At 35.9% G+C, this 72,089-nt stretch overlaps 3 protein-coding genes across 10 annotated transcripts in view; 1 reads left to right on the forward strand and 2 right to left on the reverse strand.

The window, feature by feature from the left end:
• The first annotated feature begins 13,929 nt into the window (after positions 1 to 13,929).
• On the forward strand, positions 13,930 to 26,647 carry CLEC4D (C-type lectin domain family 4 member D). Of its 8 annotated transcripts, XM_045554407.1 has the most exons (7): positions 14,153 to 14,177; positions 16,334 to 16,339; positions 18,248 to 18,495; positions 19,125 to 19,229; positions 19,997 to 20,148; positions 23,688 to 23,803; positions 24,920 to 26,647. In XM_045554407.1, the coding sequence occupies exons 3-7, from the start codon at positions 18,465 to 18,467 to the stop codon at positions 25,065 to 25,067; spliced, it is 552 nt and encodes a 183-aa protein (XP_045410363.1). In that variant the 5' UTR covers positions 14,153 to 14,177; positions 16,334 to 16,339; positions 18,248 to 18,464; the 3' UTR covers positions 25,068 to 26,647. The 8 variants fall into 8 exon arrangements, with proteins under 8 accessions (XP_045410359.1, XP_045410360.1, XP_045410361.1 ...); XM_045554403.1 differs by lacking the exon at positions 18,248 to 18,495 and having other exon boundaries at positions 13,930 to 14,177; positions 16,334 to 16,423; XM_045554404.1 differs by lacking the exon at positions 18,248 to 18,495 and having other exon boundaries at positions 13,930 to 14,177; positions 16,334 to 16,423; positions 23,734 to 23,801.
• A 7,622-nt stretch (positions 26,648 to 34,269) lies between these two features.
• On the reverse strand, positions 34,270 to 39,511 carry CLEC4E (C-type lectin domain family 4 member E). Its single transcript, XM_045554411.1, is given in 7 exon segments — positions 34,270 to 34,464; positions 34,466 to 34,609; positions 35,687 to 35,802; positions 36,459 to 36,610; positions 37,582 to 37,671; positions 38,313 to 38,405; positions 39,254 to 39,511. Coding segments are annotated over 7 exon segments (792 nt in total). The 5' UTR covers positions 39,291 to 39,511; the 3' UTR covers positions 34,270 to 34,304.
• A 31,758-nt stretch (positions 39,512 to 71,269) lies between these two features.
• Positions 71,270 to 72,089, reverse strand: part of LOC123640071 (zinc finger CCCH domain-containing protein 15-like) — a 1,953-nt gene continuing 1,133 nt past the window's right edge. The window contains exon 1 of the mRNA XM_045554412.1: positions 71,270 to 72,089. This exon is cut by the window's right edge and continues 1,133 nt beyond it. Within this exon, the coding sequence (XP_045410368.1) occupies positions 71,916 to 72,089 (174 nt within the window). The 3' untranslated portion in view covers positions 71,270 to 71,915.

Consider the following 72,089-nt stretch of genomic DNA (forward strand, 5'->3'; position numbering starts at 1 on the left):
ACTTCAAACTATACTACAAGGCTGTGGTTATTAAATCAGCTTGGTATTAGCACAAGAATGGGGACATAGACCAGTGAAACAGAATCGAGAATCCAGATACAAAACTATCCTCATATAGCCATCTAATCTTTGGCAAAGCAGACAAAAACGTACTCTGGGGAAAAGAATCCTTATTCAATAAATGGTGCTGGGAAAACTGAATAGCCACATGTAGAAGACTGAAACAGGACCCACACCTTTCACCTCTCACAAAAATCAAATCACGGTGGATAACAGACTTAAACCTTAGGTGTGAAACTATTAGAATTCTAGAAGAAAATGTGGGAAAGACTCTTATAGACATTGGCCTAGGCAAAGAATTTATGAAGAAGACCCCAAAGGCAATCACAGCAACAACAAAAATAAATAAATGGGACCTGATTAAATTAAAAAGCTTCTTCACAGCCAAAGAAACTGTCATGAAAGTAAATAGACAACCTACAGAATGGGAAAAAATTTTTCACAGGCTACACATCTGATAAAGGACTGGTAACTAGAATCGATTTAGAACTCAGGAAAATCAGCAAGAAAAAATCAAACAACCCTATCAAAAAGTGGGCAAAGGACACGAACAGAAATTTTTCAAAAGAAGATATAAGAATGGCCAACAAACATATGAAAAAATGTTCAGCATCTCTAATCATCAGGGAAATGCAAATCAAAATCACAGTGAGATATCACTTAACTTCAGTGAGAATGGCCTTTATCAAAAAGTCCCATAACAATAAGTGTTGGTGTGGATGCGGAGAGACAGAAACATTCATACACTGCTGGTGGGACTGCAAACTAGTGCAACCTCTGTGGAAAACAATATGGAAATAGCTTAAACAGACACAAGTAGACCTACCATTTGATCCAGCAATCCCATTACTGGGCATCTACCCAAAAGAACAAAAGACATTCTATAAAAAAAAATCTGATCTGCCTCCTTAGTGCAGTAGGCAGTGCGTCAGTCTCATAAAAAAGACATCTGCACCCAAATGTTTATAGCAGCACAATTCACAATTGCAAAGATGCGGAAACAACACAAGTGCTCATCAATACATGAGTGGATTAATAAAATGTGGTATATGTACACTATGGAGTATTACGCAGCTATAAGAAATAATGGGGATATACAATCTCTTATGTTCTCCTGGATAGAGTTGGAGCCCATTCTACTAAGTGAAGTATCCCAAGAATGGAAAAATAAGCACCACATGTACTCACCATCAAATTGGTTTCACTGAGCACATTCGCGAATAACATTAATCAGGTGTCAAGCAGATGTGGGGGGGGAGGGGATGGGTGTATACATACATAATGAGTGTGATGTGCACTGTCTAGGGGATGGACATGTTTGAAGCTCTGACTCAAGGGGGTGTGGGGGGGCAAGGGCAACATACCTAACCTAAACTTTTGTACCCCCACAATATGCTGAAATAATAATAATAAAAAAAAGAAAAACTAAAAAAAACCCCAGATAGCCAGCCTGTAGGCTGTAGCTTGCCAACCCTGATCTAAAGAAATTAAAAATAAAATATGATTGTAATAAAAGCATATAAAACTTACATATATATTCACAAAATATAAATAAAATATTAAAAAAATAAAAATATAAAAATTTGTGAAGAGGGTAGATGTCACGTTAAGTGTTCTTACCACAATAAAATAAAATTTAAAAAATTAAAAATTAAAAAAGGCAGCATATATTGACTTCTCCAAATAATCTACTTCTTTGATATTTGTAATAAAATCAGAATCTAATCACATTGAAATTTTACATTGTTTTTGGTTAAATTATTCTTTCAAAATAAATAAGGACGAAAACATGTTCTACATGGAAAATTAATATCTTTCAGACAAGATTAAAATTCAATTTGACACTGCTCCTCAACTCTGTTATTATTTCTAGCCACAAATGTGTAATCAGTTTAGCCTATAGTATTTCATGTCAATGATATTAGAGGCAGTGGGAATTGTAGGAGGTCTGGGTCACACATTCAATGACTGATGTAATCTGACACTAAAAATCTATTTCAGTAAAGCCAATAATCCCCAATAATACATATCAGGAGAGGAGTAGTGGGGCAGCAATATGAAAGAGCATTTCACCTATTTCAATAGTTACAAGTTGTTATTTTCTGGAATTGGACAGTCCTAAATCTTCTTGTAATGATCATTTTCTCTTTGAGTTTATCAGAATTGTCATAATTTTAGGAAATGTATGTTCTGGTGTCTATTTACTCCTGAAAAACTTCATATTGTCCTTTTCCCAATTAGCTAGTTATCAGGATATAAGAGGGGGTTAAGGTAGGACTTCTCAGTTATCCAGTTGGTCTCCTCTTTTATAGAAGGAATGTATTTTAAATATATAAATATGATATATGTATTTATTGAATAATAAAAACAACTTTCTGCTTTGTAATTTTTATATAAAACAATCTTCACTCATAAACTCTATCTCCAGAGTAGTTCTGAACGGTAATGGAGTCAGTTCAATTGCAGGTAGGAAATGGCAGTAGAGCCTCCAGTGTGAAGGATTTCTCCCCAAACCACTGCTTACCATAACAATTACATCTCTGGACATGAACACAACTCTTAATATTAATGCATGTTCAAGTTGCTTCTTTTTACTTTTGGTCAACCTATGTAACCTTTTGAGATTTTGACTAATGATTCTGGTCATAGGAAGATTAACCTTTCCTCTACTTTATGTCATCTTGGAGATCCATGATGCTGTCTCCCTAATTAATTTAAAAATTTAATTCAAAATTCTTTGATTTAAAATGTCTTTGAGACACGTACACTTGAATGCTTATAGCAGCACATTTCACAATTGCAAAGATGTAGAAACAACCCAAGTGCCCATCAATACATGAGTGGATTAATAAAATGTGGCATATGTATACCATAGAGTACTACTCAGCCATTAAAAAATATGAACTAATACCTCTCGTACTAACCTGGATGGAACTGGAGACCATTTTTCTAAGTGAAATATCAGAAGAATGGAAAAACAAACACCACATGTATTCACCATTAAATTGGAACTAATTGATCAACACTTATGTGCACATATGGAAAAAACATTCATCAGAAATTCAGTAGATGGGAGGAGGCAGGAGGGGATGGGTAAATTCACACCTAATGGGTGCAATGCACACTGTTTGGGGGGATGAGCACACTGGCGGCTTTGACTCAAATGGTTCAAGGACAATTTATGCAACAAAACATTTATACCCCTGTAATATTCTGAAATAAAATAAAATTAAAAGTCCTTGACTACAATCTGCCTGCTAGGATGCATCAGCAGCACTTTTGGAAAGAAAAGTATATCTTTACTGTACGTCAAGATATATTCATCTGTAAACATTTCTGGGTTATCCTGGGCTCTCTGACCTCTGAGAAGCTTTTTACCCTGGTTACCATTCTTTACTTCCTCCATCCAGAGAGGAAGCTGTGAGTCCCCACTGAGTCATTGAATTGCTGCTGTGGTTTCCATCCTGTTTGCCTATTCTGTTTTCATCACCACGGTGTTTGGTACACATCTGTTCCTTTCTCTGCCTTTTGCATAGTTTTCTAGTTAGTCTAGTCATGATTTCCAATATTTGATTACTAGATATTTTCTTATTTTATATTAGTCTATGTTTTTACTGTATCTGTCAGTTAGTGTTTATCACGGGCTTTTTACCTGATAAAGTGTTCTTTTTTTCTCAGCAGACTATAACCCACTGGTTACCAGTATGTGCTTGAGTGGTATGTAAGTGGTAACCTAAGTCTGAATTCCAGTTCTAGCATACTCCAGTACTCTTCAGGAGCTAAGGCAAATTTTTAACTTTTCAAAGCCTTGGGTATATTATTTGTAAAAGGAGAGTAATAATAATACTTACCTCATTTTGTGAAGATTAAACAAATTAATTTCTGTTCAGTGCCTAGAACAGTGCCTGACATATTAACAACCGTTACCTATTATTGCCTTAGAGGTATTAACATATTTTCCATAATGCTCAAAGGTTTTAACCAGCATCAGTGGAAACTCATATTCTTACAGGTGCATATGTTAGGTTATTTGTATTAACTTTTTTTGACCAAGAGAGTTCTTTTTCTTAATCCCTCTCTATACACTCTCTGTGAAAAACTCTAATATTTAAATAAGGAAAAGTATTCCCAAGGTTTTTGTCAAGCAGACTAAATCTTCATTTTCTGTGTGCTTTTTTTTATTATTATTAAATAAAATACTACCTTGCTTGAGAAATCCCTGAGCCATTTCCCAAGTTTGGAAACAATTGATACAATCCACCTCGTTCATTAATGTGAAGGTCACATGGATTATTATTTTGAGCTGCCATAACTCATAACTAAAGTCTGCAAAACAAGCCAAATTTGTTTCACTCTCTTGTTGATAATAACTATCTTTGTCAAAAGAGAGTCTTGAGTAGGATGGCTTCATGTAAATTTTCTAAACCATGATTAATGCTCCTAGAAGCTGGTTTCAAAATATTGTACGTTTTCTTTTGCTTTGCTTTACTGACAGTCATTAAAATGAAGCTCATCTGTCTGCAGTAAATAGCTTGTTCTCCTTTCAGTGATGTACACGTCTTCCCCTTTTCCAATCCTTGGGGAGTCTACTTCTTTCTTGAAGCTGAGCTTCCCAGTGACATGAGTGTGCCACTGACCTGCTAATTTGAAATTGTTAGCATTGCCTCGATTCATGATTTTCAAACATTTCTCTTGGTTGGCTTTTTGCTTCCAAAAAGTTTGAGTGATCCTGCTTTCAGTCTCATTTATATGATTTCAGTTTATGAACATTTGTGCAAGAAAAACAATTTTCCTGCATGGCAATAACAACGACAATGACTACTCACCTAATTTGCACTGGCATGGTCAATTATTAATGTAATTTGTATAATTTTATTTTTATGACATTGAAGATGGGGCAGAGAAAGGCCAGAATTGTGTCCTCAGGGAATATAAAATCTCATTGTCAAAGGCAGGGGGAGGGGCAGACACACTAAAGATCCAGCAGAAGATCTAGATAAGGGACTAAAGACACAACCTATAAGACTACCTTATGAGGAATCGGTTTCCAAAGCATCCATACTTGTCACTCACCCCTTTCTCCAGCCTCTTCCAGGTGTGTCATTAAGGTCGTCTTCTTACAAATTCAGCCTTGCTTAGTTTCTGAGTTAACCTGAGAACTCATTAAGGACATCAACTCCTCTAATTTGTAGGAGTGAAATTAATTTTGTTTCTGATCGGTCTGATATCTCCAGTGGGAGGCACTTAAATTGTCTATGAATTTTTAAATTCTTCATCCTAACATCATACTACCCCCAAATACAACCATTTCTGATCCATTGAATATAGTTGGATTTCTGCTTCAGTTTATCTATGATTCATGTTTCTTTCCTTCTTTTTTTTTTTTTTTTGAGACAGTGTCTCCCTTTGTTGCCCGGGCTAGAGTGAGTGCTGTGGCATCAGCCTTGCTCACAGCAACCTCAAACTCCTGGGCTTAAGCAATCCTACTGCCTCAGCCTCCCGAGTAGCTGGGACTACAGGCATGTGCCACCATGCTCGGCTAATTTTTTTTTCTATATATATATTTTAGTTGGCCAGATAATTTCTTTCTATTTTTAGTAGAGACGGGGTCTCACTCTTGCTGGTCTCGAACTGCTGACCTCGAGCGATCCACCCGCCTCGGCCTCCCAGAGTGCTTAGGATTGCAGGTGTGAGCCACCGCGCCCGGCCTGATTCATGTTTCTTGATGAGTATTGGACCCTGTGCTCAATCAACATTCAATCCTATCCTTTCTAACCCTTCCTCCAGCTGTTAGATAGCAGATGTACCTGTCAGCATCTATTATCAATACTTTCAGTGCAGTTACTTGTCTGATTTCAAGTGTGACCAGTGGCTTAAACTTTCTCCAGCAGCTGGTTTAGACTCCTTCAGAGACTGAAAATATCTTCAACCATGTCTGAGTTAGACATACTTTCTGGACATTACATAATAGATTCTGCATTCTTATTCTTGTCCTCTAATATACTCAGAAGGATTAGCTGTTGCCATCATAATTCTCTAGTCACTTGTACTAACTTGTACTCTTATCTTGCCTGTTTTGTTACTATGCAATAATAAAAAGAATGCAAACACTGACATAATATAGCCCTATCATAAAATTAAAAAATTAAAACCAAAATAAAATATGTAGATGATAATTCAAATTTTTCCAAAAAGTTTATTATGTAAAGCAACGGTGTTTCCTAGCCTTACTGTGCAAATACAAATCCTTTGAACTGTTTTTTTTTTCCTAAGTTCTTCTGGTGAATTTTTTCTATGATTCTAAATAAAACCCCTATCTCTAGTCCTATGAATTACAATCCAATACTTCTTGCTCCCCTAATTATTTTTTGGTTTCCTCTATATTTTCACCTTTTCTATTTCAAATTTTGAAAATTAAGTGATGATTATTATTTTTAGTTAATTTATTGGTTGCTTTTGTAATTTTAAATACTATTCTTGGCCATTTATTTTTTTTTTGTTACATCTTTTTAAAAAGAGAGTGGTGGTTCCTACACTTCCCTCATGTTTCTTCACTCTTTGACTTTCTACTTCAGCCACATTTTAAATTTCGCCTTGTCAAGGCTGTTGACATTCACGTTCCGTATTGCAGCCATGACCATGTGTCCATGCTTTGTCTGAAGTTGACTGTAGTCAGGAAACTTTTACATAACCATGCCTCTTTGGGGCCAGGATATGGGTTAAGCTTCTGCTTCCTTCTCTGTGGGTCTCATGTCTCAACTCCAATTTATTCAGAGGAGACTGCTTCTATCATGCAGATCAGATGGACTCTATTTTCTTAGATTCTACCAATTATTTCAACTCAAACCATATTATATTTTCATTCCTATTTGGATCCTGACTTTCTCAGATAGCTTTTAGGGTTTTTTGATACTGCTGGTTACTTTTCCTTGAGTAATGTGTTCCTGTTCTACCCTTCATCTTCAGTCCTCCAATCACTCTGTTCCACGGCACGCTGCTTTAATCCGGGTTCCTCAGAGTCCTGCTACTGCTCCACTCTGGGCTCATTACTCCTTAGGCCTGTTCACAGCTATCATCCAGGGACTTCCTTTCTTGGCTCTTCTGGTTTGGATCTACTGTTTCTTGAATACTGTTGCTTTCTCTGTGTTGTATTGGGTATAATTCTTTGTTGACAAATTTGAGTGTGCAAAACTTTTCACATGTTTTTAAATAAAAAGAAATCTCATTCTAAGACCCCATTATGCCAACCTGGCAAGAAATCCCATCTCAGTCATTTTGGGGCTCATTTCTCACCACTGCATTGCATGAGAATCCAGGAAGCTTATGTGTTGTCCAGAAGATAACACAAAGGGAGAAGGACTCTTAATCTTCAGTGTGTCAGGGTCAGCACTGATTGTCCCTTTGTTCAACATGGATTCTGCTTGGGTCTATCCACTTCTAGGAGCCTTTGGGGTGCAGAATACAAGCTATAAGGGCTACTGGAATGTGATGACTTTTGTTCACATCTAAGTTTTTGGAAATCTCTCTTCTGTCTCTTTATCTGCCCGTTGCCTAATCACTCCAAGTATCTCCATCTTCTGGAAAACAAAGGGGAGAAAGGAATATTGTTTGTTACAAGCAACTTTTCCTTCTTGTATGATAAATCTTCCTTGAGGTGAAGAAACACAAGGCCTGGTGACCTATGCAGGTGTGATTCATGTGCTTTCATTATCAAGTTAGGTTGATAAGTCAAATGTCAATTTTATTTATTTCCTTGAAGAGGTCTGTATGTTTTTTCCTCTGGAAGAGTTAGGGTCCTTTCTTGATGCTCGGTCTTTTAAAATGTTTTGAGTTTGTGGGCACTGGTTTGTCATTTTTGTGTATTAGCCTTTTATAAATTATGTTAGAATGAAGAAGAAGACAAATACCTTGTAAAATACTGTCTCTGTCTCATTTGAAAGGGACCCTGTTTTTCATCTAATTAGTGAGTCATTTGCTAAGTATGCAACCTCGAGTATTGTACTACCTATTTCTAAGCCTCTGGCACACACGTTGGGGATATGGTGGGACAGCAGCTATCCTTCCTCAGGTCATCCCTTCCTCAGGGAGGCCTTCCTTCCTCTCTCCGCATCCCTGCCCCAGCCCCAGATTAGCTCATGTTCTCCCATTTTTCTTTATTGTTACCCAGTAATTGTTTCCTGGTCAATTCCCTTCATATACATATGTGTTTGTTGAAAATCTGTTTTCCCTAGCACAATGTCAGCACCAGGAGGACAGGTACTTTTTGTTTACTTTGCCCACTGCTTGATTGTGGAATCAGTGAAAGGCAACATTCCCTGCCAGATTGCTAGAGCCCACAAAGTGCTTAGCACATAGTAGATACTCACTAAATATTTTGACTGAGTGATTAGTTTTTATCCTCATCTTCTTTCTGGCCCTGGTTTCTTCATTCAGGAATTTCCTTGTTCTATTTATTTCCTATACATGTATTTTCAGGATCTATCATCAGGGTAAGTCCCAAAACTCTGAAGGCAAGAGTATTATTCTTTGTTAAATTTTGATACAAGATTCAGGGCTAAAATATTCCTTGCACTTCAGAGCAATAATTTACCTGTGGGATACCATGGGATAGTGTTTGACAGAGATTATTAAAATGAAGATGGCAGAAAACAGAAAACCATGATGTGGGAGAGAATTCACAGTCCAATAGAAGGGAAACTCAAAATTTTCTCAACTAACAGACTTTGCAATGCATTGCAAAATTTTGAAAAGCAGATTGTCTTGGATCCTGCACTCTAACAAGCTTCTCAGGCTTATATTCCATGGGTTCATCTCCATTTCTGGGCTTGGTTGCTTCACGTTAGTTTGGTTATTTGAAAGGGTTGTCTGACCAATATCTTAATCAATTTAGTAGCCTGACATGACTTACATGTCACTTTTCAAAAGCCTCTGTATTTTGTTTTTGTTTAACTTCAAGGAAATAGTTTTCTGTTTGTTTGTTTTTCTGTTTTTCATCACAGCACGACAGGAGTCAGCATCATGCAGAGGCTGAGCCCGTGAGAGACCGGAGTCTACATCCCGGCCATTCCATTCATGCTTTCTCCATGGGAGCGTCCAGTGGCTTATTTATCTAGGAAAGCTCTGGCTTGCTTTCACAGTTACAGGAAACAGGGAAAGGTATGCTAACATTTTCTTTTGTGACTTGATCTTCTTCTTCTTCTTCTTTTTTTTTTTTTTTTTGAGACAAGAGTCTCATTCTGTTGCCTGGGCTAGAGTGCCCTGGTGTCAGCCTAGCTCACAGCAACCTCAAACTCCTGGGCTCAAGTGATTCTCCTGCCTCAGCCTCTCAAGTAGCTGGGCTACAGGTGCACGCCACCATGCCTGGCTAATTTTTTCTCTATATATTTTTAGTTGTCCAGCTAATTTCTTTCTATTTTTAGTAGAGATGGGGTCTCGCTCTTGCTCAGGCTGGTCTCGAACTCCTGAGCTCAAATGATCCACCCGCCTTGGCCTCCCAGAGTGCTAGGATTACAGGCATGAGCCACTGTGCCCCGCCCAGAGGGAAGTTTTAATGTACGGTATCACATGGAGCGTCCACAGGAGAGCAACTTCTCCTTTCTTATTTAGCAGTTCCGTTCAACTTTTTTCTTCTTTAAATTATAAGGCTTTTCTTTTACATTTTATTTCTCCCATCATTTCAATTTTAAAGTCATTCTAAAATCCACAAAGAGGTTAAGAAAAAGAGGACCATCTTCTAGGTAAACCAACTCTGACATGAGCCATGTGATATTGATATGGGATTTTCCAGATTTGATAAAATGCATGCAAAATGTATGTATGTTTAATTTTTTGGAGGCAGAATGATAAAAGCAGTAGTTTTGATTAAATTCACAAAGAGCTTGCCTAAAATTAAGAAGCATTGCATTAGGAGATGTTGACCGCTGACTGCAAAAAGTAGACATGTTGATTCTTTCTGAGAATGACAGGAAGTGACATTAATGGCCTAACAGTGAAGAAGAGAAGGATACTATAAAAAGCTGAAAATACAGTAGGGTGGCCTTATTTAATGTAGCAGGAATTGGTTGTAAGGGTACCAGCATCCAGGATAATCACTGATGATCAAACTGAGGATGTAGAAGAGTAAAGTTTAAAGGATCTTCATTAATAAAGATAATAGTGTCTTATTTGTGTTAATTCTATACAGTTTTAAAGCGTTTTCACATAGACCTGCATTTTCACAGCAACTTTGTGAAACTAGAAGGCAGATATCATTTTATAGATGAGGAAATTTTGTTTCATAGAATTTAAGTGACTTGCTCTATGTTAGGAGTTCTGTTTATGATTCTAGAGACTGTTTAGTGCTTTAAGAAAGCTTTTTATCAAAGGGGGATTAAATTGAAAGCATTTCTGCCTTAGTTCCTACAAGCTGTTGAACTTCAGTGTCCACAAAAACACTTATATTTAACACTGGATTTCCTGACAGAGTTGAATAGGTAGACTGTTACTGGTATCTGAGATAGTTTCCTGGTAGTGACTGTGCTTGAGTATGCGTATATGCTCTGTTATAAAGTTTAGTCCTTTCTACTTGTATCTCTACTAAACAATTGCGTACATGTGCCAAGTTTATGAGTAGCTGCTAGGAGTTAATTGCCAGGGTTGTTTCTAGCTAACAAAAAGAGAAAATTCCAATAAGCATGTCAGGTATTTTCTTATACCTTCCTACTATAATTGCCAAGACAGGAAATAAACTGTTAGGAGTAAAGCACTATAGCCAGATGTCATAGATTTAGAACCTATTAGGGTTGAAAATACTGATAAGAATAGAAAAAATTGAATAACAAGTACCTTAGAAGAGCTATGAAAAAAAATTGACGTCATTGGTTAATGGAAAGTAAGAAGAAAAAAATTGATATATTTTAATTATATCAATTAAAGGTTGATATAATTTAAATATATTGATATAATTTAACAACTACTAAAGAAATAATATTATAACAGATATTATTGAGAGCATCTTTATTATCTGTGGGGCTTTACTAACATTGTTATACCTATGTGATCATATGATCAGTGATCATTCAAGTTCAGGGATGATAGAAAGAAGTTCAGGTTGACTTTCAGCTCTTTGATATTCCATAAGCTAAAGCCAAACAATAGATTCTGGCAACATACCTAAACTGAAGCAGAACTTTTCAGTGCATTTATAGTGGGTATTTTAATGCATATTTTTGTATCTTACAATGTTTGTCATATTATTTTGATTCCTTTCCAATATTGCAACCACGACGTCATCTGTTTGCCCACCAATTGATTTTTGGATGTGAAATTAGACTGATAATTATTTCCATTCTTAAACTTCACTTGTGACACCCAACAATCTATTTTATTTATTCTGTTCTAAACAGATTTAGGTTAGTTTTTTTAGTAACCTGGTGTCTTTCCCAAAAATTTGTACTTCTAATATCTTACTTGGCTTGTGTTACAGAACGTACTGGCTCCACCTGTTGGCATCACTCCAAAACCAAATATTTCTTATTTTATCACAAACAGTAAAGTCATGTTGGGGTTTTAACTTCTAGGTATAAGTAAGTCTGTGTTAGATCTTTTGAATAGCATGTTTGACTAATTCATCACTTTGCAGCACACTTTGAGGACTCTTTCTCCTCAGTTACTGTGCGTGTGAACCCTTGGCTTCCGTTTCCACCTGGTTATTAAGTCCGCCAGCTGATGCATATTAGCCTTCCCTGTTGTTGGTATAGAATTGACTTTTTCCCAAGGATCATTTGTCTTCTTGTTTCCAACATCTATTATTTAATTTTATAAAATAAAACAAAGCAAGTAAATACCTATGTTTGGTAATGTATATACTCAATAGAAGAAACTAACACTTACATATATTAATGTACATATTATGATAATACCTTTGCTTACTAAAATTAATTAAAATAAATAAATTCTATAATATTTATTTATATTTAATATTATATAAATTATTTCCTTTTTAGATCATTGTGAATTCATGGACTCTAACTTTCCAGTTAGTCATCATAATAAAATAAATTATTTTGCACTCAAATTATTTAAACTTGCCCTTGGAGTCCTGTCAAGCTAACCACTTACCTTTCACCTGTGATAAAGGTTGTGTCTTTACCACAGAATCTCATATTTCCTTTTTCCTTCTTTCCTTCTTTCTTTCTTTCTCCCTCCCTCTCTCCTTTCCTTCCTTCCTTCCTTCCTTCCTTCCTTCCTTCCTTCCTTCCTTCCTTCCTTCCTTCCTTTCTCTCTTTCTCTCCTTTCTTTTCTTTCTTTCTTTCATGCTTTAACAAGCCTGCTTTCTATTATTTAGGAAGAACTTGGAATTTAATCAACAATGCTATCACTACTTCTTCAACTCGAAAACAAAAGTTAATAGAACTTTTGCTCATTGTTCATATTGTATTTTTTCAGTCTTAACTATATCTTGCACACAGCTTTTCACTCAGCTCAGAGAACTTTCTAGAGCACAATTTCTTTCATGTTTTTGAAATCATGCTTGCTTTTTGGGGACAAAACGATGTGCAAGATCTTTTCATTTTTTTCTGCTCTAAGCAGGATTTATATATCCTCTAGGAGTCCTGGATCCTTTTAATTAGAATAAATATTGCTTTAGACAAAAATCTAGTTTCTCGGGTTGCTTACGAGAGTTTCTGGGTTAAGTGCTACTGCTGCTATGAGAATATGTCTGCTTGTGACAGTGCTAGAAAATGGATGTATTACTGAATTTTTTGTTTTATCTGCTCCCACCCCCATGGTAAAGTAGTATTTCATTCAAGATTACTGAATATATACACACACATAATTAAAGTAATATTGTATTTTAAGAAAGAACTCAGGGAAAGGACTGTATTCTGGAAACTAGACTTTAAGAAGGATCTCTAAGCTGCTGAGTACTTGTCTTAGTTTGGGCCACTATAACAAAATATTATAGAGTGGGTGGCATGAACAACAGACAGTTTATTTCTTACATCCTGGAGGCTGGAAGTCTACGATCATGGTCGTGTTCTGGTGAGGGCTCTTTTCCATGCTTGCAGATGGCCACCTTCTCCTTGTGTCCTCACATGGCAGAGAGAGAGAGAGAGAGAGAGAGAGAGAGAGAGAGAGAGAGAGAGGGAGATGTCTGAACTCTTCTTAAAAGGCACTAATCCTATAAGGTCAAAAACCTCATGACCTTATGTAAACCTAATTACCTCCCCAAAATCCCACCTCCAAATACTGTTTCATTAGGGGTTAGGGCTTCCACAAATGAATTTTTTTTTGGGGGGGACACAAATTTTCACTCCATAACAGTACTGTAAGTGAAGTCAGGGACCCTGACGGTGTCTTTATCACAGAATCTTAGCTTTTCTTTTCCTTTGCCTTGACAAGCCTATTTTCTCTTACCCAGGAAGATCTTGGGGTTTAATCAACAGCTTCACTTCTTCCTCAACTCCAAAACAAAAATTTTCAGGTTTTTGTGTCTTCACATACAATGTAGGTACAGTGTGTACACTAAAAGCTTTTGTTGATTGTTCAACATTGTCTTTTGCCATCTTGGACACAACTTCTCATTCAGCTCAAAGACCTTTCTAGGGCAGAGCTTATCTCAAACATATACTTATATGCCTTTGAAAATGTAATATTCAAGAAAGAAAGATGAGCGGATGTTTATTAAATTTTCGTTGGCCATAATAATTATTTTTTAGGATATTGCTGAATTTTCTGTCTAAATAACTAAAAGGCAAATTGAGAAATTCCACATGACACAACCAACCTAGTGATTTAAACATACTTATGGAAGTTTCTACTAAATGGGCATTGCTTTCTCAATTTCCTTTTTTCTTTTTTTTTTTTGTTTGCCTCATCTCCCAGAGTGAATCAAGGGAAACCTCAACGTTTGAAAAGTTTTCTCCTTCTGAGTTAACTCACTTATATATGGAACTTTCTAATCTCACTAGAATAGGTAAGATTAGTGTTCACTCTCCAATATTTCTGAATATATTTCTCTATCCACAGAAATATACTCTGGGAAAAACACAAATAAAAGAAGTTCCTGTTCCTCCTGACCACTGAACAGCAAGAAAGTAATCACATAATGGGGCTAGAAGAATCTCAAAGTAAAGGTGAGTACTTTCTCTCCTTTCAGTTTTAAAGAGGCAGTTGGAATTATGACTAAACTTAAAACTATGAATTGACTGTAGCTTTAAAGATTGTAGATGATGATAATGGGGAGGAGAGGGTGGAAGGAAATGAGGATGAATTTGGCTAAGAGGAAAGACATAGATTCAAACAAGTTGAGTAACAGAACCTTCTCTATAAAATGTAGATTGAACCAAGAGAGGAAATAAAGTATATAAAAGAGAAATAAGATGGAAAGAGAGTAATGTGGAAAGATTCTTTTAAAGAAGAGAGAGAGAAAAGGAAAATATAGAAATCTGACCATTCCATTTTATGTTTGGATTAAGATACAGTGGATTTGTATTGCAGGAACATTAAGTGAAATTTTTGAGAAATATATAGAACAAATGCAGAAATATGTAAATTTAAAATTAAAGTTTTGCTTCATCTCATCACCTTACCATGGCAAACTTCAATAGGATCACACTGTACAAAGTTCCTAAAAATACCTTTTTGTGTAACAATATGTCTTGGAGATATTTTTGTCAGTACACACTGATATACAGGATTATTTAATTGCTGTATAGAATTTCATTATATGGATTCACTATAATTTAGAATTTCTGCTACTGATAATACAGATGTATTAGATTCCAGTGGTTTTCTTTTTGACGCATTTTTCTATTTCCGGAAGTACTGCAATGAATATCCTTTAACATAAATAAATTCAGTTATTGTTGTAGAATAAATACCTATAATTGAAATCGTTGTGACAAGTGTAATGAACTTAAAAATTGATAAATGCTACTAAATTGATCCTTATAAAAGGCATTTCTAATTTACAGTCTCAGCAACAGCCTTTATTTTCTCACCCAGAGTGCTTATTTTCCCTCAGCCTGCCAACACTGCCCATTTTTAATTTACCTTTTAAAATCTAATATGGAGAAATTTATTTATTTATTTATTTATTTTTTTGAGACAGAGTCTCATTCTGTTGCCTGGGCTAGAGTGAGTGCCGTGGCATCAGCCTAGCTCACAGCAACCTCAAACTCCTGGGCTCAAGCAATCCTACTGCCTTAGTCTCCCAAGTAGCTGGAACTACAGGCATGCGCCACCATGCCCGGCCAATTTTTTCTATATACATATTTTAGTTGGCCAGATAATTTCTTTCTATTTTTAGTAGAGACGGGGTCTCGCTCTTGTTCAGGCTGGTCTCGAACTCCTGGCCTCAAGCATTCTACCTGCCTCGGCCTCCCAGAGTGCTAGGATTATAGGCGTGAGCCACCGTGCCCGGCCTAATATGGAGAAATTATACGACAATCTTTTAGTTTATAGTTCCCTGATTATTCATACTTTTATTTGTTTAATGACCATTTATAAATTCAGAAAATTAAATTTTCAGCAAATTTCCTGCTCAAAGTTTTGCTCAGTTTTCTAAATGATTTTTGACATTCTTTATACAGTCTGGAAATTATGACAAAACTTTTTCCCCATGTGTGCCTTGTCTTTTAACATTGTTTATGTTATATATAAGTTTAATTTTTATATACTCAAATTATCCAATTTTTTATGGCTTTTGGGGTCTTTTTGTCTTGCTTAAAAAAGCCTTTCTTGGCCAGCCGCGTTGGCTCAGCCTGCAATCCTAGCACTCTGGGAGGCCAAGGCAGAGGATTGCTTGAGGTCAGGGGTTTGAGACCAGCCTGAGCAAGAGCAAGACCTTGTCTCTACTAAAAATAAAAAAAATTAGCCGGAAAACTAAAAACAGAAAAAAATTAGCTGGACATGGTGGCGCATGCCTGCAGTCCCAGCTACTTGGGAGGCTGAGGCTGAAGGATCGCTTGAGCCCAGGAGTTTGAGGTTCCTGTGAGCTAGGCTGGGGCCATGGCACTGTAGCCAGGGTGACAGAGGGAGACTCTGTGTCAAAAAAAAAAAAAAAAGTCTTTCTTATTCCAAAATCACTAAAATTGCCTCTGTTTTTCTTATTTATTTGTTTATCAGTAAGCTATAAAATTGATTTATTCAGAGGAAATATTTAAGCTCTTCTCTAGATTTAAAATATTTTGGATACTCTCACATTTAACTTGCTCCTTGGTAGAATTGGCTTCCCTAGCTTGTGGCTGAGAAGAGTTTAACCTCTTTATTTTTCTTTTTGTCCTAATAGAAGGAGGTGAGCATTACCAGTGGGTCCTTTGGATTATTGCTATTGTTCTCATCTCACCTCTCAGTATCTGTTTTATTGCAAATTGTTTGGGTAAGTTGTTAGCCACAGTGGAACTATTCTTGAATTATTTTCCCAAATAACTTTCATAAAAGTTGCCCTAAACCTTTACTATCTTGAGTTTCCCCAACATAATCAATCTATAATGTCTTTGGGGTCTTGGATTTAAAATTCAGAGTTATATACTTTACCTTCTATTTTTTGATAGTGTTGTTGCCTTTATGTCAGGGAATGAAAAATGGAATTTAGACCACTTTCTGTATATGTAAAAGTTGATGAGTGTGTTGGTCCGTTTTTGCACTGCTATAAAGAAATGCCTGAGGTTGAGTAATTTATAAAGAAAAGAGGTTTATTTGGTTCACAGTTCTGTAGACTATACAAGAAACGTGGCTCCGGCACCTGCTTCTGGTGAGGGTTTCAGGGAGCTTCTAATCAAGGTGAAGGCAAATGGGGAGCAAGCATGTCAAGGTGAGCAAGAGAGGGAGGAGGAGCTGCCAGGCTCTTTTAAACAACCATCTGTCATGTGAACTAATAAAGTGAGAACTCACTCATTATCATGGGAGAGCACCAAGCCATTCATGAGGGATTCACCCCCATGACCCAAACACCTCCTACCAGGCCCCACCTCCAACACTGGGGATCCAATTTCAACATGAGATTTGGAGGGGCCAAACATCCAAATCATATAGATGAGTATAGTAAATTATTTCCCATTTTGGACTAGGATTACAAAGGGCTGCATCTTATAAGTAAAGAGTAAGCAATAAAAAAGCAACTTTAAATGGACTGGTTTTGAAAAGAAGAACAAGGCTGGAACACTTGTCCTTTCTTCCTTTTTTTTTTTTTTTTTCAGAAACCCCTTTGTTGAAGTCTGATTTACACATAAAAAGCTTCACGTTTAATGTATGTATCTCGAGTTTGGGACTAAGTATACACACCCCTGAAACCATCACCACCATCAAAATGATAGGAAGACATTCTTTCTGATATCAGTATCTAAAATAAAGTTATTGTAATTTAAGTAATATGGTATAGGTGTAAGACAAATAGACCAAAGGAAAATAATAAGAGAGCTTAGTTACAGACCCTGCATAAAAAAACTCTTTCTATAAAACAGAAGTGGGTATTGCAGAGCTATGGGAAAGGGACAGTTTTGCTCAATAAATGTTGTACAGCCCATCGATAATTTATATTTTAAAAATAAAATTGGTCTCTTGCATCATGCCATGTACAAAAACCAGTCCAAGGTGGATTATTTACCAAAATGTGAAAAATGAATCAATAAAATTTTAAGTAAATAAATGGAGAATATCTTCATGACCTTGAGTCAGAGAATGATAATAAACATTGACAAAATATACTACATTAAAATAAGATGTACTGTACAGCAAAAGATACCACTACAAGTGAAAGCAGAAAGCCACAAGAGAAGATATTTGTAATGTATGTAATTAGTAATGGATTAGTGTGCAGAATATATAAAAAAATCTTTCAAATGAATAGGAAAAATGACAATAAAATAGAAAAAGAGGCAAAGTCTTCAATAGGCACGATAGAAAAGAGAAAATAAAATGTCTAATAAAGACACGCTGAAGGTCAGCCTCATTATTAGTTATGAGGGAAGTTCAAACGCAGCTCACAATGAGATGCCACTGCAAACATAACGGGGTGGCCACAATGAAAAAGTCTGGTACTACCAAATATTGATGATAGTGTGGAGCACCTGGAACGTTAATGAATTGCCGCTGGTGGGAGATTTGGAAAAGTTTACCAGTATTTACAATATGCCCTCCCCTATTACCAGCAATTTCACTCCTAGATCTATACCCTACAGAAATGCCTGCTTATGTGTTCTAGGATGCATGGTCAAAAATGCTCAGAGTAGCACAATTCACAACAGCCAGACGCTGGAAACAACTCAGATATCCACCAGAAGTAGATTAGATAAATACGTTTTACTGGATGAAGACAAAAGATCACTTTACAGCAATGAAAATGGATGAATTATAGTTACATGTAACATGGATAAATTCCAGAAACAATGCGGAGCAGAAGATAAAAGAGTACATACCAGATGATTACATTTATTGAAAGCTCAAAAGCAGGCAAATCTGATTTATGTGATTTTGGGATATGTTATTAAATGGTAAAATTGTGAGGCAAAGCACAGAATGGTTACTTTTAGGGCCACAAAATTACCTTTAAGGGGGAAAAAGAGGGTTGCATTTGGGATGTGAAGGCCACCTGGGGTGTTGGCAATGTTCTGTTTCTTGAGCTGGGTAGCGGTTACCTGGAGTGTTCACTTTACAATAATTTGCTAAACTACGCATTTATGTTTTTCACTGTTTTACATGTGGTTATATTTTAAAATAAAAATATTAAAAAATGTATAAGGCTCATAAAACTTAGCAGAACTATCCTAGTGCTCACCAAAATTCCCCACTCTAACACAAATTTTGATAGAAATATATGCTTAAAGGCATATGCACATAAAAGTTTGCAAAATTACTCCTGTAAAGCACAAAATGGACAATATGATAATATGAATATTAATTTTCAACAATTGCTTGCAACCAATTCACCTGGAGCTAGAACAGAAGAACTACATAGGAAGAAAAAAGAATGTGAGGGCTTTAACTATTACGATAAGACAAAGGTTAGAGAGATCAGCCCCCATTTTCCTAATTAAGTGATTATATAGGAAAATGAAACTAACTGTTTTCTTCCTTGACAGTGACTCATTACAGCATTCTACGCTGTGAGAGAGGCACAGCAATGCACAAGTTACCAGAGTACCATACAAAGCTAACGTGCATCAGAGAGACGTCAGAACTGAAAGGTACAAATGACAGAGAGCCTAAGGGAATTTCTCTCTTATTTCCATTTCTACTCAAATTCACAATTTGATTTTTTTCCTTTTTTTTCATAGTCTGATTTAAAGAATACCAGTAGTAAGCCAGGAAAGATTAAAATAACATAAGATGAGAATCTGGCACAGTAGTGAACATTAGTAAATTAAGATAGAATTCTTTCTTATGACCATAATTAGTTGAATAACTGGAGAATATAACTTAACAATTTATGGGCCATTTTTGACATCCAAAGCATAACGTTAATGTCATTCCATTTTCCCTTGATTTAGACATGTCATAAGAACAGTTGTGTCCTATTAATAGAATATATAGCTTTGCTTAGATGTCTTTATTTCTTTTATTATTCTGGAATTTGTAAAGTCTCATTTGGGAGAAAAAGAGAATGCTTGAGTTTTAGCAGATTCTTTGCCCCTTCACATAAAATGTTCTGCAAAAAGCTTTGCTATGGAAACACTTTAAATATGAAAGTAAATAGATGTATGGAAACTGAATAATAATAATGTCTACTAAGAGAATACTTTGTAATTTTCTCATAGTCATTATGTGACTTCCAATACTTACATTTAGAATATATTTAGAAATGTAATTTTCAGGATTTTTTGGAGGGGAGGGGGAAACAATGATTTTGGTAATCGTGGCATTATTCCCACAAGTATTAATTGGATATTATGTTGTAGAATATTTCTGCAATCTGTTACAGATGAAATAATTTCCGTTTCAATTTTCACCTGAGGGAGCACCTGGAATTGCTGTCCTGTTCTCTGGAGAGCCTTCCAGTCCAACTGCTTTCTTCCTCTTAATGACAACAAGTCGTGGGCTGAGAGTGAAAGAAACTGTTCAGGCATGGGGGCTCATCTGGCGACCATCAGCACAGAACCTGAGCAGGTGTGTCAGGAGGATCACATGTTTCTCTGACGGTTTGAATCTCTGCGGAGAAGGAGGAATTTCTCTCTTCTGTTACCCCCCTATCTCTTTGCTTCACCTGCTCCACTTGGCTGGGAAGCCTTTTCTTCCTCTCCCATTTTTCTTCCTGGGGCCAACTTCTTTTGGTCTTCCCAGATCTAAGTCCTGTGTTATTTCCTCCAGGAAACTAGCCTGACCACCTTCTCTACTCCACCCTCCCTGTTCTAAGTTGGAGGTGTTTCTGCGGGACTTTGTGCACAGTGAGATCACGTCATGTACTCCAGTGCACTAGAATTATCTATTCACCACCCCATCTCTTCTGGTGACGCCTACTTGGTGGAGGGCTGGGCCGCACTTTACTCATCTTTGCACCTTCCCTGTCCTGGGCAGCGCCAGGCACACTGATTAGATCTTGATAAATGTTTGGTTAAGAAGTTAACTAGGACTGAAATATTTTCTCAGGATAAAGTATAGGAAAAATAGTTCAAATGTATGGTTCTAATTCTGAATGAAGAAATCTTAAGGTAAATTCAAACCTTTGAAAGCTGAGCTTTATTTCCTCATGTAATGTATTTCCATATATGTACCATGACTAAGATTCTACTCTTTTTTTTAAATTTCAGAATATTACGGGGGTATAAATGTTTTTGGTTACATGGATTGCTTTTGTAATGTTTGGGTCAGGTCTATAAGAGTGCCCATCACCCAGATAATATGCACTGTACTTGTTAGGTAGGTTTTTGCCCATCCCCTCCACCCCCCTCCCCTCTACTTGATTTCCCCTGATTTTCACTTCCCTCTGTGCACATGTGTACTCATCAGTTAGTTCCATTTTAATAGGGAGTACATATGGTGTTTGTTTTTCAGAGTCTACTCTTTTTGTGGTCAACGAAGTTTCCTTGTGTAGTCTGTTTTCATGGCTTTGCAATCTACAGGTTCACTGACTCTTTGAATAAAATGAGATTTAATGGCTGGGTGCAGTGGCTCACACCTGTAATCCTAGCACTCTGGGAGGCCAAGGTGGGTGGATTGCTCAAGGTCAGGAGTTTGAGACCAGCCTGAGCAAGAGTGAGACCCCATCTCTACTAAAAACAGAAAGAAATTATCTGGACAACTAAAAATGTATAGAAAAAATTAGCCGGGCATGATGGCCCATGCCTGTAATCCCAGCTACTCGGGAAGCTGAGGCAGGAGGATTGCTTAAGTCCAGGAGTTTGAGGTTGCTGTGAGCTAGGCTGACGCCATAGCACTCTAGCCTGGGCAGCAAGAGTGAGACTGTCTCCAAAAAAAAAAAAAAAAAGGGATTTAATGTAATATGTAAACAATTTAGAAAGGTGATTTTAAAAACAAAAGCTCCTTAAAAATCTGATCCTATTAAGCATTGTACTGAGAGGATTGCAAATATTATCTCATTTAATCTCCACAGTAACTCTATGCAGTGCTGGAGTTGTCCCTTCTAGAGATGAGAAAAACTAGGGGTTGCTGAGATTAAAGCACTTACTAACATTACAATGAGGATTTGAAAATAGATCTATCTATCTTAAGGAAAAGGAACAAATCAGGAGGTATCACATTACCAGACTGCAAGCTATAATACAAAGCTATAATAACTAAACCAGCATGGTATTGGCACAAAAATAGAGACATAGACTAATGGAACAGAACAGAAAACCCAGATATAAAACCATCCACATAACAGCTAACTGATCTTTGACAAAGCAGACAACAACATACAGTGGGGGAAAGAAGCCCTATTCAATAAATGGTGCCAGAAAATTGGATAGCCACATGCAGAAGAATGAAACAGGATCCATATCTCTCACCACTCACAAAAATTAATTCAAGATGGATAAAGGACTTAAATATAAGGCATGAAACCATAAGAATTCTAGAAGAAAATGTAGGAAAATCTCTTCTAGATATCAGCCTAGGCAAAGAATTTATGAAGAAAACCACAATGGCAATCACAGCAACAACAAAAATAAATAAATAGGACTTGATTAAATTAAAAATGTCCTGCACAGCCAAGGAAATTATTAACAGAGCAAGTAGACAACATACAGAATGGGAGAAAATATTCACAAGCTATACATCCACTAAAGGACTAATAACCAGAAACTACAAAGACCTCAAGCAAATAAATCAGCAAGAAAAAAAACAAACAACCCCATTAAAAAGTGGGCAAAAGACATGAACAGAAGCTTTTCAAAAGAAGATAGACAAATGGCCAATAAACATGAAAAAATGCCCCATGTCACTAATCCTCAGGGAAATGCATATTAAAACCACAATGAAATATCACCTTGCCCCAGTCAGAATGGCCTTTATTAAAAGTCCAAAAACAGGGCCGGGCAGGGTGCCTGTAATCCCAGCACTCTGGGAGGCTGAGGCGGGTGGATCGTTTGAGACTAGCCTAAGGAGTTTGAGACTAGCCTAAGCAAGAGTGAGACCCCATCTCTGCTAAAAAAATAGGAAGAAATTAGCTGGACAACTAAAAATATATATAGAAAAAATTAGCTGAGCATGGTGGTGCATGCCTATAGTCCCAGCTACTTGAGAGGCTGAGGTACTAGGATTGCTTGAGCCCAGGAGTTTGAGGTTGCTGTGAGCTATGCTGATGCCGTGGCACTCTAGCCCAGGCAACATAGTAAGATTCTGTCTCAAAAAAAAAAAAAAAAGTCCAAAAACAATAGATGCTGGCATGGATACAGAGAGAAAGGAACACTTATACACTGTTGGTGGGATTGCAAATTAGTACAAGCTCTATGGAATTAGTATGGAGATTCCACAAAGAACTAAAAGTTGACCTACCATTTGATTCAGCAATCCCACTACTGGGTATTTATCCAAAGGAAAAGAAGTCATTTTATCAAAAAGACACCTGCACTCAAATGTTTATTGCAGCACAATTCACAAATGCAAACATGTGGAATCAACCCAAATGCCCATCAATTCTTGAGTAGATTAACAAAATGTGGTATATGTACACCATGGAGAACTACTCAGCCATAAGGAAGAATGACTTAATGCCTTTTGCAGCAATTTGGATGGTACTGGAGACCATTATCCTAAGTGAAGAATGGAAAAAAAAAACACTGCATGTACTCACTATTAAACTGGAGCTAACAGATGAGCACACACGTGCATAGAGTGAAATAAAACTCAACAGAAATCAACAGGGTGGGAGAAGGAAAGAGGGGATGGGCGAAAACCTACCTAACGGGTACAGTGAACAATAAATGTCTGGGTGACAGGCACTCCTATAGCCATGAATCAGGCATTATAAAAGCAACCCATGTGACCAAAATTCTTTGTACCCTGTAATAGTTTTAAATAAAAGTAAGTAAATAAAATAAAAAAAACAAGATCCAACCAAAAAAAGAAAAAGTAGATCTGTCTGTTGCCAAAGCTTTTGTGCTTAACCAATAATCTATTCGACTTCTTTCTTTTTTCTCCAACATAACAGCCATCTCTTGATAAGTGAAAATATATTTTTAAAAATTTACTTTTTTTTTTTGCAGAACTTTATTATACAATTTTTGGATAGACAATTTTCGTATTTCCTAGGACTTACAGATGAGAACACTGAAGGTCAGTGGCGCTGGGTGGACCAGACGCCATTTAACATGCATATGGTGTGAGTATATTGAGTGGGACTAAGGAGATTTATAGGTGAAGGTGGGGAGAAGGTAGCAAGAAGAATTCATTTTGGGGTGGAGTACAGCTATGTAAAAAATGTTACCCAGAATAAAACACTATATGTGTTCAGTAACTTCTGTATGCCATGTCCCAGTCACAGAATGAGTCTATGACTTCAGTGACGTTTTCAGTATCCTTATTTGTACAATGTCAGTGAAAGAACAGATAGCATGAGAGTGATGTGAAAAAAATTTTCTTAGATTTACATTTGGATAAACAATGGAAGAGATAAAAATTGTTTTTTAAACAGGGTTATAACTTTGTCATTTTCTTCTCTGAAGCCAGTATTGTTTAGTACAAATATAATGCAAAGGCCGGGTGCGGTGGCTCACGCCTGTAATCCTAGCACTCTGGGAGGCCGGGCGGGAGGATCGCTCGAGGTCAGGAGTTTGAGACCAGCCTGAGCAAGAGCGAGAACCTGTCTCTACTAAAAATAGAAAGAAATTATCTGGGCAGCTAAAAATATATATAGAAAAAAATTAGCTGGGCATGGTGGCACATGCCTGTAGTCCCAGCTACTCGTGAGGCTGAGGCAGAAGGATTGCTTGAACTCAGGAGTTTGGGGTTGCTGTGAGCTAGGCTGATGCCACGGCACTCTAGCGTGGGCAACAGAGCAAGACTCTGTCTCAAAAAAACAAAAAACAAAAAACAAAAACAAATATAATGCAAAGCCACATGTATAATTAAACATTTTTTAGTAATCACATTAAGAAAATAAAAACACAAGTGAAATATTTAATAAGGTATTAATAATTAATAGTATATTTAACCAATATATCCAAATCTTATCATTTTAACATGTATTCAATATAAAATTATTACTGAGATCTTTTAAATCTTTTATTATAATAAATATTCAAGATACAGTGTGCACTTAATGCTTAAAACACATCTCACTACAGAGAAGCCACATTCGAGGGCTCAGGAGTCACATGTGGCTAGTGACTGTTGTATTAGACAGAACAGCTCTAAAATGCATGCTGGGGGCATTTTCTCTGAATTTTCCTCTGATATCTATCTATATCTATATTTATATCAATCTATTTCCTTTCAGGTTCTGGCATAAGGGTGAACCCAACAAACTTAAGGAAGAAAACTGTGTTGTTCTTCTTTATAAAAACGATAAATGGTCCTGGAATGGTATTCCTTGTAACCGTGAGAGATACAGAATTTGTAAGATACCTGCAACAGTACTCAACTAGAAACTTATGAAGTGCTCCTTATAATGGAGACAGAAAAGAAGAACCAATTAGAATGTACACGCGTCATTGGAATAGAGAAAGCTGTTCCATGCTGGGTCATAGAACATTTTTAATATTTATTTTTGTTCAATTCATTCAAGATAATGTTTGTGTATGTGTGTCTATGGTGTGTATATGTCTGTCTGTCTCTGTGCATGTGTTAAGATAGCACATTTGTATGGCGCTTTGATGAAAGGAATCATCTTTTCTGTGGAAACCAGTTTTTATTATCTTTGTTTTCTTGATGGTATTTCAGGGTATTTTTCAATTGGTATGTATTGACTATTTTTTTAACAGAATGGCTTGAAATTTCTTTGTCATTTTTCCTCTGCTCAGATTCTTAGCTTTTAAAATTCAAAGGTGGGGTATTCTAACTGGTCGTAGTACATCATTTTTTAACTCAAATATCACAAACACTTTACAGATTTTAAACATTTTTATTGTTTGATGCTTCATTTTCAGACTTTTTGATAATATCAGTCATTATATTGACATTCTATGAGCAACATTTCTCCAGATCAACACTATAGGTAGTTCTGAATTATGGTATTGCACGTGCACAAAAAAATAAGTCCATATACCTTTTTAAAAAAATTACTTCTTACTCCACCCTAAATATCATCTCAAAGCAGAAATTCTCAAGCTGACTTAATTTCTTTTTGAGTGGCAAAGTCCTTTACAGGCCCCTTTAACCAAACTCCTTCAATTCTTCTGCTGAGGAAATGAAATTCTTGGGTTCACTTCACATTGCTAGTTCATGGCAGACCAGAACTATAGCCCAGACCTGTGCTTCATTAGAGATGAAATATATTCCCTGTGGTATTACAGGACAGTTACTGGAGATGACTTGGCCTCTTGGCTAACAGATAAAATTTCTTAATTATTTGAAGTAACATTGTATTAATATCAGCACCTTCATATTTTAGTTTGAATCAGAAAGAATCACATTTTCAACTCATTTATATAAATTGTTAACATAAAGCTATAGTTCAAACTAGCAAGGAAGTCATTATTTTGACAGCTAGAAATTACGCTTTTCTGATATATGTGGTATTGGTTGTGAAGCAGTCATATTCAACTTTACCAAAATATGGTGGTTGTTCTTAAAATTCTCAATTTGCTGATGTTTTTTGGATCTAAGCTGAAAAATTTCAAGCAATAGCTTTCAACCTAACTTTTCTACCACTGTTTTTACAAACAGTATTTACTTTGTAAATTAGTTATTGATTTTCTGGGTTTGGAATAATAATGTTTGATTATGTGTGGTGATGTGTGTGTGTGTGTGTGCGTGTGTGTGTGTGTGTGTGTGTGTGTGTGTGTGAATTTAAAGCTGATACTTTTAACTGAAGTGGTGCTAAGTAACTTTAATTGTTTGTAAATTTCACTAAATTACATAGCACAAAACCTACAAAAACTGTTGAAGTAACCATGCAAATGCTAATGGGCTTTGTATAGTTAATATTATCCATTTTTAAATTGTATAAAACTGTATATAGATAGAGATTCTGCTGGCAATAAAATGTGATATATTTTTTATTTTATTCATCCCTGTTTACATCTGTATCTATAATCTATTTCTCCCAATGCTGATCATCTTTCATTACTTCTGTGGCTACCACCATAGACCCAGCTACCGCTTCTCTCACCTGGGCTGTTGCAGCAGCCTTTAGATTGGTCTCCCTATTTCCACTCTGCTATGGTTTGAATGTTCCCTCCAAAACTCATGTTGAAACCTAATTCCCAATGGGGTATCATTGAGGGATCTTTAAGAGGTGATTGCATCATAAGGGCTCTGCCATTCATGGATTCATGGATTGATGGGTTATCATGGGCTGGGAACTGGCTGCTTTATAAGAAGAGGAACAGAGACCCGAGCTAGCACGTTGGCCCGCTCAGCCCCCTCACCATGGGATACCCAGTGCCATCTCAGGACTCTGCAGAGTCCCCACCAGCAAGAAAGCTCTCACCAGATGCAGCCCCTTGATCTTGGACTTAGCCTCCACAAGTGTAAGAAATAAATTCCTTTTCTTTATAAATCACCCTGTTTCAGGTATTCTGTTGCAAGCCACAGAAAACAAACAAAGATGTGCTCTTAGTCCCTTTCAGTCTATTCTCAACTGTCATAGTACCTCTCCTATTCTTCACAATTTCTTTAAGACAGCAGCAGTAAATTCATAGAAGTGGATTCTAATTATTTTAGTACAGTAGGTAGTCCTAGAAGCTTGAAACTCTTAAAAAACTTAGTCTTTTTATTTTTGAAAAATGTGTTAAAAAGGCAAACAGTAAAATATTATTCAAAGTACAAAGCAAATCTCTCTCCCACCCTGAATGCCAGTCTCCTAAATGCCTCTTCAGAATAACTATGATTATCAGCTTCTTATATATATTGTCATATATGTTTATACGTAGTATATATGCTACAAATAAAGTGTATAAGTATATATATTACATATAAATTGTATATGTACTATATCTAGTAATCATAGTATATATGTTTATATACTGTACAAACGTATAGATATATAATCTGAAATTTTTTATACTAATAGAAACATTATGTACATATTCTTTTTTTAATGATTTAATTTGAGCACCACATTATCTCCATATTCTTTTTTTTTTTTTTTTTTTTTTTGAGACACAGTCTTGCTCTGTTGCCTGGGCTAGAGTGCCATGGTGTCAGCCTAGCTCACAGCAACCTCAGACTCCTGGGCTCAAGAAATCCTTCTGCCTCAGCCTCCCGAGTAGCTGGGACTACAGGCATGCGCCACCTCAGTCCTCTGTTTTTTCTATTTTTAGTAGAGACAGGGTCTCACTCTTGCTCAGGCTGGTCTGGAACTCCCGAGCTCAAACGATCCTCCCACCTGGGCTTCCTAGAGTGCTAGAATTACAGACGTGAGCCATTATGCCTGACCGTATCTACATATTCTTAAACATCTTGCTATTTTTTTACTTAACATAGTTTGAAAATTGTTTTATATCTTGTTCCTTATAAATCGTGTTTCATTATATCGTTGTACCATAATTTGAAATGATTTTAAATTGGCAAAATATTTCCTTTATATAATAAAATCGACAAAATAATGGCTGTGAAAAACACTATGAGAGCAATCTCAGTTCAGATCAGGAAAGGAAGGCAATGTTCCAAAAAGAATTTTTCCCCACAAAAATGTGGGACAAATAGAGTACATTTGGATGTACTGAGAGGTGATGTACAATTTTGGAGAGTTAGGGGATGAATTATATCAATACATAGAAAATTAGATAAATATGAAAAATGATGCTAATATTAGCTACATGAAAAGCAAAATGGTTTTAAAAATATGTAGTAATAATACAGTATATGATTCAGCTGTAAACAATATTTACATGTTCATAACAATCTGAATGTTGCATATTGATTTAAAAATAAATTATATAGTGATAGCAGAGCAATGGGAACTGTGTGTGTGTGAGAGAGAGAAGGAAAGAGAGGACTATTCTTGTTTCCATAAGTGTGGAGTTAATATACATTATCTAAAATGGAAACAAATTAAGGAATTATAATACAAACTATATTTAGAAACTATTGGACAGAAATGGAAACATGGAACTCAATAGAAAAAGGAGCATCTAAAGAGTTGAATGTCGTTGCCTCTTGGGGATGAGAATCAGAAGCAGTCAGAAAACAGGCATTTGTAATCACAACGCTTATAGAAGAATTTGGTTTTTTAAACAACATACATGTATGTATATAGTATGTAAATCTATGAATGGAATTAATCTTATCAGCATATAAGAAAGAGATGCTAAAGCATCATCTAATAAAATCAATAAACCACTTAGTGTAAAACATTTAACAAATAAGGCACAAAAGGAATTTTCTACAGGGTGTCTACCCTAAACCTGTAGCAACTATTATTATATTTAATGATAAGCCATTAGAAGCATTTTCTTTAAAATCAAGAATAAAGCAAGGTGCTCACTATAGTAGCTTTTATGCAATAATATATTGGTGGTCCTCACAAGCTCAACATGAGCAAAAGGACTAGGTTGAAAAAAAAACAAGTGTTATTATTTCTAGACCAGAACTGTCCAAAGAAAATACAATGCAAGCCAAAAATGTAAGTGGCATGTTTAAATTTTCTAGTAACCATATCAAGAAAGTAAAAAACATGTGAAATTAATTCTAACAACTTATTTTATTTAAATCAACATATGCCAAAATATTATTTTAACATGTAATCGATATAAAATTATTAATGACATATTTTACATTCTTTTTATTCCAATTAAGTTCTCAAAAATCTGGTGTATATTTTACACTTCTAGCATATCTCAATTAGGATAGTGCTCAACAGCCTCCTGTAGCCGCTGGTTACTGTGCTGTGTGGCTCAGTGATATAGACAGTATAATTATCTACAGAGAAAATATAAGGGACTGTATTGCCAAAGTGTTAAAAAATAATAGGATAGTTCAACAATGTTTCTGGATAAATTATCATTATTTAAAAAATTCACAATATAATAACCTGTAAAATGTAGAAAATATATTTTAAAATAAAATATATTTACAATAGCAATAAAATGATAAGATGCCCAAGGATAAATTTTACCAAATGTGCACATTTAAATTTGGTTACAAGACATGTAAGCTGACCTGCTCAGCCTCTGCCTCCTCCCCCTGTGCTGAGTGACGTGTGTGGACACACACACCTCACCCCGCCCAGTGCCCTGCCGCCCACCTGGAGGATCCTCCTTGGGCTCAGATACCCGTGCTTGGCCACCTCGCTGTGGACATCCTCCTGGTCCAAGCTAAGGCTTTGAGGCTTTGAGGCTTTGAGACAGTCCACCTCTCCACCAAGATGCCCCCTGAACCCCCTGGGTGCTGATACCCTTAGTCCGTCCCCCCTCCGCACCCTCCCCTACACTGTCTCAGGCCAGCTCAGGCTCAAACTCCCTGAGGAGTAAACACGTGTCCCCTCAATTCTCCACCCCACGTACATGCACACACATAAAAAAGCTACCTTGTTCTCACCTAATGAATGATTTTAGGACTGCATTGTCAAGAAAAGGAAAGGCAGGAAAGGAGATTGGGAAATAGAAGAGCAAGAACATTTTACATGATTCTTCATAATTTTCCTTTACTTCAGAGGGACCTTTTAAGAAATAGCTTTTTGTGGCAATCTATAAAGCTTATAAAATTCTTGAAGTTCAATAATTCTTTGATTTCAATTTTTTAAATGTTTAAGGTGATGGATATGTTAATTACCCCAATTTAATCATCACACGATGTATATGTGTATTGAAATATCATACTGTACCCCATAAATATGTGTAATTATGTGTCAATTAAAAACAAAAGTAAGAAAATTTTAAGTATCATCTGTTGCATGATTCCTTTCTAAATGTATGTCAATGCACACGTGTATGTGTGTATGATTATGTGTGTGTGTATAAATATATATACAGAGAGAGAGAGAGGCACATGTATATATTTGCCTAAATATTTTTTCACTCCTTGTCTTTCCATTCTTCCGTCTAACTTGAAGTTGTAAGGGACAAAGGTGCTATCTTTTCCTTACCAATTGCAAGGTCCATGGCTGAGACCCCTATAACAAAAGACAGATGAACAAGAGAAAAGCATGCAGATTTATTTAATATAAATTTTACATGACATGAGAGCCTTCAGAAAGGAAGACTGAAAGGAACAGGGAAATCTCTGTATATTTTATGCTAAGTCTGATGAAGAAGTGGATAATTGTGGAGGAGAAACATGATTGGACAAAAAGAGACATGATCTAATGGTAATACACTGGGAGAAACTTAGCAAATCCTGTTTGTTCATATTCTTCTTGGCTTCCCTGTGTGACATTCCTTCCCTCCTGGCATAGAGTAGAAGAACATCTTTCACATGATGGTCTTCAGGGTAGAAGGGAGGAGAAGGTCAGAGTGTGATCTTCCTCGGTTTCATGGCCTGCTTCAGGGAAGAAGAGCAAGGGGAAGGTTAGAGAGGCTTTCCTGCTTGTGTTGTTTTCTCAATTTCCAAGGTGCCATATTTTGGGGTGGCATTTCCTGTGTTTCATTAAGGTCAAGGAAAATTTTCTGGAGTGATGCTACACTTGATCTTAGCCAAAAGGCCAAGAAGTGATTGGAATGATGTTCAGCTAATGTTCATGATAATTATTTCTACAAAGTGGGGTTTGAAATTTTTTCCATTTTTATCTTTATATAATTGTGCTTTGTAGTAATTTTTGATAATGAATATGTACTAATATCATTTTTACAAAAAGTAGTAGAGTGATTTTTCTTTAAAAAATTGAGTACCCGAATGGTAGTATTTAAATCTTTTTTTAATATACTGAATTTTATTTTATTATTTATTTGTTTATTTATTTAAATTCAGAATATTAAGGTGGTACAAACATTTTGGTTACATATAATGCCTTTGCCTCACCCAAGCCAGAGCTACAAGCATGTCCTTTCCCCATACATTGAGTATTACTACCATGTGAACACCTTACTGTTGATCAGTTAGTACCAATTTGATGGTGAGTACATATGGTGCATGTTTTTCCACCCTTGTGATACCTCACTTTGAAGGATACACTCAATCTCTATCCAGGATAATATAAGAGGTGCCAGTTCACCATTGTTTTTTGTAGTTGAGTAGTATACCATGGTATATATACACCACATTTTATTAATCCACTCATGTATTGATGGGCATTTAGGTTGTTTCCACATCTTTGCAATTGTGAATTGTGCTGCTATAAACATTCGAGTGCAGATGTCTTTATTATAGGATGTCTTTTTTTCCTTTTGGATAGATGCCTAGTATTGGGATTGCTGGATCAAATGGTATTTCTATTTTTAGCTCTTTGAGGTATCTCCAAATTACTTTCCACAGGGGTTGTACTAATTGCAGTCCTACCAGCAGTGTAAGAGTGTTCTAATTTCTCCACTTCCACATCAGCATTTGTTGTTTTGGGACTTTTTGATAAAGGCCATTCTCACTGTAGTTAGGTAATATCTCATTGTAGTTTTGATTTGCATTTCCCTGAGGATTAGAGATGTTGAGCACTTTTTTATATGTTTGTTGGCCATTAGTCTGTCTTCTTTTGAAAAGTTTCTGTTCATGTCCTTTGCCCATTTATTGATGGAGTTGTTTGATTTTTTTCTTGTTAATTTTCTTAAGTTCTATATAGATTCTTGTTATCAGTCCTTTATCGGATATGTAGAAAGCAAATATTTTCTCCCATTCTGTAGGTTGTCTATTCTCTCTAATGAGAGTTTCCTTGGCTGTGCAGAAGCTTTTTAATTTGATCAGGTCCTATTTGTTTATTTTTGTTGCTGCTGTGATTGCTTTGGGGGTCTTGTTCATAAATTCTTTACCTAGGCCGATGTCTAAAAGAGTCTTCCCAACATGTTCTTCCAGAATTCTTAAGGTTTCACACCTTACATTTAAGTCTGTTACCCAACGTGAACTGATTTTTGTGAGAGGTGACAGGTGGGGATCCAGTTTCAATCTTCTGCATGTGGATATCCAGTTTCCCAGCACCACTGATTGAATAGAGATTCTTTTCCCCAATGTGTACTTTTGTCTGCTTTGTTGAAGATTAAATGACAATATGAGGATGATTTTATATCTGGGATCTCTGTCCTATTTTAAAAGTCTATATCTCTGTTCTTGTGCTAGTACCCTGCTATTTTGGTTACTACAGCCTGGTAGTAAAGTTTGAAGTCTGGCAGACTGATGCCCCCCAATTTGTTCTTTTTGCTTACGATTGCTTTGGTTATATGAGGTATTTAAATCTTAACGATGGTTTATTTTTGAAATATGTTCTTAGGCATATGTATGACTAATTACTCCTTCATTTTTTGTAAACCTCTGGGTTTTCTGGTGCCTTAAGTGGTTAAGTATTTGTGTAACCATGTTTATAATATATTATATTTTAAAACAATTTCAGTCAGATGAGCGACTTCTCAAAGAATAATTTTCTAAATAGATAATTTAGGTCCCAATAATCTTCAACCACTAAACCCTTAAGAATTGTTTCTTTTTTTGACAAACTGTGAAGACATAGTTTAATTTTATAACTTAAATTATAACTACATATAAGGAAATAATGGAGAACAATATTTCCATGTCTTTCAATACAGAAATAAAATTTAATCAAATTATAACCACTGACAGTGAAATACCAGTGAACAACAATAAAAAAACTTCATCTGTCTTTCAATGTTTTCTCATTGATATTTATGCTCTTAAATAAGGGAATTAGAAAGTTGAAGTTACGTTTATTGGATTACTTTTAGGGTCAATGATGTTTGCCTTAAAGATGTGTTTTTGAAACCAGGTTGTCACAATGCCTAACAGAAATGAACTTTTGTAAAGAAAGCTAATATATTATATTCACTTGTGCAGTTGAATTTTCCCATTCAATGATTATACATTAATAACAATGTATGAATTTTCGAGGGTGTCCTTATGGGTTTCTTATGCAAGAAATCCTGTTGTAAAAGCTGCCATGTTATTTATATATTCTTATCCGTATTGATACAATATTATGCAATAACTAGATAGGTTTGAGATAAGAATGTGTGAAGCTGAATGTTCTCTTAAAATAATTTGACTGTTGGACTCTGGTCTTAGCTGAGCAATAGATACAAATTCAGGTGAGATCCAGTCATTTAGTAGAAGAGAATAGAGAACAAAGGGAGTGCCAGGGATTTGATCGCAGTCTGTTTGGAGTCTAAGGTCAGCATGGTCTTCCCTAAGGAGATGCAGTGAAGGCCTGTGGCCAGGAAGTCCACACCCGTCTTCTGAGCAGGAATAAATTCTAGGACTTGAGAAGCTTTTTACTCATTATATAGGGGAGGTTAGAGAGGATATGTGCTTGGGCAGGAGGTAGAAACAGCATGAAATCAAGAAGAGAAGGCAGACTTTTCAGAAGCTAGAAAGAAGAGAACATAGAGCCTGAATTCAGGTGACTGTTCAAAGACAATTTCCAAAATCCTCTTCTTTGCTGGACTCTGTACTTGCTTTATGACCCTGTACTTTCATATAAATACGCAAAAATGACCAAATGTATCAAAAGGGGCATTTCTTTCTTCTCACGGCATTTGCTAGTGACTCTGGGAAGAGGACCTGAGACTAATGTCGAGAAGAAATGCACTTCAGTCAGTATCATGAATTATATTAAATAACATTCAAAACTACAAATGTTTATCAGAGTAACAAATACTTATAAAGTCCTTTGAAATGCATTGTATACTTTTCTCATATTGGGGTTGTGGGTTCGGCCATACTCTTTTTCCTTCTCCTTTATATGTTAAGTTGTGCCTTCTGTTCTTAAGAGATTTTTCTTTGTTCAAAATGTATTTTTGGCATTTCACAAATCCGAAACATATTGAAGAAACAGGGTACATCATTCCAATTTTTCCTTGGGTTGGAAGAATCTCTTATGGTGGCACAGTCCTCCAGGCTAACTCTGTTGTTAGGCTCTCCTACGTCCCAGAAGCTAAAAAAGAGTGACAAATGAGATTTTAAATACCAGCAAAAAGAGATAAAGTGACCTAATCTACTAGGCTAGGCAAATTATATTTGTGTTATTTAACTTCACAGCAACTTTTTGAGGTAGGTATTATAATCTTCATTTTATTGAAGAAGAAAAGGAATCTTGGAAAATCTAAATCATCTAAGTCATAGGGTTTGCAAGTATTGAAGCCAAAATGGATCTTTCTGATTTTATATTCTTCCATGCTCCTTCATGGTTTTAGACATACAATGAGAAGTTATGGGAAAGACTGATACCCTGATGCTTTTATTTCCTTTCCACTCACATCTCATATCAGGTTTGATTCTCTTTATTCTGCACAGAAGTATTAAGTACATCCCTCAATGACATTATGGTGCAGTAGTGAAGCAAAATTTCTAAAGTATCAGAGCGTCTGGTCTATACTCTTAAAACTGTTGCTTATTAGCTGTGTAAGTCATTTAATCCTTCTGACCTGTAGTTTCCTCAAATACTAAATACAGATGAATAACAGTGCTCTATCTCAGGAAGGTGCAATTTGGGTAAAATGAAATGATGAATGAGAAAAAAACTTTGAAAACTCCAAAATTCTGTGCTCTAACGATGTTAATGCCATTATTAAGGAGAAAAGAGACATCATCATGGGATTCCCATGTTCACTTCATAAGAATCTGCTGTCTTTTTCAAATAACTTTTTTCCACGTTTACTATAGTTTTGGAGTTTAAGATTTTTAATTTCATTCTTTGCCTCATCTTCATTTTCAATGGATGATTCTTCAATTCTAATCCCCTTCTCATTTTCATCTATTAGTTCTTCTTTATTCTTGAGACAGTCCCAGGAAATGGGAGGGGGGTGGTGCTTGTACTTCTCTTTTTTCTGTTCTACCTCAGCTTTTTTTTTCTTTTGTTTTTCTTAACCAGCTTTTCTTCTTCCTGCATCTAACACCACCAAGCCTAACCTGACTATATCTCACATCACAGAAGGAGGTTCTGAGAACTCCAATGGTGGTCTAGTTTAGGATTTGGAGTGGTACTAGAATTCTCCTACAAGAGGGTAATTACCTCACAGACTCTGTCAAAAGTGTGCCGTCCACCCATTCCCACAGACCCTCCACCACCTGGTCCGTCAGTCCAATATAAAACTCTCTGCTGTTAGGTTTCGTGTGGAAAAGGAATTCCTATGAAACATACACAATAAAAAATAGGGGATCAATTATTTCAGTTCTGAACAAATATTGAAGGTGATTGTTAGAAGAAGCAAAGTATGATCTGAACTAGAGACAATAGATAAATGGGCCTGAAATTATAAGATCTTGGAGGATTATCTACTGATTTTCTTATTGTGGTAAAATACATATAAATCAAATTAAGCTGACAAAAGTAACTTTCAACAGAGTCTGAATAATTCCTTCAAATTTTATCTACTGTTATTGGTAGCCAAATCTACTGTATATTTCCAGCACAAAACATTATTAATCACAGCTTAAAGATAATAGACACTGTTTGCTTGCCTTCCTTCATATGTTCATAAATATAATGATCATACATATGTTCATAAATGTAATGATCATTATAAACTTAACTTCCAACCTTCTTTTTTTCCCCCAACTAAAGGAACTTCACATGGAAATACTCATTTTCTTAGGTTCTTCTAGTAATGAAAATAAATTAAAGTAGATAGTGGCATAAAGAAATAGCAGGAACAGCATGCATTTCGGTACATTCATGTAAGAAATAGTCATTGAGGGCCAAGCACTGTGCCCTTGTATGGAAAATGGGACGGGCCCTGTGAAGAATGTTACATTGACACTGGAGGAGCCTATTCTCCATCTACCTGTTCCTCCACTGTGTTGATAACCACCAGATGAGCCCCCATGGCTGAGCAGTTTTTTAAACTTAATGCCCAGGCCAGAGTGTCAGTGGAAAAGAAGTAGCAGCTAGACTGAAAATGTTTCCAGTTCAATGGACAGCAGTTCTTGACTGAACCTAGGAGGAAAGAAGTTTCAGTAAGTGTCTCAGGTGACCTGAATAAGGAAACAGAAAGCTTCATTTGGCTCCATGGAGTCCATCACTTACAGTCGGTAGCACTGGAATCCCTTATTCACACCCCACATCTTATTTTCTAAGACATTAGACAATTCCAATGTTGATAAGCATAAAAAGCAAATCTCTTGTCTTTTGAGTGTAATCCTTATTTGCTAGATGCCAGTGCCAGGAAATGCAACAGTATACACAGTCTATCTCAGTTATGGTATTGACACAGAGCCCTATTCTCTGTTCTTAGGCTGCCAAGGTCAGAGAAAGTTGCGCATTTTATTTGGTGACCCCTAAGCAGCCATCTCTAATGTTGCCTAAACAACCCTTAATCAAATCTCTAAACTGTGGTGTACAGATAGGTTAGGTATCCTAGAATTACACAATTTCAGACTTTTGAGTCTATTAAAAATAGTCTAATATCTCTCAATTTAATGGTAAGAAAATTATAGCTCAGAGAAGGAAGTCACTTTCCTAGCATCATGCACCAATTTTCTAAGACTTGGATGATATGTAAGACCATAGGGAGTATTCTTCCTGTGGTATTTATAAATTTCCTACTCTATACATTTTTTTTCTTCTTCACCTCATTTTGAAAGCAGGTGAATGAAAAAAAAGTACACTCCAGAGAATAAAACGTTCCACTTCCAGATTTACTGTTCAGATATATGCCCCAAATTCATTCTAAAAGTTTACTATAATGTCTCCAAGATTTCCTGCCCCAACACTAACTGCATTTCCAAAGTTCTATTCTTGTGCTCTTACCAAGTCCTCATCATTCTCTTACAGTGCAGACAGGATTTTAAATTTGCTTTTGAAAAATAGGATCTAACCCAACGATATTTTACCTATTCCAAAGTCAATCTAGAAGCCAGAAAATGTTGATATATAAATGTGATGTTCAATGTTGAGGACTGTTATACCTGATCCATCGTTGTCACAGGAGAGCTCTGTGAAATTCTCTTGTAACTGGAACTTTTTCTCATCACAGATTTGGAAGATGCGATATGTTACTGTAAGGGAAGTGGTACACTTAATGTTAGTAACTATTTTTTGATGAAAAATCAATTTCCTCAGTTTTCCATTCATAACAAAAGTGCCAATAATTACCACGATATTTTCTTACTGTCTACTTCTTCCACATGCAGGGGCACTGGGATTTTCTTACTCGAAGAAAGAAGAGGGAATTCACATTTCATGGTTTTCCCAGTTTATAACGATGAATACATTTTATTTCAGGCCCAACAGCCCAGACAAAATAAATATGTTTGCACATCCTCTTATGTCAAGTCTAACCCTCTCTACCCTTCCTTCCAAAAAGTAATTTGTCATGTCTCTGGTCCTGACCAGTGGGTTCAAGCTCTAAGCTAGGATCTCCTAGGGAGGGTGACATTAATGATAGGGGTACAAAGGGTGGTGGTGGTGGGGAACTCAAGGCAATAAGGAAATGAAAAATGTCTATCATGAAACTGCTTCAGAAATTACTGAAATTTGTAATAGGTTTCTGGCTTGAGGAGTAGCCTGGAGGTTAATAGGGAAAAAATTAAAATAGAAAGACTCTTTGAAGAAGAAGAGAATCTATAGACAGCAAGAAAAAGTTTACTCCTAATATTCACCAGGGAGAATTAGATCAAATTTGACCTTCAGAACCCACCAACACATCTGGTGATAAAACAGGCACTGAGAAATAGGATGGAGACGCCAGCAACAGTCCATAAAAACACCTGGGAAGAGAAGCATCCTCTCTCTGTAGAAAGAAAGACGCAAACATGGTCAGTCTTCCCTAAACTAGATACAGAAGAGATGGAACAAAAGAGATAGAACAGATTCTTATTCATTGTTGCTTATTTCCTTCTACTTGCTTTGTCTATATTGAGTTATTCCCAAACTTAAGCATGCATCAGAATCACTTGGAGGACTTGCTGAAACACAGATTTCTGAGCCCCACCCCTAGAGTTAGAAATTCAGTAGAGTGTGCGTGAAACCATGTTCTCAGGGGCTTCTGATGTGACTGGTCTGGACCACACTTTCAGAACCACTGAAGTAATCCATCACTCTTTTTAAGACTGATTCATGAACTCTGATATACAATTTTTCCTTTCTAAGCCATTCACATTTTCTGAGGTTTTCTCCATTCTTTCTCTTTCTCTCTTCCTTTTCTTTCTCTCCCTTCTGCTTTTCCTGTTCTCTATTTCTCTCTTCTTTTCAGTGTATCATTTTTCAGACTCCTTGTAAATTAGTCAGATAACAATTGACAGTCATCTACTAGTTTCCTTCCAAAACACATTTTATAGACAAGAAAAGTGAGTTCCATAGAAGTGAAACGACTTGCCCCAAAGGACACAGTGTATTACAGAAAGAGGGTTGAAACAGCAGTCTGATAGCTCTCCCTGAACTCAACACAAGTCCAGCAAGCTTTGCAGTATGACACATAGTTTTCTAATATCTCTCTTTCTCTCTTCCTTTCTCTTTCTCTCTCCCTGCCCTATTTCTTTTACTTCACTGAATACTTTTCTATTATTCTGTCTCTGATCATATTTATCATCTGTTCCAAAAAGAGATTTATGGCATAAAAGGTAGAGTTGCACATTTTACCTGGGCGTTGTAATGCAGGTGATTTGGATGAATTCATTCTTTCTCTCTCGTTGTGTCTCTCTTTCTCCCCCCTTCTGGATCTTTCTCTCTTTTCTCAGTTTCTGAGTCCAGGAGTTGGTAATATTCAGGAAAATGAATCTTGAAAGATGAACACTTCATCCGTTTTTTAAGAAGTCCAACTCTAATAGACATAGAATATAATTTGTTTTGTGGTTGTGCATTTAGGTCAGGATTTCCTTTCTTGCATAAGGAGGACAAGGGACTTTCCTGGACCATGTGCCAGTTCTTCTTACTCCAGTAAACAGCAAAATGAGGAAGTTATGAAATGGTGACTATCAACACAAGTAGGCTGACTATGGGAAAATATGAGAAACTTAAAAAATGTGGCTTTATTTTGTCGGACAAAATGTCTCTACTTTCTTCAAGGCCTAACAATTTTTCCTTGACAATGTGGAGCCCACCTCTACACTCTCATTTTCACTTTTAATCTGTACACACATTTGATAACTAAAAAGGAGACCTAAACAACACTCAGCACAGAGCTGGGCATATAGTATATGCATTTATGAAATAGCATCAATTTTTTAATCTTTTATGTTTTTTCTTTTGCAGCTCTTGAACATTCTATTAATAGTATTGTGGACTTATATCCCTCTTATCAAAGCACTATTAAGCTGTTTTGGGGGTTCATCTTAGCAGGACAGCCTCATGTGATGTGACCTTTGAAACTCAGCTCAATTTCTTATGATATAACATAGCTTCTGAAGTCTCAGAGACACAGCAGGTAGTTTAATCCTCTTGTTTTGCATTTTTTTGGGATTTTAGTACTATATTACAGCCTACACTAGGAGAAGTGGATTTGAATTTCAGAAGAAGCAATTTCAATTAGAAATTAGAATTTCATGCTTCTATGGAAAATTAGTTAGACAGGTGCCATCTCTTTCCTTAAAGATACTTAAGAATGAGATCGCATTGGTCTCAGTTGACACAAGTGCCTGAATGTCAGGAGGCATAAGTATGATATACTTGACTTGATAAACCATACACCCAATGACTCACAGATTTTCCATGTGTTAGAAAACATCCTTGTTCTCAAGGGACTTTTTATTATTTTGATACATTGGCCAATTTCCTCTGCATTCTCCATTGTACAGTAATACAGATTTATTAAAAATGTTTTAAAATTATATGTGTATATTATAGAATATAAACATATTTAATATGTGTGTGATCAGGAAATGGCTTTTGACCAGTAAAAAAAGAGAAATTATCTAGTGGATGAGTTATATGAATTATTAAATGATGAATAATAATGATTACTACAGTCATTACTATTGTGATCAATCAGCAATCATCAATATTAATAAATGATTATGTGTTAATGTTTTACTTTTACAATCAATTAAATATATACTAAAAATTTAATATTTTATCAGCCAAAATATGTATATGTTTAATCCTTTATTACCTTTCATCCAAATTATATTAATAAAAGCAATATTTTTTATGGTTAACAATATGAAAAAATGGGACAAGTAAAAGACCTCCCATCTATCCTTAAAGCATTCTTCTAAAGTCAACCACGCTTAATGATTTCTCTTATCTACTTATTTTCTAGGCTTATTTAAGTGCAGTATGCATAATATATTGTTTATTATTTTATACAAATAGGATCATACTATATATACGTTTATGTTTTGAAAATTACCTTTATATTCATCAGTGTATTTGGACATTGATTTTAATAGATTTTTCCATAATTTATAAACCAGGTGCTTTTGAAGGACATTTAAATCATTTCTAGTCCCCTTGCCTCTAATAAATGAAGTAATGACTATATTTATATGTATTTTCAGGTGCACACTTTTTGGCTTCTGGCTACATGGTTGAGTGTTAAAATCAATATTTGGCTTGGGCTGTCACCATACAATATTATAGAATACAAAAATAAATCTGAAATTTTATCTGAAGGAAATTTCCACTGCAATTCAATATTAAAAACTTTATTAGGTAAATGTAACACAATTACATTATAGTATGAGAAAAATAATTACTCAGCAGTGTAGCTGGTAAATTGTATCCCTGATCACTATGTTGCAATTTTTCCACACCAAACAAATACTTGCTTTTAAGAGTAAATAGAGAAATAAGACACTTTTGGATATGTACTTCATTTTTCTTTAACCCTTTCTAACTTACACTCTTTAATAAAAATTCTTCTTGTATCAAATATAATTAATTATAGATTTTGAAAAAAAAGATTTTGCAATTTTTCTGTCTTATAAAATTTTGTGGTGGAAAGATTGATATTCTGCTAATTCTCCCTGTAATATGTGAAAAATTTCCAAATAGGATTCATACTGAAAGATTTATAGGCTACATGGAAATTAAATAACTAAAATATTAGGCATTTTAAAAGATTATAATGTCTAACAGAGCTATTCTATAAAGACTGGAATTACGATATAATTTTTGCATTTATTTCTTTTACTTTTTAAAAGCAGTGTTATTGAGGTATCATTGTCATACAAAGTTGTAGATATTTAATATGTAAAACTTGATGTGTCTGGAGATAAGCATATACTTGTGACTGATCTATATTCACTAGAGATATTGGCCTGTAGTTTTCTTTTCTTGTAGTTTCTTTGCTGGGCTTTGGTATCAGGGTGATTCTGGCTTCATAGAATGAGTTTGGAAACTCTCCATCTTTAGTCTATTTTTGGGAAGAGTTTAAGAAAAATTAAATTAATCTTTCTTTAAATGTTTGATAGAATTTACCAGTGAATTGGGAGTTTTTATTTATTATTCCTTTAGTCTTCCTATTTGTAATTGATATGTTCAGGATTTCTGTTTCTTTTTGATTCAATCTTGGTAGGCTCTGTATTTCTAGGAACTTATCTGTTTCTTCTAGAATGTCAAATTGTTTGTGTATAATTGTTTATAATGGTCCTTTATGATCATTTTTATTTCTGTGGCATCAATTATAATGTCTCTTCTTTCACGTCTGATTTTATTTGTCTTCTGTTTTTTCTTAGTCTAGCTAATGGTTTGTTGATTTTGATTATCTTTTCAAAAAACAAATCTTAGTCTCAGTTTCAATGATTTTTTTTAGATTCATCTCTATATTTTATTTGACTTTGACAAGTGGCATTTATTTTTTATGAAAAAATAAATGCAAATGTTTTCTTTTGAGTATCATTATAAACTCAAGATTTTTACACTCTTAAACTGTTCCATAAATTCTTTGCCTAGACCAATGTCTGTAAGAGTCTTTCCTACATTTTCTTCTAGAATTCTAATTGTTTCCCATTTAAGGTTTAAATCGGTTATCCACCGTGATTTGATTTTTGTGAGAGGTGAAATCTGTGGGTCCTGTTTCAGTCTTCTACATGTGGCTATCCAGTTTTCCCAGCACCATTTATTGAATAGGGACTCTTGTCCCCAGAGTATGTTTTTGTCTATTTTGTCAAAGATTAGATGGTTATATGAGGATGGTTTTATATTTGGGTTTTCTGTTCTGTTCCACTGGTCTGTGTCCCTGCCCTTGTGCCAATACCAAGCAGTTTTAAGAACCACAGCTTTGTAGTATAGTTTGAAGTCTGGCAAATCAATACCTCCCATTTTGTTTTTATTGCTTAAGATTGCTTTTGCTATACGGGGTCTTCTCTGATTCCATACAAAGTGTATAATTATTTTTTCTAAATCTGTGAAAAATGATGCTGGTAATTTAATAGGAATTGCATTGAATCTATAGATTACTTTGGGTAGTATAGACATTTTAATGATGATAATTCTTCCAATCCATGAGCATGGTATGGATTTCCACTTATTTACGTGTTCTGCAATTTCCTTCCTTAGCGTTTCATAGTTCTCTTTATAGAGGTCCTTTACCTCTTTAGTTAAATATATTCCTAGATATTTTATTTTCTTTGTTGCTATTTTGAAAGGTATTGAGTCCTTAATTTGGTTCTCCGATTGAATGGTATTGGCATATATGAATGCCTCTGATTTGTGTGTATTGACTTTGTAACCTGAGACATTACTGAATTCATTAATTAATTCCAGGAGTCTCTTGGTTGAGTCCTTGGGGTTTTCCAGATACAACATCATGTCATCAGCGAAGAGTGAGAGTTTGATCTCTTCTGTCCCTATTTGGACACCTTTGATTCTGCTCTCTTGCCTGATAGCTCTCACAAGGACTTCCAATACTATGTTGAAAAGTAATGGGGACAGCGGGCAGCCTTGTCTGGTTCCAGTTCTGAGTGGGAATGCTTTCAATTTTTCCCCATTCAGTATGATGTTGGCTGTGGGTTTGTCATATGTGGCTTGTATTATTTTTAGGTAGGTCCCATTTATGCCTGTGTTGTTAAGTGTTTTTATCATAAAAGGGTGTTGAATTTTGTCAAATGCTTTTTCTGCATCTATTGAGAGGATCATATGGTCTTTATTTTTGCTTCTATTTATGTGGTTAACTACATTTATAGATTTTCGTATGTTGAACCACCCCTGCATCTCTGGGATGAAGCCTACTTGGTCGTGATGAATTACTTTTTTAATCAGCACTTGGATACGATTTGCTAGGATTTTATTGAGAATTTTTGCATCTACGTTCATGAGAGAAATTGGTCTGTAGTTTTCTTTTTTTGTTGCATCCTTTCCTGGTTTTGGAATCAATGTTATATTGGCTTGGTAGAATGTGTTGGGGAGAATTCCATCCTTCTCAATATTGAAGAATAGTTTATGTAGGATGGGCACCAGTTCATCTTTGTATGTATGGTAAAATTCAGGTGTGAACCCATCTGGACCAGGGCTTTTCTTTTTGGGAAGGTTTCTAAGGCAATCACAGCAACAACAAAAATAAACGAATGGGACCTGGTTAAATTAAAAAGCTTCTGCACAGCCAAAGAAACAGTCACGAAAATAAACAGACAGCCTACAGAATGGGAAAAAATTTTCGCATACTACACATCAGATAAAAGACTGATAACAAGAATCTATTTAGAACTCAGGAAAATCAGCAAGAAAAAATCAAACAATCCTATCAAAAAATGGGCAAAGGACATGAATAGAAATTTTTCAAAAGAAGACATAAGAATGGCCAAAAAACGTATCAAAAAATGCTCAACATCCCTAATCATCAGGGAAATGCAAATCAAAACCACAATGAGATACCACTTAACTCCGGTGAGAATGGCCTTTATCAAAAAATCCCAAAACAACACATGTTGGCGTGGATGCGGAGAGACAGGAACACTCATACACTGCTGGTGGGACTGCAAACTAGTGCAACCCCTATGGAAAGCAATATGGAGATACCTTAAACAGATTCAAGTAGACCTACCATTTGATCCAGCAATCCCATTATTGGGCATATACCCAGAAGAACAAAAGTCATTCTTTAACAAAGACACCTGTACCCGAATGTTTATAGCAGCACAATTCACAATCGCAAGGATGTGGAAACAAACGAAGTGCCCATCAATCCACGAATGGATTAGTAAGCTTGGTATATGTATACCATGGAGTACTACTCAGCTATAAGAAATAACGATGATACGACATCTCTTTGGTTCTCCTGGAGAGAGCTGGAACCCATTATACTAAGTGAAGTATCCAAAGAATGGAAAAACAAGCATCACATGTACTCACCAGAAAACTGGTTTCCCTGATCATCACCTAAAAGTACATCAGGGAAGGATACCAATTGGATATCAGACTGAGATGGGGGGTGGGGGGAGGGGATGGATGTTTGCCTACATGATGAGTGCGTTGCGCACCATCTGGGGAATGGTCATGCTTGAAGGTGCTGACTTGGGGAGGTGGGGGGGGAGGGGATGGCGGTGTGACTACATGGTGAATGCCAGGCGCACTGTCTGGAGAATGGACAGCCTGAGGCTCTGATTCAGGGGGATGGGCGGGACATGGACAATATATATAACCTGAGCTTTTGTACCCCCATGAAGAGCTGAAATAAAAAAAAAAAGGAAAGTCTGAAATATAAAAATAAAATAAAATAAAATAAAAAATAAAAATAAATAAATGGTACCTAATCAAATTAAAAAGCTCTGCACAGCCAAGGAAACTCTCATGAGAGCAAACAGGTAACGTACAGAATTGGAGAAAATATTCACATGTTACACACCTGATAAAGGGCTGATAACTAGAATCTATATAGAACTCAAGAAAATCAGCAAGAAAAAGATCAAACAACCCTGTCAAAAACTGGGCAAAGGACATGAACAGAAACTTTTCAAAAGAAGATAGACTAATGGCCAACAAACATATAAAAATGCTCAACATATCTAATCATCAGGGAAATACAAGTCAAAACCACAATGAGATATCACTTATCTCCAGTGAGAATGGCCTTTATCAAAAAGTCCCAAAACAGTAAATGCTGGCATGGATGCAGAGAGATAGGAACACTCATACACTGTTGGTGGGCCTGCAAACTAGTACAACCTCTGTGGAAAGTAATATGGAGATACCTGAAAGAGATACAAGTAGAATTACCATTTGATCCAGCAATCTCATTACTGGGCATCTACCCAAAAGAATAATAGACATTCTATAAAAAAGACATCTGCACTAGAATGCTCATAGCAGCATAATTTACAATTGCAAAGATGTGGAAACAACCCAAGTGCCCATCAATACATGAGTGGATTAGTAAAATGTGGTATATGTATACCATGGAGTACTACTCAGCTATAAGAAACAATGGTGATATAGCACCTCTTGTATTTTTCTGGTTAGAGCTGGAACCCATTCTACTAAGTGAAGTATCCCAAGAATGGGAAAATAAGCACGGCATGTACTCACCATCAAATTGGTTTCACTGATCAACACCTAAGAGCACATTTAGGAATAACATTAATTGGGCATTGGGCAGATGTCGTGGGGGGGAAGGGATGGGTGTATACATACATAATGAGTGCAATGTGCACATTCTAGGGGATGGACACACTTGAAACTCTGATTTGGGGGGGCAATATACATAACCTAAACTTTTGTACCCCCATAATATGCTGAAATAAAAAAAATTATATATTCACACCTAATGGGTGCGGTGTGCACTTTCTGGGGGATGGACATGCTTAAAGCTCTGATTTGGGTGGGTCAAAGGCAATATATGTAACCTAAACATTTGTACTCCTGTAATATGCTGAAATAAAAAGATATAATAATTAAAAAAGAAAAAAGATATAAATAAATAAACTAACCTAAGTAAACATTAAAAAAATGTGGTGTATGTATACCATGGAGTTCTACTCAGCCACAAAAAACAATGGTGATCTAGCACCTCTTGTATTATCCTGGATAGAGCTGAAGCCATTCTACTAAGTGAAATATCCCAAGAATGGAAAAACAACCACCACATGTACTCCCCATCAAATTGGTTTTAACTGATCAACACTTAAGTGCACATATAGTAATAACATTCATCAGGTATTGGGCAGATGGGAGGGGGGTGGCGGGGATGGGTATATACACACCTAGTAGGTGCAGTGAGCACCATCTGGGGGATGGACATGCTTGAAGCTCTGACTCAGGTGGGGCAAGGGCAATATAACATTTGTAAACATTTGTATCCCATAATTCACTGAAATAAAAAAATTAAAAAATAAAATTAAAAAGTAAAGCTACAGTCATCAAAACAGTGTGGTAGTTGTGAAAGAACAGACATGAAGAACAAGGAAACTGTGAAAATCTCTCACCCTTGGAAATTCACTATGAAGAAATGATAACTAAAGGCAATGTGAGATCCTGGATTGGATTACAGAACAGAAAGGAAACATTAGTAGAAAACTAGAGAAATCTGAATAAAGTCTACAGTCACATGAATAGTATTGCAGTAATGCTAATTAATTAATTTTGACAAACTTACCATGATAATGTAAGGTGTTAACTGTAGGGAAAGCTGTGTGGGAACTGTACTATCTGTACTATCACTGATTTCTGTAAACCCAAAATTATTTAAAAATAAAAAGTTTAAGAAGAAAAAAAATAAAAGACTTTTTAAAAACCAATAAAGCTGTATCAAATAATTTCTTTGATTTTTTAAAAATTTTTAACTTTTTAATTATTATGGGCACATAAGAATTGTATATCTTCGTAGGGTACATATGATGTTTTGATACAGGCATACAATGTGAATTAATAAAATCTGGGTAATTGGGGTCTCCATCACCTCAGGCATTTATCATTTCTTCATGTTAGGAACACTCCAATTCCACTCTTTTAATTATTTTGAAGTATACCCTAACTTACTGTTGACTATAGTCACTTTATTTTGCTAACAAATACTGTTCATTCTATCTAACTAACTGTAGTTTTGCACCCATTAACCACTCCCACTTTATTCCCTATTTGGCCAAATGAATTTTTATTTTTAGAATAATTAGATTGATTTATCCAGTCGCAGAAAATAGGATCTATGAGCACAACTGAGTGGGTGGAGAACATGGCAGAAGTTCTTTTTCAATAATTTTTGAAAAAGGTAAAACATTGGCAAAATTTTCTATGTAGCAGAGAAGGGAAGAGAAGAGTTGCCTAATACAGAAGTTATTGCAATATTACCTGCATCGTTATCTGGAATACCCAGACACATTCTGAGATAGGCTCTCTATTAGTGACATGGAGGGTTATAGCATAAGACAGATTGCTGAACGACTGTAATTTCTGTAGAAGAAAAATTAGAACTGTTTGAATGGGAAAATTCATTCCTAGGAAAGTGAGTATAAGACTGGCAGGTCAGTTCTATAATTTTGCCTTACCAAGGTTATAGAAGATTGCTAATGTTTTAGTTACATGCATAAGAATTTAGATTCTTTTAAGCAAAAACAGAGAAACCCAAAGTTCTCTCTCATAGTCAGAGCCAGGAAGTCATGCTTTTCACATAAGGATACCTCTGGTTCTCATTGCTTTAATAAAGCCCATTTCCAGTATGAAGATCTTTTCCAGCATCAATTAAATTCAGCAATTATTTTCTTATACTTTAGTGGGATCAGGATATGTTTCCAGCATTTCTGAGGGATTCAGAAACGAATAAGATTTAGTGCCTTACCTTAAAAACTCATTGCATTTAAACAGAAAGTCATTGGCTTCCCTTCCTCCACTTTCTTTTTATAAAATTTTTTTTACTTTTAATTATTATGGGCACATAATAGTTGTATATATTACCTCTACTTTCTTAATATCTGATTTTGGAGAGAATCAAATAGTGAAAACTGAATAGTCACACTAAATTATGTATTCCATTGATATTAATCATTTCTAGAATTTTGCTCTTTAGTTTATCCTGAGGTAGTTAATTGATTTCCAGGGCTTTAACTACCGTCTATAGGCCAATGATCTCCAGATTTTCATCTTAGTTCTTTCCCAAGATCCACCTGACTATAAATGTTCAATCTAAATGGGATAGCATATATCAAACAAGCAGTGCCTCATTTTCTTACAACACAATGTACATCTTTTTCCTTCTTATCCTTCTCTTCCTCGTTATTGATCCATCAGTGAATTGTGGCAATACGCATTCACCAAGCAACTATAAATAACATGTGACTTCTTTTTCCTTACTCTACATTCTGTATCACTCTTGGTGTTTTTGTTTTTTTTTTTGAAATGGCTAAAATAGTTTTCCTACCTCTAAAGAGCATCCTTAAATATCTTCCCCAGTCTCAATCCTTTTAGTTCAAAATCACTGCAATGCAGCTAAAGTGATCTCACAAAAATGCAAATCTGGTATTATTTCTGTAATATAAATTCAACAAGGGCTCTCCACACATCTTTTAAAATACATTTAGACTTGTTATTATGGCCCACAGGCTTTTCATTAGCTGCTTATCATTCTCAATATGCTTACCCCATTGTAATAGTCTGTTTAATGATCCTGCTTCTTCTTACCCTATCTTGAAGTTAGATTTCCTGTGTTCTTTCTCTTGGAACCTCCAGTGTCTAGATGCTCATGTTAAAGAAATGCTTAAGAATGCAAGAGAGAATGAGTTGAGCTGATAGCCAATCCTAGTAAATTTTGATAGTGATCATAAAGAAGTCATTGTTCCTAAGACAACTGATTTATATCACTATTTTGGAAGAGAGATTATGACATGGAAATGATCAATATTTTTTCAATATCTTTAGCAAAATTTGTGTGGGATATGAACTCACAGTGCAATTTATAATTGTTTTTCTAATTAAAAATGGGTCATGGCTGGGCACAGTGGCTCACGCCTGTAATCCTAGCACTCTGGGAGGCAGAGGCGGGCAGATTGTTTGAGCTCAGGAGTTCGAGACCAGCCTGAGCAAGAGCAAGATCCCATCTCTACTAAAAATAGAAAGAAATTATATGGACAGCTAAAAATACATAGAAAAATTAGCTGGGCATGGTGGTGCATGCCTGTAGTCCCAGCTACTCGGGAGGCTGAGGCAGGAGGATCACTTGAGCCCAGGAGTTTGAGGTTGCTGTGAACTGGGCTGATGCCCTGGCACTCTAGCCCGGGCAACAGAGTGAGACTCAGTCTCAAAAATAATAATAATAACAATAATAATAATAATAATGGTTCATATGCAGGTATTCTTCAGAGTGAATGAAGTCAAACTTTAGTGGATAAAACTGTACATTTCACTGTGCTTGTTTTGAAATTTCTTTAAAATATTTACCCCTAAAATTTTGTCCTCCCAGCATTATTGTTTAGCATAAGTACTAAAATAATGATAAATCCCTTGTAAAACTGCTATTGAAATCAAAGTATAACTTAAAAGAAATTATTTACCACAGTCCCTGAAACATAATAGTTATAATTATTTATTTCCTAGCCCTTCCATAATTAAAGCCCAGAGCCTCAAAATGTGCTCTCTCTTCCTTTCATATATTACTGTATCAAATATATTTTTCATACAGGCAGTGTTTTTCTCTCAACATCATTATCTAAATTCTTGGCTCTCTCATTGTTCAATTCAACTCACTCTTTCTGTATTTTTTATGAATTCAAATGTGTAATGGATGATTTCTCTCCCATAAGAGAGTCTTTATTTATTTATTCATTGTTATGGTACAATGAATGTAACATTCAATGAATGGTATGGTTCAATGAATGCACATGTCCTTCAGAATCCAAATGTGTTTCTGTTCAATATGCATTTGTTTTATGCATATATTTAGGGAATGACTGATGGAATATAATAACTCAAGCTGTATGCCTTTCAGATATGGATCAGTGTGTCAAGTGTTCTGAAGAACAATGTCCAGATAAGCAGAGAAATCAGTGCCTCCCCCAAATTGTGACTTTTTGGTCCCATGAAGATCCTCTAGGAGCTGTTTTGGTCTCTGTGGCCATTAGTTTCTCTGTCCTCACTGCTCTGATTTTAGGACAATTTGTCCAGTATTGAGATATATCCACCATCAGGGCGAATAAACAAAATCTCAGTTATATCCTCCTCATTTCCTTACTGTTCTGCTTCTTCTGCTCCTTGACTTTTATTGGCCAGCTTAGCCCAGTCGCCTATATCCTAAGACAAATGTTCTTTGGAGTTATATATTCTGTAGCTGTTTCTGCTATTTTAGCAAATACCTTCATTGTGGTTGTGTCCTTCAAAACTATCAAACCAGGAAACACATTACGAATATGCAATGTGTTTGCCCAATGTTATAGTCTACAGTGGCTCCCTCATTCAAGGACGTATCTGCATGGTCCGGCTGGGAACTTCTCCCTCTTTTCCTGACATTGACACATAATCAGAGTTTGGCCAAATCATCCTTCAGTGCAATGGGGGATCCACCACTGCCTTCTACAGTGTTTTGTGTTACTTGGGCTTTTTGGCACCTCTGAGCTTGATTATTGCTTTTCTGGCCAGCCAGTTACCAGACAGTTTCAATGAGGCAAAAACGATCACATTCAGCATGCTGGTTTTCTGTCATGTGTGGATTCCTTTCATACCCACCTACCTGACACAAAGGCAAAACCATGGTGGCGTTGAAAACTTTTTCAATCTTGGCTTCCGGTTTTGGCTTATTGGGTTGTGTATTTCTTCCCAAGTGCCTGTGATCCTACTGAGATCAGACAGCAATTCAAGGAAAAAAATTACTTGAACAAGTTCCTCTTCAAAAGCAAAGGAATTAGTGTTCAAGTTGTATCATTTCATGATACGAAATGAACAATAATATGGAAATAAAGATTTAAAGTGTGGCATGAAATTAAGGCATTTCATTAAAATGATGATAATTGCTTTTTAATCCAGTGTCACAACGATCATTGGAAGCAGCAAGTCATGGTGAAAAATGCTCTGGGTTCATTGTTCAAATTCAACATCCCTGCTGACTGACTTTTAGTGTGACTAATTAATACTTTTCTAAATCACAGCTTTCTCTTCTTTAAACAGCAATGTAGCCAGGTCTAACAAAGGATTAGAGTGAGAATTCAATAAAATCGTTTATGTGAAAACATAATGGATGCTTAAAACTATGCTTCTTTCCTGTTAGTCTTACTCTGGCTTTCATTTTCTTCTTACTTAAATAAAAATTAATTTTTAAGAAATTATAAGTTCTGGTGGGATGGTAAAAAGCTGGTGATATCTGATTCTCCTTCATTAAACTACTCATGAACAAAAACAATATGGTCAAAATAATAGAAGTATTGGATATAATGATGTTCAGAAATTGCTACATCAGGTAAAATTTTTTTGGAACAGAAATTATATGTCATTCAAAGTTTAATGACTTGAAGGAATTGTGTTTGCATAATATTGAACATAGTACAACTGTAAGACTAAGGAACATTAAAGACATTCTTTGTCTATCTCAATTCTCAATTATCATGTACCTTTCTTCTTTTCCTAACAAAATAGATTTCTAACTAAGGTATAACTAAGCACTTTGGTTATATTGGACTTAGTTGCTTGTATTTGGCCATAAAATTAGTACAAAAAAGGCCGGGCATTTGTAGCTTATGCCTGTAATCCCAGCACTTTGGGAGGCTGAGGTGGGAAGATCCCTTGAGGCCAGGAGTTTGAGACCAGCCTGGGCAACATAGCGAGACTCCATCTCTACAAAAAATTTAAAAAATTAGCTGGCTATGGAAGCATGCACTTGTAGTCCCAGCTACTTCAGAGGCTGAACCGGGAGGATTGCTTGAGCCCGGGCGTTGCAGGTTGCAGTGAGAGATGATTGTGCCACTGCACTCCAGCCTGGGCAACAGATAAAGAGCCTATCTCACAAAACAAAACAAAACAAAAGCTAGTAGAAAAGGGAGCAAATATTTCATTGGTATCTGCTTTGATGTAAATAAAACGAACTATGTTCACAGTTTATTACCTGATGAGACTGAAAATAATTGTATCAAGGTTGTGATGGAAATTTTCTATGACTCTATTATTTATTCATTCATGAGAACTTATCACTTAAAAAGGGAGAGATTAGTTTTAAAAAAAAACTGAAAAGAGGATTGGCATGAGTATGCCAATGTATATCCATGTTTTGTAGGGCAAATCTTTCTGTGTTGGAGTTATATATCATAACACTGGAGATCTGAGTGCTGAAATGTGAGGAATTGACAGAAGGAACAGAATGTCTTCAGAAACATTTCCAAATAAATGGCAGAAATTTGGTCTTCTGGCAAGAACTTATCCAAGAGAATAAGTGAATATTCATCAAGTACATGTTTCAAACCAAATGTTCACAAGTTGAAATGAATCTTAAGTGGGCACACTGTGTGGCAATTGCTCAGTTGATGCAGAATAACCCATCATCCAACAACCCCTTAAAAAGTATATAAATTTTTTATTTTGTTACATATTATAAATAGAAGTGTAAATAATGTCCATGTGCTGTTTAAATAATTTTTATTATATAAATATGCTTGTTTGACCACCTTGCTTAACAAATACCAGTATATGATCCCTGTACACCCTTTCCCAAGCACATTCTGCCCCCTGCTGGTATCCGGAGGGAAGCTCTAGTCTAAATTTTGTTCTAATCATTTCCTTGCCTTGTTTTCAAAAGCTTTCCATCTCCAAATAATATATTGTTGAAGTTTGTCTATTTTAAGTTTTATATAAATATATTATACCCTATGTATTCTATTATTTCCTCTATTTCCTGTATTTATGGTTTGTAACTGTAGTTGTATATAAGTGTATTTTATTCTTTTTTACTGCTGCATGTTGCATATTGTATCTCACTATGTGGAAATATATTAATAACTAGCAAATTCTCACGACAGATATTTGGACTAGTTCCATTGTTTTCCTATTGCAAACAATGCTGTTTCTTCTAGTCTTGTACAAATCTGGTGCATATGCACACAAATTCTCTAGAAGTGGAATTTCTAGACATTTTCTGTGTCATAGCATATTCCTCTGTCAAGAAATACTGGTATATTTTCTAAATTCTGTTTGTAATAATTTTAAGTTTCAACAGCTGTTTATAAAACTTCCCATTGCTCCACATCTTTACCAACACTTGATCATTGTCAGACTTTTAATTTTGTCACTTTGAGATTATAAAATGGTATTTCATTTTGTTTTACCTTACAATTGGATGATTAATAATGAGATTGCCATTTTTCCTTCTCACACTCCTGGAAGTAGACATGAACAAATGGACAGAAGATATCCCTTGTTTGTAGATATCAATTCTCAAGTTAACATAGAAATTTTGTGCAATTCCAACACAAATAGTGTGTTTTTCTCCTTGAGCAAAACAGGTTCATTCTAAAGTTTGTATTCCAGAAAACATGCTAGAGTTCATATGAGCACCCTGAAAGGAAAAGAGCCATGAATAAGAGAGAGTCTTTCTAGATGTTAAAACACATTGCCAAGCCTCTGTGTTTCAAACACTGTGGAGAAAGACAAATACTGCATGATGAAAATTTGCATGTGAAATCTAAAGTGTCAAATTCATGGAAGCAGAGAGTAGAATGGTGGTTATCAGTAGTTGAGAGCGGAATCAGTAGCTATTGGTAAAATGTATTAAATATAAACTTGCAGTTATAAGATGAATAGGTTCTAGACCTAATGTACATCGTGGTGACTATAGTTAATAATGATGTATTGTATACTTGAAATTTGCTGAGAGAGTAGTATTCTCACCATACACAAAAATGTATCTATGTGAGGTGATCAATAGTTAATTAGCTTGAGTGTGGGACTCACTTTACAATGTGCATGTATATCAAAACATCAAGTTGTATACCTTGAATATATACAATTTTTGTTAGCTATTCCTCAATAAAGCTTAAAAAAATAAAATACAGTTGACACTTGAACAATATGGGTTTGAACTACATGGGTCCACTATGAGGATTTTCTTCTGCCTCTGCCACTCCTGAGACAGCAAGACCAATTCTTCTTCTTCCTCCTCAGCCTAGTCAATGTCAAGACAATGAGGATGAAGAACTTATGATGATCTGCTTTATTTAATGAATAGTAAATATATTTTCTGTTCCTTATGATTTTCTTAATAACATTGTTTCTCTAGCTTACTTTATTGTAAGAATATAATATGTAATTCACATAACATACAAATATTATGTTAATTGACTGTTTATGTTATTGGTTAGGTTTCCAGTCAACAGTAGGCCATTAGTAAATAAGTTTTGGGGGCATCAAAAGTTATATATGGATTTTTGACTTTGTAGGGGTTGGCATCCTTAACCTCTGTGTTGTTCAAGGGTCCACTGTACTATGATATTGGCATAAAAATAGACACACAGACCAATGAAATAAAGAAAAATTCAGTAATGAGTACAAGTACATAAAAATATAAAACTGCCATCTCAAAATGGAATTTTAAATAAATGAAATGGAAACAATTATCTAACCATTTGGAAAAATAGTGAAACTGGAATAACTCCAAATGGGTAAGAAATATAAATGTAAAAATTAAAATCATGTAAGTACAAGAAGAAAACATTGATGCACTTTTACATAATCCAAGTCTGAGAATCCAGCTATAACTATCTATAACTAAAAATCCAGATGTTACATAACACATATAAAAACACTATAAGTAGTAACAAAAGACAAAGGAGAAAATGGGAAAAACAATTTGGAGTGTATACTATAGGTAAAGAACTAATATAAAGTGCTCGTAAGAATAAAGAACAAAAGACCAGTAATACCCTGCTGGCAATGTAACACTTAGTCCCTAAAGAGTGGCTCTAATGCACCATTTCTCACTGAAATAAACTAGAGGTTCTTGAAGAAATTACTGATTCCAGATTTGAGAGATGGAAGAGGCAAGGTGAGTCTGGTCCATCTTTTTTGTAGCCAGAAGCAAGGCAGTGTTCAAACACTTGTCAAAAGGACAAGGGAGCCAACTCATAGGGAGTTGTACTTGCCCAATTTGGGGAAATTTAAGCATAAAAAAGCCAATAATAAATTACAAAACATTAAATAAAAACAGAATTCATGGGTCTACAATATCAGTCAAAGTATGGGGTAGGGGAAGAGGGCAAGGAGCTCTTCTTTATGGAAGAATGCCACTAATAAACATGCAAGGAATGATAGAACTGGAAAATCATGGTTTTACATCAATTTCCAATTTTAATAATTGTTTCAGGCAAGAATCATCAATGATTTTTGAAGGCACTGGGAGAAGGTCTGTTAACAAATTAGCATGTGAAAATACTGGGAACAGCATTACAGGCAGAGAGAATACCATTGAGAAGGTAAATAAGAGGTGAGTAATAGCAAAGAGGCCACAGAGGAGGAATAGATGAGGGAAAGGCAGAGGAGGAGAGGCGCGAATGAAGCTGTTCAATCATGTGGAGACTTGAAGCCATTGTAAAGGCTGCCTTTTTGTCAGACTGAAAGTGGGGGACAATCTCAGGGTTTTGGGTAAAAGGGTGATATAATCTGACTTAAATTTTAAAACATGTCACTCTCAGGATAGATAGGAAGGGTATAAAGAGAAAGAAGAGAGAGCAGTCAGGATGATATTGCTGTTATAAACATGGGGAATCTAAATAGTAGTATTATGTAAATATCAGTATAAATTGACTATGATGGTTAATTCTGTATGACTGAGTCATGGGGTACCCAAGCGGCTGGTAAACATCCTCTCAGAGTATGTCTGTGGGTGTGTTTCTGTATGAGATTAGTATTTGAATCAGCGGACTCAGGAAAGCTGATCGCCCTCCCCAGTGTGAGTGGGCATCATCCAATCCACTGATGGCCTGAACAGAACAGAGGGTGGAGGAAGGGAGAATTTAGCCCTTTTCTGCCTTACTGCTTGAGCTGGAACATCAGTTTCTCCGCCGTAGACTGAGACTTGCACCTTCAGCTCCCCTGGTTCTCGGGCCTTCAGACTCAGACTGAATTAAACCACTGGCTCTCTTGGGTATCCAGCTTGCAGATGTCAGATCATAGGGCTTCTCAGCCTCCGTGATCATGCAAACCCATTCCTTATAATATCTGTCTATCTATCTATCTAGATCCTATTGGTTCTGTTTCTCTGGAGAACCCTGACTAATACACAGAGCAGCAATAAATGTAACAAAAAATATTCTATACAATTTATCAATATGGCATGCAAAATATACATTTTGGGAAATCATGCACTATTTTGACCATTTCAATAATGAGCAGATATTAAATCTTCATAGGTGAACAGAGTTTAAATAGTAAATAAATGTTTTTTTAAAATAAAATTTCCAATTGTTATTTAGTTCTACACCAATGGTAACCTCAAATTTATTTTAACAATTCTCATTCTATTTCTAATATTAAATTACTACATTTAGTTTAGGAGAGGAAAAAGTTTTATAGGAATTAAGATACATGTATACAATGACATTTCATTTTGTCATTTAATGAATGAGAGAATAAAATAAGAGAAAATCAATGTAATATAGCAATTTCCTAAGATAAACTGCAAATAGAATATGCAAAGTGAGAGGTCATTGATGATTTTGCCAATTTTGTGAATGTTGGTTATTGTTTTTAATATTTCCTTACAATTACTTGTTCTGGGGAGCAGGTACCATGTCTGTTTGACTATAATGCTATCAAAGAAATTAAAAATGAAGTAATTCTGAAGTTATTCATTGGCATAATTCTAAAATAAGAATTTTTATAAATACTGCCTTATATACAAGTACTTTATTTTTGTAGGCTAATCTTCCAAAATACAAGTTAATCAGTTAAAATGATGAATATACTATATTTAATGTTCTAACACAAAGTATCAATTTACATTCTTATGAATACTATATTATCAAATCTTCATTATCTTCACTAGCCCTGGAAGTTATTGTTTATTTTAAATATTTTTTTATTTCAAAACATTAAAGGGGTACAAATGTTTTTTGTTACATGGCTTCAGTCCGGGCTATTGTTGCGGTGGTTGAGAACAGTTGAGACCACCACTGAACATGGCTAGCATGAGAAAGCATAGATGGGACCTTGGGCACAAGACCAGCTGCCTTTCTGAAGGTCAGGATGTGTCGTGAGGCAGGAGACATTGAAAGCAACAGCTCACCCCAGAGCGGAAAGCCGCCCTAGGACTGCTTAATGAAGTGTCCAGCTGGATGAAAGGCAGGCGTGGCTTGTGGCTCACAGTTAATGAGTTTGTTTAATAGAAGGCTAGAAATAGCTTAGCTTAGATCAATAGCTTTGTTAAGAAGAATGTGTAACTGGAAAATATAAATCTTTATTCTCTTAAGATCACATGCATGACGTATGTCCTTCTTTACGGTTTAATGATGTCTTGCTTTTAATTGCTATCAGAATGGAAACTTACAGCACCTGGCTGTTGTATAAGAAAAATTTCTTAAACTTTAGCTTGATGGACGAGATTGTTTTGTTAAGAGAAATAAATACGAGTGAGGAACTCTCAGCTCAGGGCTCTTGGTCTGGAGAAGGGTTGAGCCCTGACCCCACTCTTTCTCTTCTATTGTCTCTTTTTCCATATTCCTGCAAGACGCCCTGTCTTCGACCCTGTGGGCTGGGGAATTCCCGGTAGTCTATAAATGTGCCCATAACCCAAATAGGATTTATTGTACCTGTTAGGTGAGTTTTTCCCCCTCTCCTCCTGCCCTCTCCACCCTGCTTGATTTCCAATGACTTTTACTTACCTCTGCACTTGTGTGCGCATTGCAAATAGGTTAGTTCCAATTTATGAGAGAGTACGAGGGCTTTGTTTTTCCATTCTTGAGATACTTTGCTTAGGATAATGGTCTCCAATTCCTTCCAAATTGCTGCAAAGGCATTAATTCATCCTTTTTTATGTGAATTTTTTTACTTCAAAATAATAAAGGGGTACAAATATTTTTGATTTATATGGATCACTTTTATACTGCTTGAGTCAGGGCTGTAAGTGTGCTCATCACCCTATTAGTGTTCATTGTACCTATTAAGTAGGCTTTCACCTATCCTCTCCTCCCCACTCCTCCCTGCCTGGTTTCCACTGAGTTTTATTTCCCTCTGTGCACGTGAGTGCTCATCAGTTAGTTCCCATTTAATAGCAAGTGCGTGTGGTGTTTGTTTTCCATTTTTTAGATACTTCACTTAGGATAATGATCTCCAGTCCCATTTGAATTGTTGCAAATGGCATTAATCCATCATTTTTTATGGCTGAGTAGTATTCCATGGTATATATATACCATATTTTGTTAATCCACTCATGAATTGATGGGCACTCGGGTTGATTCCACATTTTGCAATTGTGAATTGTGCTGCAATAGACATGTGAATACAGGTGTCTTTTTGATAAAACGACTAATTTCCTTTGAGTAGATACTCAATAGCAGGATTGCCGGATTGAATGCTAGGTATATTTTTAGTTCTTTGAGGAATCTACATACTGTTTTCCATAGAGGTCGTACTAATTTTCAGTCCCACTAACATTGTATAAGCAGTCCTTTCTCTTTGCATCCACACCACCGTCTATTGTTTTGGGAATTTTTAATAAAATCCATTCTAACAGGGGTGAGGTGATACCTTATTGTGGTTTTAATTTGTATTTCCCTGATGATTAGTGATGTTGAGCATTTTTTCATATGTTTATTGGCCATTAGCCTATCTTTTTTTGAAAAGCTTTTGTTCATGTCTTTTGCCCACTTTCTAAAGGGGTTGTTTGTTTTTTTCTGGCTGATTTGTTTCAGTTCTTTGTAGATGCTAGATATTAGCTTTTCATCGGATGTATGGATTTTGAATATTTTTTCCCATTCTGTAGGTTGTCTGTTTGCTCTGTTGATTATTTACTTTGCTTGCAGAAGCTTTTTAATTTGATTGAGTCCCATTTGTTTATTTTTGTTGTTGCTATAATTGCCATTGGGGTTTTAGTTATAAATTCTTTTCCCAGACAGATATCTAGAAGAGTTTTTGCAACATTTTCTTCTAGAATTCTTATGGTTTTGTGCCTTACATTTAAGTTCTTTATTCATTTCGAATTAATTTTTGTGAGTGGTGAGAGATAGGGGTCCTATTCCATTCTTCTGCATGTGACTATCAAGTTTTCCCAGTCCCATTTATTGAATAAAGCTTCTTTTCCCCAGTGTATGTTGTTGTCTGCTCTATCACAGATGAGTTGTCTGTAGGTAGATGGTTTTATATCTGGGTTCTTTATTTTTTGTTCCATTGCTCTATGTCTCTATTTTTGTACCAACACCATGCTGTTTGGTTACTATAGCTTTGTAGTATAGTTTGAAGTCTGGTAATGTGATGCCTCCAGATTTGTTCTTTTGCTTAAGATTGCTGTGGCTATTTGTACTCATTTCTGGTTCCAAAGAAAGTGTAGAATTATTCTTTCTAGATTTGTGAAATATACTATTGGTGTCTTGATGGGGATTGCAATGAATCTGTAAATCACTTTGGGTAGTATGGACATTTTAACAATGTTCATTCTGCCTCTCCATGAGCATGATGTGTTTTCCCATTTGTTTGTGTCATCTGAAATTTCTTTCCTCAGTGTTTCTTAATTCTCCTTGTAGAGATCTTTCACCTTCTTGGTTAAATATATTCCTAAGTATTTTATTTTCTATGTAGCTATTGTGGATAGTATAGAGTCATTGTTTTGACTCTCAGCTTGACTTTTATTTGTTATTTTTATATAGAAAGGCTACTAATTTGTGCATATTGATTTTAAAACTTTGCTGAATTTATTTATCAACTCCAGGAGTCTCTTGGTGGAGTCTTTACGGCTTTCTAGATACAAGTTTATATCATTGGCAAAAAGTGGTAGTTTGACCTCCTCTTTCCCTATTTGGATACCCTTTTTCTTTTCTCTTGCCTGATGCTCTGGTTAACTTGAATACAAGACATGGCAGTGGGCACCCTTGTCTTGTTCCAGTTCTTATGGGGAATGCTTTCAACTTTTCCCCATTCAGTGTGATGCTGGCTGTGGGTTTGTCATATATGGATTTTATAATTTTGAGATATGTTTCTTCTATGCCTAGTTTGTTGAGGGTTTTTATCATGAAGGATGCTGGATTTTGTCAAATGCTTTTTCTGCATCTATTGAGATGGTCATATGGTCTTTGTTTTTGCTTCTGTTTATGTGATGTATCACATTTATTGACTTGTATATGTCGAACCATACTTGCATTCCTGGGATGAAGCCCACTTGGCCCTGGTGGATTATTTTTTTGATGTGTCATTGAATTTGGTTTGCTAGTATTTTGCTGAGGATTTTTGTGTCTATATTCATAGGGGATATTGGTCTGTAGTATTTTTGTTGTTGTTGTCATGCCATTTTCTGGCTTTGGTATCCCAGTAATGTCTGGATTCCTTAATCAGCATGCTTCTACCAATTAGCTTTACATACTCAGAAGTCAGGTTTGAATCCAAAGACTTGGCTTTACAATAATTCTTTGTTATGATAATTAATGCTATTAACTTCCAATTATTTTTTATGGAAATACTCCCTTATAGAAGAATGGTTTTTTAACAATGTTTTCACATTCTAAAATTTGAGAATATGGTTTAATTTCACAGGGTGTGAGAACAATATTCTCAAATCCCCACAATAGAAGTGTTCATCCTTCCTTTGTCCACAAATTGTTTCAAAGACTCTGGCCAAATAGTAAAGAGGTGAAATTTTTCTTTTTCTCTTTTCTTTCAGTCCCTCTTATCTAATTTTTGAGATGTCCAGTTACTTTGTGATGCCCTGACTTCTTTCATAATGGAAATGATCACCATTGTACCTTTCCCAAAGATATTTACTTTCTTCCCAAGAGTTAGTTTTCTAATAGTGAAATTTCAGTCATTTGGCCCCTTGGAATGTATGAATGTCTACTGGAACTCCTCACTTATACCACTGAAGTAAACATTTACCTAGTCATTAGGACTTCAACCTTGTTTTTCCAATTGTGTATTGTTGCTGTGAAATTTTAGTTAATTCATGACATGCATTAATAACAATACCTAAATTGGTTTCTCTTTGGACTGATTTTGCCCAAAGAGTTTTTGCTGGTTTTAGGTAGCAAATTAACAATCTCAGGGTTTTTCCTCAAATTTATGTTTTGAGGGATTGGGAGAAAAATGGATGGTCTCATTTAATAGTTTTGTTATTATTTAAAGAGAAAGAGAATTGGTGTTTTTATCATTTGTGCTTCTAGAATTGTTCAATTGAAACAGTACCTGGGAATATTTTTCTGTTTGGAATACATTTACCAATCAATAAAGGTGAATAATTTAGTCTAAAAAGTATTTGCCTAGTTTTGTTTTCGGTTTTATTTTTTTACTGGATTGACCATTTTTTGACTGAATTTGCTAAATGAGTTCATGGCTTTGCCTTAGTGAATCAAAGTTTTTAGCCTTTAACTTGTACATTATGACTTTTTGACTTAATTCAGCATCAAACTCTAGGCAGCAATTTGAAACTTTAGCATTGTCCAGACAGGGCTGGAAGCTTGGGAGGAGGGGTTGGAATTACCAGTCACAACTCTCCCCAGGCCTCATACTTGCCAAAGGCAGCTTCCTCCCTCTAGAGGTTTGGAATATTCCAAACATATTTTTCATCCTCTCTCTCTGTTCTAATTGGAGGCAGGTGCAGAGCTACAGGGCAGTAACTTCTTAAGGACTATAATTGAAAGGGAGGAAGTTGAAAGGGAAAAAAAAAAAGAGTAAAGTGAATGAAGTAATTAAAAGTTTTCATCAATAACAATGGAAGCTACAGGCCCTGTGGGAAAGACCAACTCTTGCATCAGTTTTAGTGATGTTAAAATAAAATCTCAGGGGGTGCCTATTCTTAGGCACAATTATGAAGTTGGTAAAGTTTGTTTCAGCGATATACATCACTTTGTCACTGTTCTCTTTCTGCTTGTTAGAAATTGTTTTCCTAGCCATGGATGGAGACTCTCTGTTTCCAGTCTATGCCCTGCTAATGCCTGTGGATGTGCAGGCCCTGCCTTTTGGGGTAACACTCCATGCTTCAGTCCTCTACATCACTATATGAGCCTTTAAATCAGAACCCAATGATTGCATGTCCTATTCTTTCCAGGCCTATTTCCACTGACCAAGCTGAGGTGTCCTTCACTATTATAGACACATAAGGCTACATATGTCCCATTTACTGTAAGACATCAAAAAAACAATCCAAGAAACTGTAGAAATGTCAGCCATGCAAGTAGGTTGGTGGGACATAAAGGTTTTTCCAGTGCAACCTGCTTGGGCCTATACTAACTCATATTACTTTGGTTAAAATCTGTTCCTCTCACACAGGGTATTTTTCCCCTCCCCATGTACTCTGAACTAGATATGATCTGACTCGCAGTAACTGATTGCCTATAAACCTATAGACATTTCTGCTTCTACAGAGATTTTCCTATGAATAAAAGAAAGACAAATACAAGTCAGGTATACTGTGTCATCATTTATTATTTCTTTTCTATGAAACATTATTGTCATTGTGACTTCTAATTATATTTCCTTCCACAAACCACTGTTATTCTAGGTACTGGGAAATGATTTCTTAAACTGGGAGAACAGGAACAGATGGAGCTATATTGTGGTATAGGTCTTTCTTTAGAAAAAACAATACAATATTTATTTAAAATACAAAGTACATAGATTTTTTTTTTTTTTTGAGTCAGAGTCTCGCTCTGTTGCCCAGGCTAGAGTGCCATGGTGTCAGCCTAGCTCACAGTAACCTCAAACTCCTGGGCTCAAGCGATCCTCCTGTCTCAGCCTTCTGAGTAGCTGGGACTACAGGCATGCGCCACCGTGCCCGGCTAATTTTTTCTATATATATTTTTAGCTGTCCATATAATTTCTTTCTATTTTTAGAAGAGACGGGGTCTCGCTCTTGCTCAGGCTGGTCTCGAACTCCTGAGCTCAATCTGCCCGCCTCAGCCTCCCAGAGTGCTAGGATTACAGGCGTGAGCTACTGCGCCCAGCCCAAAGTACATAGATTTTTGTTGTACAATTTTCAGTGCTCCACTCATGCGAGCACTTAATCTCAATGTAAAAAGAAAAGTATCTTTTTAGCATCTTCAGACTGTGTGGTAGAGTGTGAATTTAGTGAAGAAAGATGCCCTGAGAAAGGAAGGTAAGTAAATTTTAAAATATGAGATAGGACACAAATAAAGTAAAAAAAAAGTATTTATCTTTTTTCCATAAATTGAGTTAAAAGAAACGGTAGATAAAGAAAAGTTATGAGACCAAAATTATTTTCTAAACCTTCCCAATAGCCACATACACACATGACAGATGTAAGTAACCTATTATTTGAGTAGATATTCTGTCTTAGAAAGGTATTACTAGTCGTATTTAACAGATTAAGAAATTGAAGCTTAGAGAATTTAAATTACTTGGCTAATATCACAGAGTTAGTTGAAATTTCCCAGATTCAACTCAGGTAACCTTTATTTTTCCCTATTCTAGAGGCTTCTAATGAAACATTGAGTAAATGACTTTATCTTTCGGGGAGTTAGAGTATTCACACAGAAAATAAATATTCAGCTGTGTTGTTCCAGATTCCTTACAATTTAAACATTCTATCATTATATTAAATATCTCTTTCTAGATAAATGACTCTTCTTGCAATTACTGGAAATAATTGTTTCTATACTGGACGGTTATCTACCCAACTGGCAGCTGAGGGGCTGAAGCAGAAACCCAGAAGCCAGAGAAATCCTACTGGGGCAGGAGTCAATAAGTGCTGAGATACAGAACTTCCTTCCTTCAAGGTATTAAATACCAAGGGGAGTCTGGTATAAAATGATGTTGAACCTGTACTCTTTACTTATAAAAGATACACGTAGGAAAGAGCTTGGCAATAGCTACAGAACAAATCTTATAAGATTTTATAAGAACCCGAGGAAGAGATCCACCAGGATGCTGGTGATTACTAAGTTAGAAATAGAAAAAGAATATTGAAAGTAGCTCAACAGCTTACATGTAACCAAGATAGAGAAGATAAGAGCCCAGGTCACCCAGCTATTACATGATAGAAGTAAAATTTAAATCTAAATTTTATGCTTTATTTCGAATATGCTTTCTCCATTATACTATACTTCATGGTTCCAAAGAAATAGAACAGAAATTGTTGTTTTGAGTGCAAAGAAGAAGGAGTTTGCCATGTAAGTTAAGATTTCATGGAAGAAGTGAGACTTGAACTTGATCCGGAATGAATGGTTAGCTTTTGATAGAAGGAGATCTATTCCAGGTGGATACCCTAACATAAGACTCCCAGTGACTGTGAGCAAAACAGACCCACCGAGGAGACTAGCCTAAAGGAACTGAGGGTAAGGATGATGGAATTTCAACAATTCCTTCTTCCTCCCCCCACTACCCATGCAGGTGTTCCTACTACCTCACAATTAAACCTAACATCAGCTCGCTCTTAGACGTGTAGACATAGGCCTTTTCTCTTAGATCACAGGACTTTTATATTCAACTCATTCTTCTCCTTCTGTATCCCTTCCATTTAAAAACATATTCAAAATATACCTATTGAACACACCTTTTATTTGACAGGCTAGGCCCCAAGTACATGCTAAACAATTTCATATATTATCTCATTTAATATCTTTCACGGAATCTCTATAAAGCAAGCATTTTTTACTTCCATTTTTAAAACAAGGAAATGAAACTAAGATTCTTCAGGGACTTCCCAAGTCTTTTGCTGCAATTAAAATTTACATATTCTGCTTCCAAGTTTTGTAATCTTTTGTAGCTGCTGCTAAGAAACATTTAAATTTAGGAATTTGATCTTTTAGGACAGAAGAAAGTAAAGCCTATTGAAGTGTTCTAATACAGGAGGTCCTTAATCAGTAATATTGCAAGAAAGGGATAGAAACTTTTTCCCTCCCTCCTTAGCTATTAGCACCAGCTAACCAGAGAGTTAGCTGTTAAAATAGTTCATGAATAGCTCATAATATTTTCTGAGTTTGGCATGTGTACAACATTAGATATATTTTTAAAGACAGTATGAGAATTGTGTTAATCAGTTTGAAAAGAGTATTAAACATGAACAACCAAACCAGTCAGTATATTCTAGCTAGACTTTGAATTTTGATGCTGTCAAAATTGCTAAAGGCAAAAATACATGCAGGCTAAATCATCCCAGTAAGGCTTTGTGGAAGAAGTACAGATTGAACTAGGCACTTGCAGAGTGGTAGAATAGTGCTAAGAATGACACAACCTAGAAAATGGGACAACATGAGACCAACCACAGGGATAGAGACAGAGACTGGAACCACACACACACACACACACACACACACACACACACATTCATACTTTTATTACAGTTTTAAATAATGTTAATCTGAATAACTTCATGAACATAGATGTATTGTTCTTAAAACTATTTCTTTAGCATAATTTTTGGATGAAATTTATATACTGATTCAAAAAGTAGAAACATTTTTGTAGTTTCAATAAGAATTATAATACTATTTCATGAGCAGTTGTTTAAATTTTCACCCTTCTAAGCTTTATATCGGAATATATTTCACACACTGGCATTACCGTCTAGTAGTTTTCATTTAAAGTTTTAGGTATAAACTGATTCTTTGACAATTTTCTAATTTTGTGTTTTTGATTCTTAGTGAAATTATCCAATTTCCTTTTATTCTAACTTTATTTTCCCATCAATAAATTATCTATTTATAACTATATAACTTTTGCTAACTTACTAGGTAACTAATATTTTATTTTATTACCAATGCTCTTGAATTTTCATATGTCCTAAATATTATATATATGTAAATTTAAAAAGAATTAAAATTCAACCTGAGTGTAAAGCAAAACATTGTTTTAAATAATTGATTTAAATCTATTTTTTCAGATAGTCCATTTTAGTGTGCTACAAAATGAACCTAGCTTTTTAGAACTGATAGAATATAAAATATTTATTATTTTCCTGGATAGTCTTTTATTTTTCCTTTTGCTTCTTCTAAATCTTGATGGCATTATTTTATAAAAATAATAATTAAATACAAATACAGTAAATAAGATACCTCTTTAACTAGGTATCTTTTGCTATCAGGATATGGCTGCAAAATGTTAACAAGATACAAATTTGGCCTCGGAAGTATGAACAAGAGGATGAAAGAGAAAATACGTTGGACAACATAGGTTAAAGGGATATGATATAGAAGAATAAAATATATTAATCTCATGAACAATCAGATACTTTTATTAATTATGGATAAAGTAAATTTTTGAGTATATTTTAGTGATTAAAATTAAGGGCAAGCCTTCCACATCTGGTTATGATGGACCCACAGGATCAGATTTACCCTCCCACCTTCAATAAATAAAAAGCCAGACAAAATAAATGAAACAATGGTTTTTGGACATTAGACATCAGACAGCACAAGACAGTGACCCCTGAGAGAAGGGAAACGTGAGGTGAGCCCCCTGATTACACCTTCTTACTGCCTGGACAGTTTCCCGGTGGCAACACAGGAAGAGAGAATCCAGGCAGGGCCCAGCAGTGTCCCTGAGTTGAGAAGACAGAACTGAGCATTCAGAGTACAAGGCAGGCGGAGTTCAGGGTGAGAACATCAGAGAGAACATTGCACAGAGAGAGCTCGGAAGATGCACAGAAGGTTTACCTGGATCTTCAGCTGAGTACCGATCAGCACATGTGTGAAAAACCACCTGAGCACAAGGTAAAATCCACCAGGTTCCATCAGAGCTTGCAGCACAGTAATTGAAAGCCACATAGGGAAAGGAATAGTGCACGTTTCCAACAGCCAGAATGAAGAAACATCATTGCTCACAGGATGTTGGGTAAAGTACTCAGAAGTGCACTGCCTCAAGTCGGGACAAATTAGCTCTAGAATAAGGACTGCTTTGTTCCCACTTAACAAAGCTTAACAAGGAGCCTTAAAAAGATAAAGCTGTTTCCAAATAACTTAGAATGAAGGTCAGAATTATTTAAAGAAATACGAAAAAAATTCAACATCCAAGAATATACAATTTAAAATTTCTGGCATCAATAAAAACTTACTAGGCATACAAAGAAGCAGATGCATACAATCTATAACGAGAATGAAAATTAATCAGAAGCAGACCCAGAAATGATACGAATTACAGAATTAATAGACAAAAACACTAAAACAGTAATTTTGTATTATATATGTTCAAGAAGATAAAATAAAAACATGTAAAGAAGGTGCACAGAAGATATAAAAGAGACTCAAATTTCTAGGGATACAAAACGTGAGATGAAAAACACACTAAATAAGATTATCAATAGATTAGACACTACAAAAGAAAATATTAATATTAGTGAACTTGAGGGCATAGCAATAGATACTATCCAAATTTAATGTCAGGGTATTTTCTCCAATTACCTGATATGCAATTCCAAATCCAGTATGAGTATCTACCTTGACTACCCAGTCAAGACCTATTAGTATCCATGGACCAATGTAATTCACTTGCTGTCTATGAAATGCTCAAATCCTCCTAGTTTGTGGCCCATGGCCATTTTTAGTTTTTGATATTCTTGTTGACAGGTAGAGCAATTGTCAGTAGCATTTCAATCTTCTGAGGGCAATAACAGTATACAAGATCTGTCCAGAAACTATCCAGCCATTGTTAATATAGGTCATTAAGTATGAAATGTCCGATTTTGGATCAAAAGTGTAGTTCATTACATCTCAAACAACAAGCAGTACAAGTAGTCCAAGTATGCATCTAAACTATCAACTCAGTTTTGCCATCTTACTGGTAGTTTGTTTATGCCAGCAGCAAAAAAGCCTGGAGAGCAAGTGGTGGTGAAATCATCAAAGGCGTTTTCCACAGCTTGTTGAGAATTGAATATTTTTCTTTGCAAGAAGTGGTCCAAAGCCTGGAAGCAGTGGTAGTCAGTTTGTGCAAGGTCTGGTGAATACGGTGGATAACAGACAGTTTCCAAGTCCAGCTGCTGTAGTTTGAGCAGTCTTGTTTTTGCAACATGTGGTCAAGTGTTGTCTTACAAGAGGATTGGCCTGTCTCTATTGACAAATGATGGCTGCTTAATTGCAAGCATCCTCATCATTTCATCCAACTGGTTGCAATAGACATCTGCTGTAATCAACTGACCAGGTTTCATGAAGCTGTAGTGGATACCAGCACTGGACCACCAAACAGACACCATTAGCTTTTTTTTTTTTTTTGAGACAGAGTCTCGCTCTGTTGCCCGGCTAGAGTGAGTGCTGTGGCGTCAGCCTAGCTCACAGCAACCTCAAACTCCTGGCCTTAAGCGATCCTACTGCCTCAGCCTCCCGAGTAGCTGGGACTACAGGCATGCGCCACCATGCCCGGCTAATTTTTTCTATATAGATTTTTAGTTGGCCATATAATTTGTTTCTATTTTTAGTAGAGACGGGGTCTCGCTCTTGCTCAGGCTGGTTTCGAACTCCTGACCTCAAGCGATCCACCCGCCTCGGCCTCCCAGAGTGCTAGGATTACAGGCATGAGCCACTGCGCCCGGCCCCATTAGCTTTTTTTGATGAATATCTGGTTCCGGACAGTGTGTGTTTCGGCACTTCATCTTTATCCAGCCATTGTGGTGAATGCTTGCAATTGACAGAAAGAATCCATTTTTCATCACACATAACAATCTGGCGTAGAAATGGTTTGCCTTTATGTCATGACAGCAAAGAAAGGCAACCTTCTATACGAATTCTTTTCTAACATGCATTTAATTCATGCAGAACCTATCTATCCAGCTCCTTTTCCTAGCCCATTTGTTTCAAATGGTCCAATATTATAGGAATAGAAACGTCAAACTTTGCTGCTAATTCACGTGTAATTTGAGATGGATTCGTTTGCACTGTAGCTTTCAGCTCATTACCCACCTTGGTCTCATGTCGCCCACATGGCTTATTTTCAAGATTAAAATCACCAGAATGGAACTTCTCAAACCACCGATGTACTGTGCGTTCATGAGCCACATCCTTCCCAAATACTTTGTTGATATTTCAAGCTGTCTGCATGACATTGGTTCCACGATCGAACTCATATTCAAAAATAACATGAATTTTTGACTTATCCATGGTTTCACAGAAATTGCTCTAAAAAAATGTGAAAGATAATCACAAGCCAAAACGTGCATTTGAAAGACTGAGGATGTACCTTCACAATAAAAATAAAACAAGAAGTGTCAAAGTGAAATGTCAGAGATAGCAACTGTCAAACTTAGTACTTAAAGAAATCGAACATTTCATACGTAATTACCTAAATATAAGGAGGATGGTTTGTGTGACATCGTTGTAACCTGGCAGCCAAGGAGAGTGGACTGGAATGCGCGTGCGTACACAATGACGCCTTCACTGTACCAGTCAGTGGGGCGCTAGATGCTCTTGAGTGAGCGTGTGTACTGTGTGGCTGTCACATTCAAAGTGACTAAACAAGTAGAGCAACTAATCTGCATCAAATTTTGCATTAAGGTTGCATATTCTTCCAAGGAAACTATTCAGATGATTCAGAATGCTTTCCAGGATGATGCAATGAGCTCAGCACAAATAAAACTGTGGCACAAACCCTTCAAAGATGGTCGAGAACCTGTTGAAAGTGATCCACATTCTGGGAGCACTGCAGCATGCAGAACACCTGAGAATGTTGAATGCATACGGGTTAGGCTAAGAAACGCTGGGAGAACTGTGTGAGATCCCAAAGGTGCCTACTTTGAAGGTGATGGAGGCGTCATTGTCCTATGTACAATATTTCTTGTATCTTGTATGTTCTTCAATAAATGTCACCATTTTTTGTATTACATGACTGGATAGTTTCCAGACAGACCTGTCATATATATTTCCCCTGCCCAGTGTTTTATTGCTTGAGTGCCTTCTTGGCCACTTATCTAGTGTACCTAAGAAATCTCTTCCAAAAATTGAGCAAGAACATCCACTTTTTGGTTCCAGTATTCTTGGGAATTTTTAAGGGAGCTCTTTTCATGGGCTTCAACAAGCCCCACTTTCATTTTCCCCCTTCAAGTCCACAAAGTTTTCCATAACAGTGCTCCACACTAGGTTTTATGTTTTTGTTTCTGTAAAGATCTTCCAGCTACCTAAGTCATCTTTTCTAGACTATACTGCCAGTCAATATTTCAGGCAACTGAAAAAGAATCAGTAAAAATCCATACCCTTATTGTTAGTATCTACTTACTTTGATGCCATGAGAAACACCACTCTTAATTTTGTCCTTTAAGCAAAGCACATCCAACCAGTAACTGATCGCAGAGCTGTCACTTCCCAAGTTGGGTGCCAGCCCTTCACCCTTGATGTACCATCTGTAAACCATACTGCTTCTTTGACCTCATCTGATAACTGACCATGGAGAGGGGCCCATTCAGCTATGGGTTTAGCTGACTCCTCAGGGAAGCCTGATATTGGGACTAATGGTGTAGCAGCCACCTGATTATGTATGCATTGGATACCCCCATCACAGTCTTGAGTATATCCTTTCCACTTAAGGAAGGAATTCTGCACATTTAACTTCTTATTGGAACTATGCTATGATATAAGCCAGGTTGTTATAGGTTTCTAAATAATTTTATGTCCTTCAGTAATAGAATCAGTTTAAACTAGAACCTAGTAGCAAGCTAGCAATTTCCTTTCAAGCGGTATGTTATTTCTTTTTTTTTTTTTGGATTTTAATGTATGATGGTCTTTATTTACAACTTTATTGGCAGAAAAGAAGAGGGAAAACTTTTAAACAGTTTAACACAGGGCATCGTAGTTGATTCTGTCAGATAAAAGTAGTTCCATTTTAAACACTCATCTAATTGCCCAAACATACGATACTGAATCTGCATATGCAGTTTCCTTTTATGAAGTACAGTGGCTCTTGTTTTAGGCAGTCTTTTAAACATATAAATACAAAAGAAATTAAATCACTCATTAAAAACTGCGTCAAATGAAGGGTATTTTAAATGTAAATTTATGTTGTTCTTGGTAATAACACATGCCCAGTGAAAACCAAAAGCTGGAAAAGCAGTTACAGTTCTACTTGAGTGACAGTTACAACGATCGATCATTTTCTGCAATAACCATTATATTTTCAATTTATCATGAACTACTCTGAACTTACTATGAGATGTAGCCAAAGTCAGAAGAGAAGACGTAGGGAGAGTATTCCTTTTTTTTTTTTTTGGAGGAGGCTAAGCCCTCTAGAATCAGCATGGGAAATAAACATCCTGTTCATTCTAGGCAGAAAAAAATTAATGTAGTCAATTTCAACTCATGCTGAGCTGAAAATTTTTTCATTGACTTGTTTGATATCATTCTTCTAAATCAAGCATGTTTAATTCTTCTTCTAGTTCATCCAGATCTTCTCCAGTAAAAAGATTTTCATCAACAGGAACAGCATCGATGGCTCCATTTTCTTGTCCCTCACCTTCGTTGTCCTCTTCCAAATCACTTCTTTCACCATTTTCAGCCCGACCTCCAGAGGC

Source organism: Lemur catta, chromosome 6 (assembly GCF_020740605.2).
Source record: "Lemur catta isolate mLemCat1 chromosome 6, mLemCat1.pri, whole genome shotgun sequence".
In the NCBI taxonomy this organism is placed as follows: domain Eukaryota; kingdom Metazoa; phylum Chordata; class Mammalia; order Primates; family Lemuridae; genus Lemur; species Lemur catta.

What these genes read in the sequence shown, in the direction of transcription:
- CLEC4D (XM_045554403.1), top strand. Translation starts at nt 14,150, where the DNA reads ATGGGGCTAGAAGAATCTCAAAGTAAAG. An exon ending in AGAAGAATCTCAAAGTAAAG is followed by an intron (nt 14,178 to 16,333) that starts GTGAGTACTTTC and finishes TTGTCCTAATAG; the next exon opens with AAGGAGGTGAGCATTACCAG. An exon ending in TCAGCACAGAACCTGAGCAG is followed by an intron (nt 20,149 to 23,687) that starts GTGTGTCAGGAG and finishes TTTTTTTTGCAG; the next exon opens with AACTTTATTATACAATTTTT.